Below are 72,089 nucleotides of genomic sequence, written 5' to 3'. Positions count from 1 at the left end.
AATTAATGTTCAAGCAGAAACAAGTTTGTCAGGGATCTAAACAAGAACTTAAAGTGGATTGGCAACATGTTTTTTGACTGTACTGTATTAACACCTCATTGGAATAATGTTAATGTCTTTTTACAGGCTTTATTTGGAGATACATTTGCTTTATCTAAATCACTAATCCTTTTTAACATCACTATTCCTGTATGTGTTAAAAAATGAAATATTGCATTTTGTAGTCTATACTATCTATAGCAAGAAAAATTATAACTCAGAATTGGAAGAACAAATATACACCCTTTTTCAAAGAATTTATTAATATTGCAACTGAAGTCTGTCAACTGGAAATCATTGCAATTAAGTCAAGAACAACCAGGATTACCTCTTGCTACAATGCATGGACAAAACCTAGAGATCTGCTTGACAAGCAAAAATAACTGCATTTTACATTTAATGTAATGTATAATAACTTGAATGACTTGATAGTTAATTGACACTCCCATAAATAGTTGTTTTTTCTTTCTTTTGTGTCTGAGGTTTAGTTGATTTTTTTTCATTTATTATGTTCACAAGCCTCTGACTGTAAATATTGTTGTGATTATTTTACAAATTGAAAATCCAATAAAAACTTTAAGAACAAAAGTAGTGACCTGACACCCACTCACCAACCTAAGAAAATAAGTGCTTAACTCAGCAATATAATCACATGCACCTTCATCTGCCTTGTATCTATGCTCACAAAACATTTTTCTGTAAGCTTCAAGTGTTAACTTAAAACATTCCAATAAACATTGTATAACCTTGTCATAATTTAAACAATCAGTATCAGACAATTTAGAAAAAGCAGTTATAGCTTTACTAGGGAGTAAGGGGGTCCTTAGTCAACATTACACTGTTCACACATTCTTTCAAATATATGAATAAAACTATCAAAATTATTACCCTCTGTAAACTGTGGAAGGAATGTACTGACCTTTATTGCTTGTGGGGTTTGGTTATTCCCTTCTCCATTACCTCCATAACTCTGATAAAGAGACAGCGTCTCCCTCTCATGTTGACACTGCTTCTCATTTTCTTCAGCCTTCAAACACCAGAGACTCTTATTTTCTTTGGCCTCCAAACACCACAGTCTCTTATTTTCTTCAGCCTTCAAATGCAGCAGTTTCTCAGCCAATTCTAATTCCAAATATGTGGCCTCAAGTTCAAGTCTCTTTAACTCCAGATGGATTTTGAAGTCCTCTGAGGGAAAGATGAACTATCCTGCTCCTGAGGACTGCACATCCCCATCACCAATCTGGTTATCCTCCTGGTTGCTGGTTTACGCTACAGCTGCAACTAAGGCTAAAATAATTTCCTTAAATCACTGTGTTTTCATCCTCAATACAAAGACTTCATTAGATGCAATATAGCCCATGCTACCTTTCGTTTATAATCTCATCAATTATCTAATTATAACAATTTCAAACATCAATGTGTCCTTAAACTACTAAAAAATAAATAAATACATGCTTAAATAGAATTTCTGATTAAATACTTACAATAAGTTTAAAAGTTTTTATAAATCAGTGTAAGTAAATCATATTATGTTCAAACTGGGTCTTTATAACAACCATTAAAAAACACTAGTGCATTGGCCAGGAATCAGAGCCAGGCCTCCTGTGTGGAATGCAAGGGTTCAACACTAAACCACCTGCATTATTTGCTCTTGTGTAGCCCATATACGTTTTATAAAAAGCTAATGTAAGGGCTCCTTCTAGTGACCAACCACCACCATTACAAAAAAATCTCCTACAGAAAAAAATCATTGCTTCAGTGTTACATGTTTTAAAAGAACAACATATTGACTTTACATCACAATTTTGCAGCACTCAGTTTTAAAAGGGAGGCTATAGAAATGTTCTCATTAAGACCAGGGGGAATATTAGCTTGCAGTGTTATCTACCACCATAGTTCCCTATACTCTGTTTTCTCCTCTGGTCCTAAAACATGTAACATTGAAGCAATGATGTTTTTCTTTACAATATTTTATTGTAATGGTGGTGATTGGTTACTAGAGGGTAGTTTAGTGGTAAAACCTTCACCTATCATGTGTGTTAGTTAATTCTGCTCCTCTACACATGGTCAACAGCCTACTCAAATGTTAACAGACTGACAAAAGTTTGGTTCTCACTCTATCACTCTTGGAAAAAGTTTACCTATGTACCTAAAGTCAATACCAATTGTTTTTCCCTGTAGAAGTGATGTTCCTTTTCACGACACTGTACTAGATTAGTAGCATAAGATTTGTAGTTATTAGGAAGATACTGCACTACACTGACTTAGAATTGATTTAGTTTGGTTTCCTGTTTTCTTTTTAGCAGCTGGCCTAGTCCAGTTTTTCTGACTCACAACCTTGCATTACTTTGTGTCTATCCCCTCCCACACCTTGAACCTGCACAACTCCCTCCCACTCCTGCTTAATTACAGATGTATATTCCTTTTACTGTTCTGTCCTGACCAGTCCTATAGATAGGTTCTGCAGTCTCGAGGACTGGTTTAGCCTCGCTATGCTTGGCTCACCACTCCCCTATCCTACTCCCATTTCCCACCCGCCCCCACTACCTCTACATTTATTCTAACCCCAGATCACCTGATCACACCTTCCTCCAATCAATGACCTCTCATACACACCCCCTACCACATTTCTACCTTAAAAAGGTACATAGTATCTACTTGCCATGCATTCACACTCACACCCATACTTGAACCCTGAAACCACTAAGACCCAACCACTACTCCCTCATAAAATACCATTAATCCTAGGATTTCTCTTCCAAACCCTCACATACCTAACAAACATCACATCATTATATACAAATACATCACTAGAAAACATATCATTCCACATAACACTTTCTCAAACAAATATACACTGACACATTTTCTTTCCTATCTCTTCTACATTATTTAAAGACAGCTTAATCCTACACATTCATAAGTCTCACACAACACCATCTTACACTAGAAAAACATCATTTAGATCCAACATATGCACAGTGCACACAATTAAACACATACTGTTTATCACCAAAAATCTACTTATATCAGGAGACATGCACCCATACCCTGGACCACAAAACTCTCTACTCTCTGCTAGGCAAATCTCTGACCTATTGATTCAGAATGTCAACATCAGAAGTATCTCTAACAAACTTCCTCACCCACACACATTTATAGCTCACTACTCCCATGACATACTAACCATTACCAAGATGTGGCTAAAACCTAGTACCAAAAATGAAGAAATTCTCCCACCAGGATATAATATCCTAAGACTGGATAGATTGGGCAAAAAGGGAGGTGGAGTTGCTATCCTCTACAAAAATACAATCAACATCAAACCTCTACAAACCCCCATACATAAATTTCAAAATGCCAAAACCTTAGGTTCAACCCTAAGCATAAATGACACAAAAACTATCATCATTCTCTGCTGTTATATTCCCCCAGGTAATAACTCTCCCATCATTGAAGAAATGTTACAATGGGCCACAGATAATCTCCCCCAAGAAACCATCTTACTAGGTGACAGGAACACTAATTGGTCAGCCTGTACCTCTAACAACCCCACTAACCATATTAATCTTTACAGTTTTATCCAACTTATCCAAGAACCCACTAGAATCGACAAAAAAACCCACAAACAGTTTATTCTAGATTGGACACTAGTTAACTGCCCCAAACAAAACTATCAGACAGGATGCCTTTCTGATGGTCTTAGTGACTGTCTCCCCACCTTCCTCCTGCGGAAACACAGCAACATAGCCAAACTCATTGTTTTTAGACAAGTCAGAGATGATTGTAAACTAAATATACAAGAACTAAACAGTATTCTAAAACATAGTAAATGGAAACCACTACAAAACCTAAATCTAGACCAAGGTGTTGACTATTTCAAAAATATTCTCATCAATATCTTTGATAGACTTGCACCATTTAGGAAAATAAGAGCCAAGTTAAACTATGCACCATGGCTAACTAGGCAAACTAGAACCCTTCTAAAGTCAAGGGATAAGGCTTGGAGAATTTGGAAGAAATACAGTACTAGCCTAACCAAACAAAGTTACCTACAACTTAGAAATCAGGCCAAGAGACAAACTAAACTCGACAGACAAAATTACTTCCTCAATATCCAAAATAAACATTTAAAAGATCCCCAAAAGTTTTGGCATGCCATTAACTCTCTCCTAAAACCAGGCAAAACTACCACTCCCACTCCTAACTCCACGAATGACAACAAGGACATTACCTCCCAATTCAATCACCACTTCACAGAATCCATCTTAACACTGTCCTCCCAACTATCCAAAAACAGCCCTACATATAACCCAACCAAATGCCCTGACAACATCCCATCCTTTATGCTCTCACCCATTCCCACCTCAACAATTAAAAAACACCTCCTAAAACTGAAACCTACCACCCTTGCCACTGACAATCTACCAGCCAACATCCTAAAAATAGCTGCTGAATCCTTATCCTACCCTATTTCTATTCCTATCAATCGCTCCATACAAGAAGCATATATTCCACAGCTATGGAAGGTATCATACATTATTCCACTACATAAAGGTGGAAACTTTTATGAATACTCAAATTATCGCTCCATTGCCATTCTACCACACTTATCTAAAATACTAGAGAAATGTATACCTTCTCAGGTAACATGGTTCCTAAACTCACACCATCTCCTCTCCCCCACACAGCATAGCTTCTGACAACACCATAGCAAAACCACCGCTCTGCTCTCTTTCACCAATCTGATCAACCAACATAGAAATAATAATAACTTTGTATCTGCAATATTTCTTGACCTCCCCAAAGCATTTGACATCGTTTCACATTCCTTACTACTAGAAACCCTTGCATCCCTATCGTTTGCCCCTTCCGCTATAGGCAACAATCTGTCCAATGGCAAAGTGTACTATCCCCCTTACTCCCAACTACCATAGGTGTACCACAAGGTTCCATATTAGGCCCACTTTTTTTCCCCATATTTATAAATAATCTCGATACCATTACACAGCATGCTTCACTTATACAATACACTGATGATTCAACTCTTATCTGTTCAGCTCCATCACTTCCCACCCTACAACAACTCACTCAGGAATCCTTTAGCTCTGTGGAAAGTTGGATCACTCAGATCCAACTTATTCTAAACCCTAATAAAACCAAATTACTACTTTTCACCCCAAACAAAACCATTTCCACCCCTCTATCCTTCACTATTTCCTCCGAATATGGCACTATTATCTCTCCCTCTGACCATACCAAACTCCTAGGCATTGAAATTGATTAAAATCTACACTTCGATGTCCACATTTCACAAACTATCAAAAAAGTCCATAAAAAATGGGAACACTATATAGGCACAGAAAATCCCTCTTGAAACAAGCACGGATTACCCTAGCCCAAACTCACCTCTTGTCTACCCTAATGTATGCTGCTCCAGTTCTTACCCAGCTTAGAAAACTTGACCCTGCAAGACTCGAATCATGTTATAATAAAATCTCCAAGTTTGCAAACAACTCTACCTTTAGAACCCACCATTACCAGACTCTAAGGGAACTGCAATGGCAGGAACTTCCCCAGCTACTAACCTATCACCAATTAGTCATTGCCTAATCTGCCTCCTGCTCTGATTTCTGCCCCTACCTCTTCTCACTTTAAAACTCACTTAGAACACACTTAAAGAATAAGTGGCTATGCCCATGTATTACATAAGTCCTCAAATTATTCCACTTATATACCTCACTTCCTAATACACCTACTGTAATATATATTACAGTCTAGGCCTTCTCCTAATGCTGATTGAATTTGTATACTTATTCTGTTATTGACCATGTGTAACTATTTTTTCCTGTATATATAGGTCTTGTTATGTCTTCTGCTGTATACTGTATTTTAATATATTGTTTGAAAATTCTCTGTATACTGTATTTTAACATATTGTATAACATTTTACTTAATGTGATTTTACTTACTGTGGAGGTTTTCTTCCCGGGCCTCCGCTGAAAATGGACCTGTGTCCAGTCGGACCATCCCGGTTAACAAATGTAAAATAAATAAATAAATCACTCTATGGCACAGACAGTTCTGTTTCACAGCAATGATTCAAGCAGGTGTCCAAACAAGACCAGAGTCCCAGTTTCAGAGAATTTTGCGTATCATACTGAATTGCATGATTAATGACCATTCACAGTATGTGTGCGATTCAGAAAACTCATTTGCATAATGTGGTTAGGCCAAATAATGCAGTTGGCTATGTTATATCCTAATGACTTTATAATGAAATCAGAATGTATGATAATGAGGTAAAACATGATGGAGCAATTCATAAACATGTAAATGTCACACTATGATGGTGCATGTGCTTTACATGTGAACTCAGCCATATTCTCATGTTCAGATGGCATACATTGTGTAAAAATGCTTAGGGTTGCAACAGCTATTGTAAATGTGTATCTACAGGAGGTTCTCATTGCAGCTACTTTGCCTAGTGGTGAGCGACATCACCTCTGACATCAAAGGATCATCTGACCACTATTAACCTTTCATGCCCATCAAGACACTGGCATAATGGACCAGCACTGTGTCAATACTGATATCATACAACAAAACTGTGGAGATGTGTAAGCCTCATCTGTAGCCCTGTGGGAGTTGTGGAGTGCCTATCCCAGTGGATACCAAGGTATGTTAGGCTTTATTTATATTAGCAACAGAGATCTTTCAGCAACCTTTTGAGGACACATTGGGATATTTCATAGGTTATTACTAAGCTAACGACCACTAGGGTCCTTACAAGCCTAGCCAATCATCTTAATCCCCTAACGATCCCTAGTGTCATGGTTATCTATAACGGGGAGCATGTTAATAGGAGGTAACTAATGGATTTGTTGGGGGTGTTAGGAAGATTATATCACCCCAGATGGGACTTAAACCCACAATCCCTGGTTTAAGAGGTCAATGCCTTGTCCATTAGGCCAGACTTCTGCATCAAGAATATTCCATCAGTTCCATGATGCCATGCTTCAGCATGTAGGGGAGCATACATGGTCCACACATACTCCAGAGAAGACAGCCAACACCATACAGGAGTTCTCTGGTATAACAAATTTTCCTGAGTTTCTCAGTTGCCATATGATGTAATCATATTGAAACAATGACCCCTCCTGGTGAACTGGAAAAAGGCACATGAGCTGCAAACAGTATCATTCCATCAACTGCCAGGTGGTACAATATGCACAGGGGAATATCTACAGTGTGAGTGTGTGTGTGTGTGTGTGTGTGTGTGTGTGTGTGTGTGTGTGTGTGTGTGTGTGTGTGTGTGTGTGTGTGTGCATGCCACACCTCTCAACTGTCCAGATTTTTGCCTCATAGTTTTGGTCCATTTTTCATAAAATAGTGTTTTTCTAGCAAATCATTGAAAATTTAAGTCAGAAAATAATGACAGACATTTGACATTAGACTTCATGCCCTTCAGAAAATTCATGCTAATACAAAACATGTTATTCTATCTACTTTCTAAGCTTGTCAGAATAATATTTAAAAATTGTCCCTATTTTGGGGCTTTTGTCCCCCCATTATTTACGGCTTTGTCTAGATTTCTTGCTCTAAGAAGTTGAAAGGTATGGTGCAGGCCACCTAAGCAGTTTTTTCCCACTCCCATATATGACACTTATGTGACCTGTACCAAGAGTTTGTAAGTGGCAAATTCCCACAGAGTCAACTTGTTGGTGATGACAGATATGCCTTGAAACCATGGCTCATGACACCCATCAAAAATCCTTAAAATCGAACTTCCCAGAGGTACAGCCCCACACTATCACGAATGAGAAACATTACAGAGCATGTGTTTGGAATGCTGAAGGCATCCTTCTGTTATCTGGGTTCATCCAGTGATGCCCTGTAGTATCACCATTTCACATGTGACAAAATACTGACTGTGTGAGCAGTGTTATACAATATTATAATTAGGAAGCAGTTACAACAGGGTGGCTACTTGAATTGCTAGCAGTTCCATGCAGTGGCAGCTGGGACAGATGAGGAGTCAGAGGTGGAGCCAGCAGCAGGGGATGACCATGTCAGATGAAGGCAGACACACTACACCACACTACACCATGGCACTATGAAAGAGGCAGTAAACTGCACATAGCTTTACAACATAACTATACAAGAGGTAATCAGACACACTACACTAAGCATCTCCATTGACTTGGTACAAAACCTGTATGGAGGCTGAGGCTGAACAGTGTTGTTAGGGAGTGGCTAAGGCATGCTTCTTGCTATTTAAGATACCTCCAGGGAATATTTTAGGACCCATAAGTGCAGTATTTTTAGCTTTGGATAGAACTTTCAAGATTTGGTCTTGGGTGATAGCTGGAGATGAGTCCATTTTGGTAACTATTTGAAATTTCAGGACCCACTAGATTGCTTATAGGATCATAGGAGGTTACTAAGCTAATGGCCCTGGGGCCCTTACAAGCCTAGCCAAGAGTTTATCCCCAAAAAGAAACCTTAGTCAGCACTTGTCGCCTCTGTCAATGTGGGACACAGGTGGAACTCCTGGGACAAATTTGTGGTTTCTTATCCACTCATCAAGGTTGCACTTGAAGAGGGTTAGTGAGGTGCTCTGTTTAACATGTATAGGAAGTCTATTCCAGAGACGGGGCATGGTCTGGGAGAGAATCCTGTCTCTCCAGCAGGTTTTGTTGATATCACATATTAGATTCAGACCTTTTGAGTGGGTAGTGTGTGAGAAGTTAGACTTACAGATATGGAGCATCTCTAGCAAGGCAGAGTCAGAGATTGTCTTGTAGGCAAGACATGGATCACCCCTGAGCAATCAGTATGATACCGATTAGAGTGATAGTGACTTGAGCCTGTCTGCATAGGACAGGTGTTGGAGGCCATGGATTCTCTTTGTGAGGTATTTCAGTGGCCTTTCCAGTTGATGCAGATGTTTGGAGAGGTACATCCCAAATGGGATGTTATACTCAATTATTGGTCTAATGAGGGAGGAGTATAGACAGGTAATAACTTCCTTCTTTCTGGATGCAATCTCTTTATTTATGAGATGAAGCAAGTAAAAGGCTTTTCTGACCACTGCTGCTACATGATGGTCGAATATGAGGTTGTTATCAACCTGAGTGCCCAGGTCTCTCACCACAGGTTGTGTGCTTAGGGGGGTTGATGTGGTAATTGGTAGGAGCTGTGTTTTTGCTGAATGGTATGATGATACATTTTTTGCACTTAGCTTGAAGCCATGACTTTGACACCAGTCATTAGTTGCTGTGAGACCCTCTTGCAGTATGTTAACATCATTTGAGGAGTCAGTGACAGCACCCAACTTACAGTCATCCGCAAACTTGGTCGCCACAGGCCTTTTGTCTTTGCCTGGACCTCTGAGAAACAGATGCCAAACCGTAGGGGTCCCTGGGGAACTCCACTAGTGACAGGTCTGCCATCAGAAGAGGAGCTGCTTATTTTGACTTTGAGGGTCCTGTCAATGAGCCAGTTGGCCACCCACCTGATAAGATAGGGATTTACACCAAGTTGTGTTAGCTTTTCGATGATGCCCAAGTGGGGGATTGTCTTAAATGGCTTGGCCAAGTCAAGGAAAGCTGTATGCACTGACTTTCCCTCATTCAGAGCCTTGGTGACAGTCTCAAAGAAGTCAACCAGGTTCAACAGGCAAGATCTGCCCTTGACGAATCCGAACTGGATGGGGTCTAGTGCTTGGAGATTGCCTATGTCTTTGTTTATGAGATCCATAATAATACACTCCATGGCTTTATAGATCAGATTTGTCAGGCTAATGGGATGATACTTTCCAGGGTCAGTAGTGGCATCACCTTTGTGCAAGGGGATGACAATGGCAGTTCTCCACTCTCGTGGAATGAAGCCTGTACTTATTAAGTTGTGGTTGAATAGGGTGCTCAATGGCGAAGCCAGTTCTAGCTAGAGATGGTGCAGAATGCATCCTGGGATACTATCAGGTCCCATGGAAGCTGTGTTGTTTGCCTTGGATAGGGTCTGCAACACTTGATCTACGGAGATCTGAGGTGCGGGACAAGTATCAGGGATGTGAAAAGGGCCTTTGGGAAGACAGGGGGGTGAAGTTTGCACTGAACCTGTCTTCTAGCAGGTTGGCTAAGTCAACAGGATCAGTGTAAGTGATACTGTTAAGTACTAATTCGGAACAAACCTGCTTCCCAAAACATAGAGACTGAATGGCCGAAAAAGGGGACTTGCATATACTAAGTCTGAAATGGCCATTTTATGGAATATTCCCTTTTTTATGTGATATGGCAATCTCAGAGTTGGTACTTTGGGTAGAATGGGTCTCTAGTTTAAATTTTATTTCAAAGGAGATGGCTTTATGATTAGATCTAACAAGTGACAAAGATATGCAAGAGATGGTGAAAGATGTCCCAATTTTAGGAAGGACAGGATCCAGGATGTTGCTTGCACATTAGTGGGGGTGTAAGTTTCCCACTCTGCAGTTGGATAGTTTAGAACACCTAAGAAAATGGTACTGGGTTTGATACTGAGTGATTCCAATTCATATAGATATGTATTGTGGCTGTCTTGGGATATAAAGGTGGTTCTATAGCTAGCTAATCTATGGTGTGGGACATTTCTTATGGTTATTTGGACATGAAGATGCTGAAGTACATTGTGCTGTTTTACCAGCCTTAATGTGTGTCTGTACTGGATGAAGATTGAGACAGTCAACTTTTTTTCTTCTCTTGCACAGTAGCTGGTCTAAATGTGTGAAGATGTTACAGCCTTGCAGCCAGAGTGCTCTCCACCATTTTAAACTCTGTTTCAGTCACTACCGCATAAATGCCACCAGAGTGAGGAGGGCTTGTAGGGAGTGGAGCTCCTTGTTTAGGCTTCTAGCATTAATCTGTAAACCTTCCATATTTTCCCTAGCTTGCTTTGGTCTGCAAGGCTATGGAATGCATCATCATAGAACTCATTAACAGAGACATTGGGAACCTCCAAACCTTGGACCCTACCCAGATTGGTTTTGTTAAGGGCAGATCATGCCTCCTAAACCTGGTGGACTTCTTTGAGACGGTTACCAAGGCATTAGATGAGGGAAAGGAGGTCCACACAGCCTACCTAGACCTTGCAAAGGCTTTCAACACCATTCCCCATTCTAGTATTATAGACAAGCTCACCAGCTTGAACATAAACCCCTATGTCACGAGATGTGTTGCCATCTGGCTCATGGATAGAACCCACATGGTGAGAGTTGCAGGCTCTATGTCTGACTATAAACCGGTTACAAGTGGCATCCCCCAGGGCTCAGTCCTAGGACCCCTCCTGTTCGGTATATACTTCTCAGAGGTACAGGCAAGCATAGGAGGACTATGGCTGACCAAGTTCGCAGACGACTGCAAACTAAGGGCCATAACTGATTCTCTGGCTGATACAGACACCCTTCAGATGGGTCTCACTGAGATGGATACCTGGTGTCAAAATCATGGCCTCAAGCTAAATGCCAAAAAGTGCATAGTCATCCCCTTTGGAAAAAACAAAATACCCGCGAACTACCACATAGGTGGTAGTCCCATAAATACAGAAAATGTAATAAGGGATCTGGGGACCCAAGTAGATAGTAATCTCTCCTTTGATAATCATATTGCCAAGGTGGTTAGAAAATCCTTCTATGTGGCCCACCTAATCACAAAAGGGTTCGCATCTAGAACAAAAGAGGTTATTGTGCCTCTCTACTCATCACTCATTAGACCCATCATAGAATACAACGCCCCATTTGGGATGTATCTTACAAGACACCTGCAACAGCTGGAAAGGCCACAAAAGTACCTCACCAAGAGGATTACTGGCTTCAAACAGATGCCCTATGTAGCCCGACTCAAGAAACTCCAGCTGTACTCAGTTGCATACCGCTTACTCAGAGGTGATCTCTGCCTGACATACAAGGCCATGTCCAACCCAGAATTTATGGACATGCTCCACCTAAAAAACAACAAATCCCAGAGAGCCACACTCTCTAGAGATATAAACCTCACCACACCGATAAATAGGACATGCTGGAGGGATAGATTCCTATCACAGAGACTCCCCATGCTTTGGAACAGGATTCCAATATACATCAGGCAGAGCCCCTCACTAACACTCTTCAAGAGAAACCTTGACGGGTGGATGGGAAACAGAAAATTTACCCCGGAGATCACTGCACTGGCTCTGCTGGAGAGTGGTGCAGGGAACTAATGGCTCTGCTGGACAGTGGCGCAGGGAACTGATGGCTCTGCTGGACAGAGGCACAGGGAACTAATCGAAGGGGGTGGCGAAAGCCAACACATTCTGGATAGGCTTATAAATGCCCTTGGGCAGATAGCCTAGCACTTACCTATGAACCTATGAACCTATGTTGGTAAGATTATCAGGTAGCCATTGCCTAAAAAGACAAAATGGGAGAGGACGATATCTTTACTAATAAAGGAAACCTTAGAGGGGATAGATGCAGGCCATCCCTGGGAAAGTAGAGTGGCCATATGGCTAGTCTATACCTCAGTGGCAGTCACTCTAATTTAAGAAAACGTCATTCTGACTCCATTCACTATCTATTATCAGGAAAAACATGGACACCTGATGAAAGCACTATGAACTGTGGATGAGTGGTGAGGTCCTCAGTCATTGAATGTGTTGTGGAGTAAAAGCTGACAACTGCCTGAATACGGAAAGAAAAGAATTCAAAACAGATGTGAGTGATGAAAATTAAGAGTCACAATGCAGAACTGTGGTGTTATTGACAGAATCGGTGCTTAATGATCACTGACTTATGCATTTTATATGCAACTTGGGTACATCAGAGACTAGTCAGTATTCATCAAGTAGTATCATCAGTGGTGTTTTTAAAACTAGCATTCAGAGGCAAAGCTACATTCAACAAGCTTATAGTCATCAGTGACAGCATGAAAGAAGCAAGGCCCACGTAATTTAGAAGAATGGAATTTCCTAAAATTTAACAAGAGTTTTAATCTGGAAATTGGAACCTGACAAGTATAAGTGACACGGTAAAGCAGAGGAAAATCATCTACTGCAAAACTTGCAAGGCAGTTGCTTTTTGATGCAGGTACAGAAATGTGTGCCTGCACAAAGGACCCAAAGGTGAACAGTCCTTTCAGCTTCTTATGGTACAGTTTATGTTATATGATCGACATAATTAAATGCTGTTGGTGCATACATAAAGCCTTCCTGGGTAGCATTTATCAATAAAGTAAAAGTACTGATCAAGACAGGGAAGGCACATGCAAGTCTACCAGATGAATGGATATATTTTGGTGAAGAAAATGCAAATATGTATATGCATAAATATGAATATTGACCCCAGTTCAAAACTTCATTGTGAGTTTCTATTTCTAATCAAAGACAAATTGAAGTTCCCTTAATGGTGTTGCACTTTTTATGCTACACTATATTTCAGTTAGCATGATAACATGTGTAGTGCCAATTTTAAGGGTGCATTTTATGTAAAGTAATTCAACCTTTTAGCTTAACATTCTGTTATTTTTGGACTTGTACTTTTTCCCTGTCGTGTCAAGCAATGCCTGTAATCAGACCTTCAACCCACCATGCTTTTATAAATGAAATTAAAAACTGTATTTCTTTTCTGGTAGTCAACCATCTATACTTTGTTTCTGAAATTATGTGCTCTCTGCAGTGCTGGACATAATTTTCATTATGGTTAAGGGAATTAAAATAAAAGCATTAACAACTCATTCATCTTTGGAAGAATATTTAAAGTGCATTAAACTGTACTTTATTTAAAAATACAAAATAAGCCCATAGATGAAAATTAGTGTTTATTTTTCACACACAAACACACACACACACACACACACACACACACACACACACACACACATACACACACACACAGTCTCTATACTGCCTCTGACAAGCCTGATGACATCTTGCCAGTCTATCATAGATGCTATATGGACAAATTGGAAGAAAGTCAATTCACTTGTAGCATGCTGGTCTTGTGCTGGCAGTAAATTGAAGCACCTGAATAAAACCCATACAGACACAGGGAAGACATGAAAAGTCCACACAGGTGAAGCCACAACCAAGAACTGAACCAAAACACAAGCTTTGTAAGGTGGACACAATATTCACTGAGACACTGTGCCAGTTATCACTTGCTTTCACATACAAGGTGTCCACACAAAGACAGTGTACAATCCTATCTGATTGTGACAAAAAGTGAAATAAAGTATCTCCTCATAGGTTCATAGGTAGGTACTAGGCTATTGGCCCTAGGGCCTATATAAGCCTAGCCAAATGGTACCCTGGCTTTAGCCAACCAAGAAAATTATTTTCCTGTGCCCCTGTCAAGCAGAGCCACAGAAGTGATCCCTGGAGTAAATTTCCTATCTCCCATCCAATCATCAAGATTTTTCTTGAAGAGTGCTAATGAGGAGCTTTGTTTGATATAGATAGGTAGTTTGTTCCAGAGTATGGGAAGTCTCTGGGACAGGAATCTATCCCTCCAGCATGTTCTGTTTATTGTGGTGACAAGATTTAGGTAACTGGTGCGTGTAGCTCGGAGGCATTGGGATTTCTTTACGTGGAACATGTCCAACAGCTCTGGGTTTGACATAGCTTTGTATGTTAGGCAGATTTCACCTCTGAATAGGCGATATGCGATGGAGTAAAGCTGGAGTTTTTTGAGACGGTCTGCGTAGGGCATCTGTTTGAGGCCAGTAATCCTCTTTGAGAGGTATTTCCGCGACCTTTCCAGTTGTTGGAGATGTCTTGTGAGGTACATACCAAAAGGGGCATTGTACTCTATAATGGGTCTAATGAGTGATGAGTAGAGGGAAACAATGACCTCTTTTTTTCTGGATGAGAAACCTTTTGTGATGAGGTGTGCCACGTAGAAGGATTTCCTGACTACTGTGGCGATGTGATTATCAAAGGAGAGACTACTGTCCACCTGTGTCCCAAGGTCTCTTATCACACTTTCGGTGTTAAGTATACTACCGGCTATGTTGTAGTTCATGGGTACAGAGTTTTTACCAAAGGGGATGACAATGCACTTTTTGGCATTGAGCTTGAGGCCATGGCTTTGACACCAGGCATCTGTCTCAGTGAGGCCTTTTTATAGGATGTCCACGTAGTTAGGAGTTTCGATTATGGCTCCTAGTTTGCAGTCATCTGCAAACTTCATTAGCCAAAGACCTTCTGTGTTAGCCTGTACTTCAGAGAAGTAGATACCAAACAGAAGAGGACCCAGGACTGAACCCTGTTTTACTCTTGTCCCTGGTCTGAAGTCAGATTTGGAGTCTGCTACTTTCACAGTGTGGGTTCTGTCAGTGAGCCAGTTGGCAACCCATCTTGTGACATAGGGATTTATACCTAGTTTAGTGAGTTTTTCTATAATTCCAGAGTTGGGATGGTGTAAAAAGCCTTGGCAAGATCTAGATAGGCTGTGTGAACCACCTTACCCTTGTCTACGACTTTGGTAACTGCTTCAAAGAAGTCTGTCAGGTTTTGGAGACATGATCTGCCTTTTACAAACCCAAACTGGGTGGGATCCAGAGTTTGGAGATTACCGATGTCTTTGTTTATAAGTTCCATGATGATACATTCCATGGCCTTGCAGACCAGGCTTGTCAGGCTAATTGGGCAGTAGTTCCCGGGGTCCATGGTGGCTCCCACCTTGTGGAGTGGGATAACCGTTGCTGTGTGCCATTCAGCAGACAAGTGAGTAAAGTTGAGTGCTGTAGTAATGTGTAGCTTACAATGAGTTCTGAACAAGTGCTAAGCTCAAAGAAACAGATTTGAGTACTGAAATTAGAAAACTGGCTAGTTCTAAGAAACAAAATTAAGCTAGAAGGCTTCCCTCCAACACAGAAAGGATTGGGGGCACAGAAGCTTACAAACAGTCCCATATACAGCAAATCTGTATATGGACTAGACAACTTATAGGAAAGGCAGGAAACAAGCTTAGAATTTTTTTTTTCCGTAAAGTAGAAAGGGGAAAGGAGGAGCAAAAGCTAACTGGGTTGGCCTTCTCAAATGTTCTTCCTGGAAAAGGTAAAATGAGGTAATGACACTAGACTGGGAGGAGTGTCTCAGGTCAAATTTACAGTAGAGGCAGGCAACTGCAAATCCACCAAGTATAAAAACAGGATACCAAGAGGGACGGCAGGTGGGAAACAAATGTCAGAACAAACACAACCAACCACATGCTTAACAATTGTAGAAAATTCTACTTAATACCTCACACACAGTGAGTAAAATAAAAGTGCTATAAATAACTCAGAAATAAGCAAAAAACAGGATAGTTAATGTTATATATCAGAGATTAGTTAGCTCAGAGCCCTTCCTCTGACTTCTTCCGATTAGCTCGGTGTGAAATGGCAGAAGCAGTCACAAGTTAACTTCTTAAGTAACAAAGCTGGAACCTGAAACAACTTTAAGAAAATGCTTGAAAGAACCAATGAAGTGTGTACTCCAAGGCGTAGTCCAGGCAACCCCAGTCAGCCAATGACCACAAACAATTTACTCTCATTGAAATGCTACACTGGCTTTGGCTAAGCTATGATGGCCATGGAAAATGCTACACTACCAACACTACTTAGGTAGAAAAAACTGCAGAAATGTTTAAACAGATAAAAGATCATGGAGACTCTAGAGAATGCTTTTAAATGCAAATAAGTTATATGATACTCTCCTAGAAGGAAATCAGAACATACAAACCCAACCAGATGCTTAACAATTGTAGAAAATTTAACTTAATACCTCACACACGGTAAATAACCAGTATTAGAAGAAGCAAGCCAGGATCCACAAACCAATATTTATTGAGCGCTTTCGTTTTTTGGAATAAAAAAAACTTCATCTCAGTAAGACAATTACAAATGAACAGTGGCTGACCCAACTTATATAGCAATCTTGCTTACAACAAAATGTTAATCAGCAATCAGCTTAAAGGTGTAGTCTCTAAAACTCCAATACAATAAATACTTACCTTGAAATACATAAAATGTATAATATATAAAATACATAATCTGTTAAAAACATGTATGTAAACTCACAGAAAACATTTAATTGTAAATTATATTATATAAATATATAAAAATAAATATAAATATATTATGAACTGCATATTATTCACATACATCCTTCAGCCCTTAGTCTAAGTATAGGGCTGATGGAAATGTTACTATTAAGGCCTGGGTATTCGGTAGCATTAATCCTCATCTGCCACCTTAATTCATAAAACTCTAAAAAGTCATTAACTGGACCCTCCTCATCATCCACTGATACCTGCTCTAAAACTGTGAACTTGAAATCGTGTCTCTCATTGTTCTTAATGTGGACTGCCAGGGCATTTTTGATGTCCTGCTTCCTGATGTCATAGCAGTGCTGATAGACCCTACTTCTAAGGGCATTGATAGTCTTCCTAATGTAAAAACATGGACATAACTGGCAAAGGGCAAGATAAACTACAGATTTGCTACTGCAACAAAATTTCTTCTTATAGAACTATTTCCCATAATTAGGAATATCAATCTGAGTGCACTCCATGATATGTTTACATTGAAGGCAAAATCCACATTTCGACATACCCCCTACTTTGATGTCAATAATATTGTTTCTCTCTAACATGTTTTTGAAGGAAATGTCCTTCTGATAGACAATTTGTGGGGCCTTTCCCACTATTTCAAGATAATCTTGACTGGTTGAAATAAATTCCAGTTATGCTGAATAATCTGGGTAATGTCAATAAATTGTCTGTTAAACTTAAAGATAGATGACCTTTTAAAATCAATTCCTTCCTTAGGTAAACTTTCATTTTGAATAATGCCTTTACCAAGCAGAGGAAAATAATACCCCCTATGCCTTTTATCTATAACTACCTGTAAAATAGGTTTCAAAAATGGTTCAGGGTAGCCTCTTTGCAAAAGCATGTTCTTCAATACTTCAATTTGCTGTAAGAAATCCTCCCATTCAGAAGTCATATGGGCCAAACAAACAGCTTGGCCCTTTACTAAGGATTTCTTCTGGTGTAGTGGATGAAAACTATTGAAATGCAGGAGGGTATTAGAGTAAGTAGGTTTTCTAAGTGTTGTTGTAAAATCTTTTTTATGCTATTTTTTCTTGATGGTAATATCCAAATAGTCTGTTACATCTTTCCCTACTGTATAGGTAAAGTCTAAAAAGTCTGTACTTTGCTTTATATAGGCCATAAAGCTATTAAGCTCTTCCATACTTCCATGTCACAGGATAATGATGTCATCCAAATATCTGCCATAATACTTCCAATATTGAGCATATTGGCTGTTAAAAATTAATTCTAGCTCCCAAAAGGCCAGAATGATATTCGCAAATATAGGGGCACATATAGCCCCCATTGCTACACCCTTACATTGTTTGAAGAGCTGGGCTTCAAATACTATGACATTGGTGTCTAGAACCAATTCCATTAAGGTTTTAATAGTCCTAACAAGCTCATGTCTAATATTGGTATATCTACATAAAAATAGGTAAAACCACTCCACACCCAGTTCATGTGGGATAACAGAGAACAAATCCTTGACATCAATTGTCACAAAAATGAGACCGTCATCATACATGTCCTTATTTATTTTCTTTAGGAAGTCCCATGAATCCTTTAAAACCCAATCACAATTATTTAATGTTGATTTTAATTGAATATCTATAAATTTGGCAATAACATATGTTTTAGATGCCTTTGCATCAACAATAGACCTAAGGAGTGGATTACTTATATCCTTATGTAGCTTTGGCATGCCAAAAATGGTGGGAATTTTAGGAGACTTGACTGCCATGAAGTTATAGTCATCTAAACTAATTTCCCTATTTAACAATAATTCATCTAGAATTACATCAACTTTCCTGTACAGTATGTTTTTTCTCATTCAAACTAATTTCACAATATACATTAATATATAATATACCAAGCATTTTTTCCTACATAGGAATTGATATTCATGATGGCCATACCAGCCCCTTTGTCAGGTTTCATGACTCTGATTGCCTTATTTTTGCATACATCTCTAACTAGTTTACTCTCATATATAGTTAAATTATTGTCCAAATCTGAATACTTTCTCTTGTTTTTAAGAAGCTTACATATGTCATGTTCACACATTCTCTCAAATGTTTGTATTAAAGGGTTCAAGGGGGGGGGTTAAATAAACTAGTCTTTTTACACAGTTCATGATCTATAGAATTAAAAGACATTCCTTTGAATAAAAACTGTAAGTTTAACTTCCTTGTGTAAAGCTTTAAATTAATTAATACTTCATCTAATACTGCATCTCTACATGGGGCAAAAGAAAGCCCTTTATCAAATACATCTGCCAATTTCTGGTCAAAAATAGAGTCAGTATAATTATAAATACTAAAATCACCACAAGTATTTTTTAAAATGTTGCATGTGTCATGAAAGCCTTCACTCACTACTTCATTACATACAAAATGTGCATCAGGAATTAAGTTTGGGGTCATGGGGTTAAGGTCAAATGTTCTAGAACTATCCAAGTCACTAGATACATTTAGTATATTAAATACATTTGATCCATTTAATACATTTCCCCCCTCCCCCTCCCCCTGTGATTCCAGTTGTAATAACCCATACCCCCTCTCTGATTCCTCAGTTGCTTGGACCTCCTCAGAGGGGGATACTCTAAAGGAGCAGGGTGAAATTCATCAAAATTATCATCCCTGTTGATATCAGGGACATGCAGATTATCATTGACAGAATTATTTGTGTAAAATGTCTGTCTATATTGTCCCAGGGGGGATGGGGGGTAGGCTTTCCGTTGGGCATAGTCATTTTCATCTCTCTTTAATTTATTATCCTTCTTCTGTTTAAGGTCACAAATATTATTGTCCACCCTTTTAAAAATATTGAAATAGTCATTTTGTTTAAGTTCAAATAGCAAATCTGAATGTATACTGTCATCAAGAGTCTTTACCTTGGCTGATATGCCAAGTAACTTTCTTTCATTGTCTCTAATAAGACAGTCTAAAAGTTCACAACCATGTTTATTAAATAATTCAAGACGTTCAACATGTAATAGAGAATCTTTGACTAACCCTGTTGGATACTTCCATGTGCGAAGACCCTTTGGAATTTCCTCTCTTCGCTTACACTCCCTTAAGTAGTTGTTTTCTAGCTGTAATTTCCGATATTCCAATACACTTTTTTCAAATTGTTTTAGTTGGTCATTCAACGAGCCATTACCTTCAGGACTTCGTTGTTCTGGGATAGAACTCCATTCATGTTCAGTCTCAAGCCACTGATTTAGTGTGTCTCTTCCATTGTAGGAAGTAGTGGCACCCTGTTGTCAGAACTGGAAGCCATATGTAAATTAACCTCACCCGATGGGTGAGGATGCGATCTGCGTTCTTGCTGCCATTGTGCCGGTGTAATGCCACTAAAACATTCTCTGCCTCATCTCCATGGTCATCCGACCTAACAGGACGTACAGGCAACTCTTGTGTAGGTTGTTGAATCAATCTACCCATTAAGAGTGCTAAATTCTCTACCGTTGAATTCAAAGACTGTAGTGACTGTGCTAATGTTGCAATGGTAGGTGGTTCACTAAGCACTGCTCCTTCCATGCCAAACAACTCACAACGTGTAGAAAAACAGCAAACTAAATAACCAGTATTAGAAGAAGCAAGCCAGGATCCAAGAACCAATATTTATTGAGCACTTTTGTTTTTTGGAATAAAAAAACGTCATCAGAATAACACAATTACAAATGAACAGTGGCTGACCCAACTTATATAGCAATCTTGCTTACAAAAAAATGTTAATTAGCAATCAGCGTAAAGGTGTAGTCTCTAAAACACCATTACAATAAATACATACCTTGAAATACATAAAATGTATAATATATTTATTTATTTATTTATTTATTTATTTATTTATTTATTTACAGTTGTTTAACCAGGATAGTCCATTGGGCCTGAAGAACCCGTTTTCAATGGAGTCCTGGGGAGAAAAGCTCCTCATACAGATTACACAAAGGTTAATATACAAACATAGATTGCATGAAGATTACAGAGGTAAACAAACTAAGATTAATATACACACATAGATTGCATGAAGATTACAGAGGTAAAACAGACTGATCAAAAGTATTTCAATCAAAGTTAATAATGTCAAAAGTATAATTTTTTTTCTCTAGTAGGATTGAGGATAGGTAGTTAGATGCAGTAGGGTATGGAATTGCTAGATACTAGTAAGGAGTTGTATAATAGAAGCAAGCTAGAATTTGTTACCTGGGATTTGAGAGAAGGAAAGGAAAAAGTGTTGAAGTAAAGTGTAGGTTATGAGGAATGGGAGCAGGAGCATTCCCATGTGGAAGTTAGATGAGAGTGGAGTGATTTTTTAAAGGATGGGAGACTAGTAATGGTATGAATAGAGGGGGGAAGGGAGTTCCATAAGCGTGCTAGAGAGTGTGACAGGAGGTATTGTCCTGGGGGGTGGAGGGATCTGTAAACTTCTATAAGGTTTTGATTGTTTGATCTGAGAAGTCTTTGTGTGTGGTGCATTTTAAAGGTAGTGGACAGGAAGGGACAGAGGGATGGCTGGAAAATGAGTTTATGAGCATAGGTGAGCTGAGTATAGGAGAGGTAGTTTGGTAGCTCTAGCCAGTTGAGTTTGTGGAGAGATTCACAGTGATGGGTTGATGATTTGTTGCTAGTGGCGAATCTGGCTATTTTACTGTAACAAGAGGACAGTTTGGTTTTGAAAAATGATTGTAGGTTTGTTAGAAGAGGGGCTCCATAGAGAAGGGAGGGTAAGAGAAATGTAGTAGAGAGAGTAAGTTTAGTAGTTGAGGTGAGGAACCGATTGTGTCGGTAGAGCATGCCAAGTTTTTGGTGGGGGTTTTTTTATGTTTAGTACTAGATGGGAGTTGAATTTGAGCCTGTCATCTATTTGAACTCCTAGTAGTTTGGTTTCAGATACCAGCTCAAGAGGTGTTGTATTTTGGCTGGTGATGGAGAATAAATTTAGATCGAAATTCTTAGTTTTAGAGGAGGTAAAAATCATAAGTTTAGTTTTAGCAGCATTGAGTGCTAGATGGTTGTCTTTCATCCATTGTTCTGTGGTAGAGAAGGCATCCTGAGTTAGTTTTAAAAGAGTTGGGATGGATGGGGCAGCACAGATGATTGTGGAATCATCTGCATATTGGATAACGTTAGCAAGAGGAATGGAGTGGTAAAAGTCATTAATGAAAAAGCAGAAGAGGAGGGGGCCCAGTATACATAAAATACATAATCTGTTAAAAACATATATGTAAACTCACATAAAACATTTCATTGTAAATTATACTATATAAATATATAAAAATAAATATAAATATATTATAAACTGCATATTATTCACACAGTGAGTAAAATAAAAGGGCTACAAATAACTCAGAAATAAGCAAAAAACAGGATACTTAATGTAATATATTACAGATTAGTTAGCTCAGAGCCCTTCCTCCGACGTACTCCGATTAGCTCAGTATGAAATGTTAGAAACAGTCACAAGTTAACATCTTAAGTAACAAAGTTGAAACCTGAAACAACTTTAAAAAAACCTTGACAGAACCAATGAGGTGCTTAGTCCAAAGCGTAGTCCAGGCAACCCCAGTCAGCCAATGACCACAAACAATTCATTCTCACTGAAATGCTATACTGGCTTTGGCTAAGCTATGATGACCAGGGACATGTGCTCAGAAAAGCAGCCTCTACAAACAAACAACTAGGCCCAAAATACAAGCCTGAATATGGACAATGCTACACCACTAACACTACTTAGGTAGAAAAAAATGCAGAAATGTTTAAACAGACAAAGGATCAAGGAGACTCTAGAGAATGCTTTAAAATGCAAGCAAGTTATATGATACACTCCTAGCAGGAAATCAGAATAAACAAACCCAAACAGATGCTTAACAATTGTAGAAAATTCTACTTAATATCTCACACACAGTGAGTAAAATAAAAGTACTATAAATAACTCAGAAATAAGCAAAAAACAGGATACTTAATGTTATATATCACAGATAAGTTAGTTCAGAGCCCTTTCTCCGACTTCCTCCGATTAGCTCAGTGTGAAATGGTAGAAACAGCACAAGTAAACTTCTTAAGTAACAAAGTTGAAACCTGAAACAACTTTAAAAAAAGCTTGACAGAACCAATGAGGTGCTTACTCCAAAGCATAGTCCAGGCAACCCCAGTCAGCCAATGACCACAAACAATTCACTCTCACTGAAATCCTATACTGGCTTGGCTAAGCTATGTTGGCCTGGGACATGTGCTCAAACACACAGCCTCTACTAAATAACAACTAGGCCAGAACCACTGGTCTGAATATGGACAATGCTACACTACCAACAGTACTTAGGTAGAAAAAAACTGCAGAAATGTTTAAACAGATAAAGGATCAAGGAGAATCTAGAGTATGCTTTTAAATGTAAAAATGTTATATGATACACTCCTAGCAGGAAGTCAGAAGAAACAAACCCAACTAAATGCTTAACAATTGTAGAAAATTCTACTAAATACCTCACACACAGTGAGTAAAATAAATGTGCCACAAATAACTCAGAAATAAGCAAAAAATGGATACTTAAAGTTATATATCACAGATTAGTTAGCTCAGAGCCCTTCCTCCGACTTCCTCTGATTAGCTCAGTGTGAAACGGCAGAAACAGTCACAAGATAACTTCTTAAGTAACACAGTTGAAACCTGAAACAACTTTAAAAAAAAGCTTGAAAGAACCAATGAGGTGCTTACTCCAAGGCGTAGTCCAGGCAACCTCATTCAGCCAATGAACACAAACAATTCACTCTCACTGAAATGCTATACTGGTTTTGGCTAAGCTATGATGGCCTGGGACATGTGCTCAGAAATGCAACCTCTACGAACAAACAACTAGGCCCAAAACAAAAGCCTGAATAGGCACAATGTTACACTACCAACACTACTTTAGAAAAAACTGCAGAAATGTTTAAACAGATAAAGGATCAAGGAGACTCTAGAGAATGCTTTTAAATGCAAACAAGTTATATGATACATGTCTAGCAGGAAATCAGAACAAACAAACCCAACCAGATGCTTAACAGTTTCAGAAAATTCTACTTAATACCTCACACACAGTGACTAAAATAAAAGTGCTACAAATAGCTCAGAAATAAGCAAAAACAGGATACTTAATGTTATATATCACAGATTAAATAGCTCAGAGCACTTCCTCCGACTTCTTCGGATTTGCTCAGTGTGAAATGGCAGAAACACTCACAAGTTTACTTCTTAAGTAACAAAGTTGAAACCTGAAACAACTTTAAAAAAAGCTTGAAAGAACCAATGAGGTGCTTACTCCAAGGCGTAGTCCAGGCAACCCCAGTCAGCCAATGACCACAAACAATTCACTCTCACCGAAATCCTATACTGGCCTCGGCTAAGCTATGATGGCCTGGGACATGCTCAGACACACAGCCTCTACTAAATAACAACTAGGCCAAAACCACTAGTCTGAATATGGACAATGCTACACTACCAACACTACTTAGGTAGAAAAAACTGCAGAAATGTTTAAACAGATAAAGGATCAAGGAGACAATAGAAAATGCTTTTAAATGCAAACAACTTATACGATACACTCCTAGCAGGAAATCAGAACAAACAAACCCAACCAGATGCTTAATAATGAACACACACAATTCACTCTCACTGAAATGCTATACTGGCTTTGGCTAAGCTATGATGGCCTGGGACATATGCTCAGAAATGCAACCTCTACGAACAAACAACTAGGCCCAAAACAAAAGCCTGAATAGGCACAATGTTACACTACCAACACTACTTAGGTAGAAAAAACTGCAGAAATGTTTAAACAGATAAAGGATCAAGGAGACTTGAGGGTGGCCTAATGGTTAAGGTGTTTGCCTTACAAACACAAGGTGCAGGGTTCGAGTCTCACAAGGGATAATTGGCTAGGCTTAAAATGGCTCGCAAGGGCAGTTAGCTTAGTACTAATCTATGAACCTATGAACCTATAATTCTAGAAAATTCTACTTAATACCTCACACACAGTGAATACAATAAAACTTCTATAAATAACTCAGAAATAAGCAGAAAACAGGATACTTAATGTTATATATAACAGATTAGTTAGCTCAGAGCCCTTCCTCCAACTTCCTCAGATTAGCTCAGTGTGAAATGGCAGAAACAGTCACAAGTTAACTTCTTAAGTAACAAAGTTGAAACCTGAAATAACTTTAAAAAAAGCTTGAAAGAACCAATGTGGTGCTTACTCCAAGGCGTAGTCCAGGCAACCCCAGTCAGCCAATGACCACAAACAATTCACTCTCACTGAAATGCTATACTGGCTGTGGCTAAGCTATGATTGTCTGGGACATGTTCTCCGACACACAGCCTCTACTAACAAACAACTAGGCCCAAAACATAAGCCTAAATATGGACAATGCTACACTACCAACATTACTTAGGTAGAAAAAACTGCAGAAATGTTTAAACAGATAAAAAATCAAAGAGACTCTAGAGAATGCTTTTAAATGCAAATATTTTACATGATACACTCCTAGCAGGAAATCAGAACAAACAAACACAACCAGATGCTTAACAATTGTAGAAAATTCTACTAAATACCTCATACACAGTGAGTAAATGAAAGTGCTACAAATAACTCAGAAATACGCAAAAAACAGGATACTTAATGTCATATATCACAGATTAGTTAGATCAGAGCCCTTCCTCCGACATCTTCCGATTAGCTCACTGTGAAATGGCAGAAACAGTCACAAGATAACTTCTTAGGTAATAAAGTTGAAACCTGAAATAACTTTAAAAAAAGCTTGAAAGAACCAATAAGGTGCTTACTCCAAGGCGTAGTCCAGGCAACCCCAGTCAGCCAATGACCACAAACAGTTCACTCTCATTGAAATGCTATACTGGCCTTAGCTAAGCTATGATGGCTTGGGATATGTGCTCAAATACACAGACTCTACTAACAAACAAATAGGCCCAAAACACAAGCCTGAATATGGACAATGCTCCACCACCAACACTACTTAAGTAGAAAAAACTGTAGAAATGTTTGAACAGATAAAGGATCAAGGAGACTCTTGAGAATTTTAAATGCAAATAAGTTATATGAAACATTCCTAGCAGGAAATCAGAACAAACAAACTCAAGCGGACGCTTAGCAATTGTAGAAAATTCTACTTAATACCTCACACACAGTGAGTAAAAAAAGTGCTACTTATAACTCAGGAATAAGCAAAAAACAGGATACTTAATGTTATATATCACAGATAGCTCAGAGCCCTTCCTCCGACTTCCTCCGATTAGCTCAGTGTGAAATGGCAGAAACAGTCACAAGTTAACTTCTTAAGTAACAAAGTTGAAACCTGAAACAACTTTAAAAAAAAAAAGCTTGAAAAAACCAATGAGGTGATTACTCCAAGGCATAGTCCAGGAAACCCCAGTCAGCCAATGACTACAAACAATCCACTCTTACTAAAATGCTATACTGGCTTTGGCTAAGCTATGATGGCCTGGGACATGTGCTCAGATGCACAGCCACTACTAACAAACAACTAGGCCCAAAACACAAGCCTGAATATGGACAATGCCCCACCACCAACACTACTTAAGTAGAAAAAACTGCAGAAATGTTTGAACAGATAAAGTATCAAGGAGACTCTTGAGAATGCTTCTAAATGCAAATAAGTTATATGAAACACTCCTAGCAGGAAATCAGAACAAACAAACTCAAGCGGACGCTTAGCAATTGTAGAAAATTCTACTTAATACCTCACACACAGTGATTAAAATAAAAGTGCTATAAAAACCTCAGGAATAAGCAAAAAAACAGGATACTTAATGTTATATATCACAGATTAGTTAGCTCAAAGCCCTTCCTCTGCCTTCCTCCGATTAGCTCAGTGTGAAAAGGCAGAAATAGTCAGAAGTTAACTTCTTAAGTAACAAAGTTGAAACCTGAAACAATTTTAAAAAAAGTTTGAAAGAACCAATGAGGGGCCTACTCCAAGCCGTAGTCCAGGCAATCCCATTCAGCCAATGACCACAAAAAATTCACTCTCACTGAAATGTTATACAGGCTTTGGCAAAGCTATGATAGCCTGGGACATGTGCTCAGACACGAAGCCTCTATTAACAAACAACTAGGCCAAAAACACAAGCCTAAATATGGACAATGCTACACTACCAATACTACATAGGTAGAAAAAACTGCAGAAATGTTTAAACAGACAAAGGATCAAGGAGACTCTGGAGAATGCTTTTAAATGCAAACACATTATATGATACACTCCTAGCAGGAAATCAGAATAAACAAACCCAAACAGATGCTTAACAATTGTAGAAAATTCTACTTAATATCTCACACACAGTGAGTAAAATAAAAGTACTATAAATAACTCAGAAATAAGCAAAAAACAGGATACTTAATGTTATATATCACAGATAAGTTAGCTCAGAGCCCTTCCTCCGACTTCCTCCGATTAGCTCAGTGTGAAATGGCAGAAACAGGCACAAGTGAACTTCTTAAGTAACAAAGTTGAAATCTGAAACAACTTTAAAAAAAGCTTGAAAGAACCAATGAGTTGCTTACTCCAAGGCGTAGTCCAGGCAACCCCAGTCAGCCAATGACCACAAACAATTCACTCTCACTGAAATGCTATACTGCCTTTGGCTAAGCTATGATGGCCTGGGACATGTGCTCAGACACACAGCCTCTACTAACAAAAAACTACGCCCAAAACAGAAGTCTGAATATGCACAATGGTATACTACCAAGACTACGTATGTCGAAAAAACTGCATTAATGTTTAAACAGATAAAGGATCAAGGAGACTCTAGAGAATGCTTTTAAATGCAAACAAGTTATATGATACACTCCTAGCAGGAAATCAGAACAAACAAACCCAACTAGATGCTTAACAATTGTAGAAAATTCTACTTAATACCTCACACACAGTGAGTAAAATAAAAGTGCTATAAATAACTCAGAAATAAGCAAAAACAGGATACTTAATGTTATATATCACAGATTAGTTAGCTCAGAGCCCTTCCTCCGACTTCCTCTGATTAGCTCAGTGTGAAATGGCAGAAACAGTCACAAGTTAACTTCTTAAGTAACAAAGTTGAAACCTGAAACAACTTTAAAAAAAGCTTGAAAGAACCAATGAGGTGCTTACTCCAAGGCATAGTCCAGGCAACCCCAGTCAGCCAATGACCACAAACAATTCACTCTCACTGAAATGCTATACTGGCTTTGGCTAAGCTATGATGGCCTGGGACATGTGCTCAGACACACAACCTCTACTAACAAACAACTAGGCCCAAAACAAAAGCCTGAATATGGACAATGCTACACTACCAACACTACTTAGGTAGAAAAACTGCAGAAATGTTTAAACAGATAAAGGATCAAGGAGACTCTAGAGAATGCTTTTAAATGCAAACAAGTTATATGATACACTCCTAGCAGGAAATCAGAACAAACAAACCCAACCAGATGCTTAACAATTGTAGAAAATTCTACTTAATACCTCACACACAGTGACTAAAATAAAAGTGCTATAAATAACTCAGAAATAAGCAAAAAACAGGATACTTAATGTTATATATCACAGATTAGTTAGCTCAGAGCCCTTCCTCCAACTTCCTCCGATTAGCTCAGTGTGAAATGGCAGAAACAGTCACAAGTTAACTTCTTAAGTAACAAAGTTGAAACCTGAAACAACTTTTAAAAAGCTTGAAAGAACCAATGAGGTGCTTACTCCAAGGCATAGTCCAGGCAACCCCAGTCAGCCAATGACCACAAACAATTCACTCTCACTGAAATGCTATACTGGCTTTGGCTAAGCTATGATGGCCTGGGACATGTGCTCAGACACACAGCCTCTACTAACAAACAACTAGGCCCAAAACACAAGCCTGAATATGGACAATGCTACACTACCAACACTACTTAGGTAGAAAAACTGCAGAAATGTTTAAACAGATAAAGGATCAAGGAGACTCTAGAGAATGCTTTTAAATGCAAACAAGTTATATGATACACTCCTAGCAGGAAATCAGAACAAACAAACCCAACCAGATGCTTAACAATTGTAGAAAATTCTACTTAATACCTCACACACAGTGAATAAAATAAAAGTGCTATAAATAACTCAGAAATAAGCAAAAAACAGGATACTTAATGTTATATATAACAGATTAGTTAGCTCAGAGCCCTTCCTCCAACTTCCTCCGATTAGCTCAGTGTGAAATGGCAGAAACAGTCACAAGTTAACTTCTTAAGTAACAAAGTTGAAACCTGAAACAACTTTAAAAAAGCTTGAAAGAACCAATGTGGTGCTTACTCCAAGGCGTAGTCCAGGCAACCCCAGTCAGCCAATGACCACAAACAATTCACTCTCACTGAAATGCTATACTGGCCTTGGCTAAGCTATGATGGCCTGGGACATTTTCTCAGACACACAGCCTCTACTAACAAACAACTAGGCCCAAAACACAAGCCTGAATATGGACAATGCTACACTACCAACACTACTTAGGTAGAAAAAACTGCAGAAATGTTTAAACAGATAAAGGAATAGGAGACTCTACAGAATGCTTTTAAAAGCAAACAAGTTATATGATACACTCCTAGCAGGAAATCAGAACAAACAAACCAAACCAGATGCTTAACAATTGTAGAAAATTCTACTTAATACCTCACACACAGTGAGTAAAAAAAAGTGCTATAAATAACTCAGAAATAAGCAAAAAACAGGATACTTAATGTTATATATCACAGATTAGTTAGCTCAGAGCCCTTCCTCCGACTTCCTCCGATTAGCTCAGTGTGAAATGGCAGAAACAGTCACAAGTTAACTTCTTAAGTAATAAAGTTGAAACCTGAAACAACTTTAAAAAAAGCTTGAAAGAACCAATGAGGTGCTTACTCCAAGGCATAGTCCAGGCAACCCCAGTCAGCCAATGACCACAAACAATTCACTCTCATTGAAATGCTATACTGGCTTTGGCTAAGCTATGATGGCCTGGGACATGTGCTCAGACACAGCTTCTACTAACAAACAACTAGGCCCAAAACACAAGCCTGAATATGGACAATGCTACACTACCAACACTACTTAAGTAGAAAAAACTGCAGAAATGTTTGAACAGATAAAGGATCAAGGAGACTCTTGAGAATGCTTTTAAATGCAAACAAGTTATATGATACACTCCTAGCAGGAAATCAGAACAAACAAACTCAACCAGATGCTTAGCAATTGTAGAAAATTCTACTTAATACCTCACACACAGTGAGTAAAATAAAAGTGCTATAAATAACTCAGAAATAAGCAAAAACAGGATACTTAATGTTATATATCACAGATTAGTTAGCTCAGAGCCCTTCCTCTGACTTCCTCCGATTAGCTCAGTGTGAAATGGCAGAAACAGTCACAAGTTAACTTCTTAAGTAACAAAGTTGAAACCTGAAACAACTTTAAAAAAAGCTTGAAAGAACCAATGAGGTGCTTATTCCAAGGCAAAGTCCAGGCAAACCCAGTCAGCCAATGACCACAAACAATTCACTCTTACTGAAATGCTATATTGGCCTTGTCTAAGCTAAGATGGCCTGGGCCATGTGCTCAGACACACAGCCTCTACTAACAAACAACTAGGCCAAAACACAAGCCTTAGTATGGACAATGTTACACTACCAACCCTACTTAAATAGAAAAAAACTGCAGAAAGGTTTAAACAGATAAAGGATCAAGGGGACTCTAGGGAATGCTTTTAAATGCAAACAAGTTATATGATGCACTCCTAGCAGGAAACCAGAACAAACAAACCCAACCAGATGCTTAACAATTGTAGAAAATTCTACTTAATACCTTACACACAGTGAGTAAAATAAAAGTGCTATAAATAACTCAGAAATAAGCAAAAACAGGATACTTGATGTTATATATCACAGATTAGTTAGCTCAGAGCCCTTCCTCTGACTTCCTCCGATTAGCTCAGTGTGAAATGGCAGAAATAGTCACAAGTTAACTTCTTAAGTAACAAAGTTGAAACCTGAAACAACTTTAAAAATAAACTTGACAGAACAAATGAGTTGCTTAATCCAAGGAGTTGTACAGGCAAACCGAGACAGCCAATAACCAAAACAATTCACTTTCACTGAAATGCTTTACTGGCTTTGGCTAAGCTATGATGGCCTGGGACATGTGCTCAGACACACAGCCTCTACTAACAAACAACTAGGCCCAAAACACAAGCCTGAATATGGACAATGCTACACTACCAACACTATGTAAGTAGAAAAAACTGCAGAAATGTTTAAACAGACAAAGGATCAAGGAGACTCTGGAGAATGCTTTTAAATGCAAACACATTATATGATACACTCCTAGCAGGAAATCAGAATAAACAAACCCAAACAGATGCTTAACAATTGTAGAAAATTCTACTTAATATCTCACACACAGTGAGTAAAATAAAAGTACTATAAATAACTCAGAAATAAGCAAAAAACAGGATACTTAATGTTATATATCACAGATAAGTTAGCTCAGAGCCCTTCCTCCGACTTCCTCCGATTAGCTCAGTGTGAAATGGCAGAAACAGGCACAAGTGAACTTCTTAAGTAACAAAGTTGAAATCTGAAACAACTTTAAAAAAAGCTTGAAAGAATGAATGAGTTGCTTACCCCAAGGCGTAGTCCACGCAACCCCAGTCAGCTAATGACCACAAAATAATTCACTGTCACTGAAATGCTATGCTGGCTTTGGCTAAGTATGATGGCCTGGGACATGTGCTCAGACACACAGCTTCTACTAACAAACAACTAGGCCCAAAACAGAAGCATGAATATGGACAATGCTACACTACCAACACTATGTAAGTAGAAAAAACTGCAGAAATGTTTAAACAGACAAAGGATCAAGGAGACTCTAGAGAATGCTTTTAAATGCAAACAAGTTATATGATACACTCCAAGCAGGAAATCAGAACAAGCAAACCCAACGAGATGCTTAACAATTGTAGAAAATTCAACTTAATACCTCACACACACAGCAAGAACAATAAAAGTGCTATAAATAACTGAGAAAAAAGCCAAAAACAGGATACTTAATGTCATATATCACAGATTAGTTAGCTCAGAGCCCTTCCTCCAACTTCTTCCGATTAGCTCACAGTGAAATGGCAGAAACAGTCACAAGTTAACTTCTTAATTCACAAAGTTGAAACCTGAAACAACTTTAAAAAAAGCTTGAAAGAACCAATGAGGTGCTTACTCCAAGGCATAATCCAGGCAACCCCAGTCAGCCAATGACTAAACAATTCACTCTCACTAAAATGCTATACTGGCTTTGGCTAAGCTATGATGGTCTGGGACATGTGCTCAGACACACAACCTCTACTAACAAACAACTAGGCCCATAAAACAAGCCTGAATATGGACAATGCTACACTACAACACTACTTAGGTAGAAAAAACTGCAGAAATGTTTAAACAGATAAAGGATCAAGGAGTGTCTAGAGAATGCTTTTAAATGCAAACAAGTTATATGATACACTCCTAGCTGGAAATCAGAACAAACAAACTCCAACCGAATGCTTAGCAATTGTAGAAAATTCTACTTAATACCTCACACACACAGTGAGCAAAATAAAAGTGGTATAAATAACTCAGAAATAAGCAAAAAACAAGATACTTAATGTTATATATAACAGATTAGTTAGCTCACAGCCCTTCCTCCGCCTCCCTCCGATTAGCTCAGTGTGAAAAGGCAGAAATAGTCAGAAGTTAAGTTCTTAGGTAACAAAGTCGAAACCTGAAACAATTTTAAAAAAAGCTTGAAAGAACCAATGAGGGGCCTACTCCAAGGCGTAGTCCAAGCAATCCCAATCAGCCAATCACCACAAACAATTCACTCTTACTGAAATGTTATACAGGCTTTGGCAAAGCTATGATAGCCTGGGACATGTGCTCAGACACGAAGCCTCTACTAACAAACAACTAGGCCAAAAACACAAGACTGAATATAAACAATGGTACACTACCAACACTACTTAGGTAGAAAAAACTGCAGAAATGTTTAAACAGATAAAGGATCAAGGAGACTCTAGAGAATGCTTTTACATGCAAACAAGTTACAGGATATACTCCTAGCAGGAAATCAGAACAAACAAACCCAACCAGATGCTTAATAATTGTAGAAAATTCTACTTAATACCTCACACACAGTGACTAAAATAAAAGTGCTTTAAATAACTCAGAAATAAGCAAAAAACAGGATACTTAATGTTATATATAACAGATTAGTTAGCTCACAGCCCTTCCTCCGACTTCCTCCGATTAGCTCAGTGTGAAATGGCAGAAACAGTCACAAGTTAACTTCTTAAGTAACACAGTTGAAACCTGAAACAACTTTAAAAAAAGCTTGAAAGAACCAATGTGGTGCTTACTCCAAAGCATAGTCCAGGCAACCCCAGTCAGCCAATGGCCACAAACAATTCACTCTCACTGAAATGCTATACTGGCCGTGGCTAAGCTATGATGGCCTGGGACATGTTCTCCAACACACAGTCTCTACTAACAAACAACTAGGCCCAACACATAAGCCTAAATATGGACAATACTACACTACCAACACTACTTAGGTAGAAAAAACTGCAGAAATGTTTAAACAGATAAAGGATCAAAGAGACTCTAGAGAAAGCTTTTAAATGCAAACAAGTTACATGATACACTCCTAGCAGGAAATCAGAACAAACAAACCAAACCAGATGCTTAACAATTGTAGAAAATTCTACTAAATACCTCACACACAGTGAGTAAAATAAAGTGCTACAAATAACTCAGAAATAAGTAAAAAACAGGATACTTAATGTCATATATCACAGATTAGTTAGCTCAGAGCCCTTCCTCCGACTTCCTCTGATTAGCTCACAGTGAAATGGCAGAAAAAGTCACAAGTTAACTTCTTAAGTAATAAAGTTGAAACCTGAAACAACTTAAAAAAAAGCTTGAAAGAACCATTGAGGTGCTTACTCAAGGCGTAGTCCAGGCAATCCCAGTCAGGCAATGACCACAAACAATTCACTCTCATTGAAATGCTATACTGGCTTTGGCTAAGCTATGATGGTCTTGGACATGTGCTCAGACACACAGCCTCTACTAACAAACAACTAGGCCCAAAACACAAGCCTGAATATGGTCAATGCTTCACTACCAACACTACTTAGGTAGAAAAGACTGTAGAAATGTTTAAACAGAAAGGATCAAGGAGACTCTAGAGAATGCTTGTAAATGCAAATTAGTTATATGATACACTCCTAGCAGGAAATGAGAACAAACAAACCCAACCAGATGCTTAATTTTACAAAGTTCTACTAAATACCTCAACACACAGTGAGCAAAATAAAAGTGCTACAAATAACTCAGAAATAAGCAAAAAACAGGATACTTAATGTTATATATCTCAAATTAGTTGGCTCAGAGCCCTTCCTCTGACTTCCTCCAATTAGCTCAGTGTGAAATGGCAGAAAAAGTCACAAGTTAACTTCTTAAGTAACAAACTTGAAACCTGAAACAACTTTAAAAAAAAGCTTGACAGAACAAATGAGGTGCTTAATCCAAGGAGTAGTACAGGCAACCCAAGTCCGCCAATGACCACAAACAATTCAATCTTACTGAAATGCTATACTGGCCTTCGCTAACCTACGATGGCCAGGGACATGTGCTCAGACACAAAGACTCTACTAACAAACAACTAGACCCAAAATACAAGCCTGAATATGCCAAATGCTACACTACCAAACCTAATTAGGGAGAAAAAACTGCAGAAATGTTTAAACAGATAAAGGATCAAGGACAGTGGTGGCCCATGCTATTGGACTGCCGGACTGCAGCCCCCTCAACTTTAAAATAAAAAATAAAAAAAAAATAAATAGAAAAAAAAATTTAAAATTCGCGGATGCGCACTAGTCCAGACTGCTGCTGAGACAGTCTGGAGCATGCGCAGATGTCTCAGCAGCAGTCCTGACTGGGAAACATGGACAACAGAGCTCCCAGAAGTCTATGCAGTTTTAAACTGCATAGACTGTCCTGGGAACTCGCTGGGGAAATGCATCGGGGTTGGACTGCAACGTCAGCAGTCAGGAATTAGGATCTCGCGATGGGCAGGGTCTGGCTTCAGTCTCGTTGGTGGAAGATCTTGCGACGGGCAGGGTCAGATTTGCACACATTTTGGATAGGGATCAGATGTGCAGTGGTGGTCATTTACTTACTTTGGGACCGTTTATGGACAGGATTTTGGATTTACAGTGGTGTACTTTGGAGTTATGGACTACAGGTAAGTGTGTGTGTGTGTGTGTGTGTGTGTGTGTGTGTGTGTGTGTGTGTGTGTGTGTGCGTGTGTGTGAAAATGCCCCAGGTGCAATATACTGGTGGTTAGACCCATGGTGGTGTGGTAGGGAATACCTCAGGCTTGAACCCTGTACCTTGTATGCAGGTGTTAAAGACCTGAATTCCCTACCCACCACCATTTGTAAAACAATTGCAGATTTTTGCCTCATATTTGATCTGATCTATTCCTCATAATATCTGTGGTTTGTCAATATTGCAATACTTGATATTTGATGGTGCAGTGGTAGCATTATTGCTTCACAGCTGCAGGTTCTTGGGTTTGATTCTTGGCTGGGGTGCCTTCTTTGTAGGGGGGGGGTCTGTATCTTCTCCCTGTGTTTGTTTGGGTTTGCTTTTGTGTCCTCCCATTTTACAAAGACATATCTGCATTATTTCTTCCTGGGCCTCTGCTGAAAATTGTTTTTTCGTTCCAAGTCAGACTGTCCTGATTAACAAATGTTAAACAAAATTGACAGGCATTTGAATTTCAGACTTCAGGTTTCTGAATGTTTACTTTTTTACATATTTGATGGTGCAGTGGTAGTATTATTGCCTCACAGCTATAGGTTTTCTGGTTTGATTCTTGGCTGGGGTGCCTTCTGTGTGGAGTGTGCATCTTATCCCTGTGTTTGTATGGATTTGCTCTGGTGTCCTGCTATTTTACAAAGACATGTGTCTACAGTATTCCTCCCTGGGCCTCTGCTGAAAATTGTTTTTGTTCCATCAGAAGTAAAACTGACAGGCATTTGAATTTCAGACTTCATATTCTTCAGAAAATACATAGTAAAACAACTTTTTCTTCTAGCAATAAATATATAGTAACACAACCTTTTATTATAGCAATTTTTTAAGTTTATAAGATGACTATTTGAATTTTTTCCTTATTTTTGGGACTGTAATACCCTGTTATTGGCTTTGTCCAGGTCTTTTGTGCTAAGGTTGACAGCTATGGCAAGAACTGAATTCACTGAATATGTTTGAGGGCTGTATTCCCTCATTACTGGGTTTGTCCAGGTGTTTTGTGCTAAGAGGTTGACAGCTATGGTGAGAACTGAATTAATTAAATGATAGCCATTTAAGTTTCAGTCTTCCTCTTTTACAAAGCAGCTGATTCGGCGTAGTGGTATGTTGCTCTTGACTGTTTTGCACAGGGACCTTGGCAGTAAAATGTACGGTGGTAACACAGCATTTTTCTTTCACAAAGCAGGTGATTTGGCATAGTGGTATGTTGTTCTGACTCTTTTGCACAGGGACCTTGGCAGTAAAATGTATGGTGGTAACACAGCATTTTATTCTAGCAGCTTTCCGAGATTATACAAGCAATGTTTAATGTGTCCCTGGTTTTTGCCCTTTTGACCCACCCCAATAAATTTGGCTTTTTCCAGACTTCTTGTGCTGCGAAGTTGAGATGCAGTTGAGTATTGAGTAGATTTTACAAGGAGCTGAGAGCTGCAGGGGAACAGAAGTTTAGTGCTGATTACACTACGTCAGCTCACATTGCTAATAGCACAACAGGTTGTGTACTTGCTTTAGATGCAGAAGGTTGTTGGTTCTACTCCCATAAGGGGCGAATGCTGCCATACTGAAAGTTAAGATACAAACTATGAGCCTGTTATCAGTTTGCCATCCATTTCCTATTACTAGATTATTTTTAATGTAATTTAGGCAATTTATTCCTCAGGGGCATCAGACACTTTATTTTTCGATGAAACCATGAAATATAAAGGTGACTGCTAGCAGCAACCTGTTCATTACAGATTTATTTAACGTGGAATTATTTAGATTACTTTTTTACTACTTCAGAGATTGTGCATATTTACTGATAATGGTGGACTGTAGAATTGTGCATATTTACTGATAATAGTGGACTGTAGAAGTTTGAGTAGACTTTTATGATGGAAATGTTCTGAATAGGGCAGTTTGTTTCATTGTTTACTGGAAAAATGTTCAAAGTAATAGGAAGGTGTATCAAAGAGCACATGTATGTTTCATATGCAAGGGGCCTATGATGTGAAAACAGCCCAGAATTAATTTTTATCTGCCACCGGTAAAATGTATTTTCTATGAATGCAGGTTTTAATGTTGTTTCAATGAATGTGAGTTTCAAGGGCAGAGAAGTTTTAACGCCAAGTTTGTTTAGCAGATGTCTTAGTGTTTGTGCAGTAAAATGCAAAATAAAACTTTGAAATGAAGTTCAAATCATCATAGAAGTAAATCAGTATGCACATTAGTGTTTATGGTAAATGGAGTGAAATAGCAAAGTAATGGATCATTGGAATGGCTGCAGGGGGAGGCTCCATTCGACCATGGTTTTGTGAGGGGGAAGGGCGGCAAACTTGGGCAGCCCCAGCTGAACTATACCTCCCAGCTGTCCAGATTTTCAAAGAATGAATAGATTTTTTGCTTCTTATTTTTGGTTTGTTCCTCATAAAATTTGTGGTTTAATGGCAAATCATTTAGGAATTAAGTCACTAAATAATGACACACTAGTTTCAAACTTCATAACCTTCAGAAAAATGCATGCTAAAGTAAGACCTGTTCTATCAACTGTCCCAGTTTATACAAGAGCAATTTTTAGTACTGTTTATATATTCCCCCAATATATTTGGCCTTGTCCAGATTTATTGCATTAACAGGTTGAGAGGTACATGCAAATAAATTGCTTTATAGAATTAGGCATAGCCAAACCTCTCAACTGTCCCTAATTTTGGTTCAAAATGTTGCTCTTCCCCTAATGATCCCTCCGCAAAATAGCAATTTTGGAAGAAAACATGGAGGGTTTACAATTAAGAAATAACTGTAATAATCAGATTACTTTTATTTCAGAAATGCATGTAGATTATTTTATTTTGTCGGCTGCTCAAGTTAGCAGTACTAATATTAAAGTGTCCCTTCTTTGACAGGTTCCCAGCTGTATTGTGTTGCTATTTTATATTTTTACATCACATTTTTGGTCCATTTTTCATAAAATTGTGGTTTTTTTTTGGCAAATTAGTGACAAATAATTAAAGACTGAAGTTAGAAAATAATGGCAGACATTTGAGTTTCAGATTTCATACCATTCAGAAAATTCATACTAATGCAAGACCTCTATTAGCTTTCTAAGTTTATAAGAGCAATATTTTAAAGATTGTCCTTATTTTTGGGCCGTTGTCCCATTTCTTTATATGGCATTGTCCAGAATTCTTGCTCTGAGGTTGAGAGGTATGACAAATGTGTCAGGGCCATCACAAGTCAGCCAGAGACATTTCAAACTGTGACATACTTGTTGCACTCCACTCCCCCATGTAGTGACTCTGGATGTGTCGAAGCAAGGCAAGGAGTAGTTATGCAGTGTAAATGTGCAGAGAATCCCACCCATCCAAGGTAGACACAAGTACTAGAGTGGCTTTTCATCTGTCCTTGATTTTTACAGAATGGTCTGGTTTCTGTCATATTTTTTGTACTGTTGATTTATGCTTATTACTCAAAGTGCCTGTTGCTCTGTGTTTAAGTAGCAATACTTTAATGGCCATCAGGTAAGCTTGGCTGAGATTGCAAGATGCAAGTAAGCTTTAATTGGCATACTGTTAAAGAATTGCCAACATTGAAAGCCTTTCTGTTGCCATGTAGAGAATACTTAACTAGATAATGTATAAGCCTTGGGTATTGAAATGCATATGCCAGTATTTGTAATAAAGGACAGAATTACATTATTTTAAGAGTCTCATTACACTTGGAGACTTCCAGTCATCTCTGCAGGCTTTACCCGTAAACTGAATGCCAATCCCGTGGTCCATAACCTGTACAGTAATCCTTTTAAGCAATCTATCTTGAGCTTATTTCTTGTTTGCTTTTCATTTTTTACTTTGATCGTGAAACAAGTAGATGTCAGGCAGCAGGTCGTTTTTTGAATAAGGAACATTTTTACAAGTGGGGGCATCAGAGATTTCTACTTTCAGCATGTTACTTTAATAAAGCTGAATATAAATTATAATTAGAACTGCAGTGCAAGAAGTGGTTGAGTTGAGTGCTGCTTGCTTTTCTTATACTTGATTTTGACTGGCATTCCATTAACTTATTTAAAAAAAAGTAAGTTATTTTTTCATGCCTCACAACCTTTTCTGTTTCCATCTAGATATTAAGTTGTCATGCAGCCAATGCATTGAAATATTTTTATTCTTCTACACTTCATTTTGCCTTGATTGGACTCTCATAACAATGGTGTGGCACCCAGGGCAGTATATTTAGTTTTTGTGGTTTGTTACTACAGGTGTGTGTGGTAGGGAATACCTCAGGCTTGAACCCTGTACCTTGTATGCAGGTGTTAAAGACCTAAATTCCCTACCCACCACCATTTGTAAAAAAAAATTGCAGATTTTTGCCTCATATTTGATCTGATCTGTTCCTCATAATATCTGTGGTTTGTAAATGTTGCAATGCTTGGTATTTGATGGTGCAGTGGTAGCATTGATGCCTCACAGTTGCAGGTCCTCAGGTTTGATTCTTGGCTGGGGTGCCTTCTTTGTGGGGTCTGTATCTTCTCCCTGTGTTTGTGTGGGTTTGCTTTTGTGTCCTCCCATGTTACAAAGACATGTCTGCATTATTTCTTCCTGGGCCTCTGCTGAAAATGTTTTTTTGTTCCAAGTCAGACTGTCCTGATTAACAAATGTTAAATAAAATTGACAGGCATTTGAATTTCAGACTTCAGGTTTCTGAATGCGCGATTCCTTGCATATTTGATGGTGCAGTGGTCGTATTGTTGCCTCACAGCTATAGGTTTTCTGGTTTGATTCCTGGCTGGGGTCCCTTCTGTGTGGAGTCTGCATCTCCTCCCTGTGTTTGTGTGGATTTGCTCTGGTGCCCTGTCATTTTACAAAGACATGTCTGCAGTATTTCTCCCTGGGTCTCTGCTGAAAATTGTTTTTGTTCTGTCAGCAGTAAAATTGACAGGCATTTGAATTTCAGACTTCATGTTCTTCAGAAAATACATAGTAACACAACCATAACACAACCTTTTATTCTAGCAATTTTCTAAGTTATAAGATGAATATTTGAAATTTGTCCCTATTTTTGGGACTGTATTCCCCCATTATTGGCTTCATCCAGGTTTTTTGTGCTAAAGTTGACAGCTATGGCAAGAACTGAATTCACTGAATATGTTTGAGGGTTGTATTCCCTCATTACTGGGTTTGTCCAGGTGTTTTGTACTAAGAGGTTGACAGCTATGGTGAGAACCGAATTCACTAAATGATAGCCATTTAAGTTTCAGTCTTCCTCTCTTTTGCAAAGCAGCTGATTTGGCGTAGTGGTATGTTGCTCTGACTGTTTTGCACAGGGACCTTGGCAGTAAAATGTATGGTGGTAACACAGCATTTTATTCTAGCAACTTTCCAAGATTATACAAGCAATGTTTAATGTGTCCCTGGTTTTTGGGCTTTTGACCCCCCCCCCAACACATTTTGGCTTTTTCCAGTTTTCTTGTGCTGCGAAGTTGAGATGCAGTTGAGTATTGAGTAGATTTTACAAGGAGCTGCGAGCGGCAGGGGAACAGAAGTTTAGTGTTGCTTAAGTGAAGTTGGTTTGCCTTGTTAATAGCACAGAAGGCTGTGGGTTCTACTCCCACAAGGGGTGGATGCTGCCGTACTGAGAATGTTCTCCTTGGTGAAGATACTAACTATGAGTCTGTTATCAGTTTGCCATCCATTTCCTCTTGCAATATTACTAGCTTATCACTTTTAATGTAATATAGGCAATTTATTCCTGAGGGGCAACAGACACTTTATTTTTCGATGAAACCATGAAATATAAAGGTGTTTGCTAGCAGCAACCTCTTCATTAATTACAGATTTCTTTAATGTGGAATTATTTAGATGACTTTTACTTCTTCAGAGATTGTGCATATTAACTGATAATGGACTGTAGAATTGTGCATATTTACTGATAATGGACTATAGAATTGTGCATATTTACTGATAATGGCGGACTGTAGAATTGTGCATATTTTCTGATAATGGTGGACTGTGGAAGTCTGAGTAGACTTTTATGATAAATGTTCTGAACTGGGCAGTTTTTCCATTATGGGTGCATGCGTTTTGTTTCATTGCTTACTGGAAAAATGTTCAAAACAAATTGAAAACGCCCTCTGACAACTGTACTGTATTGTACAAGGAAAATAATTTAGTACAATGAGGAAGGTGTATCAAAGAGCACATGTATGTTTCATATGCAAGGGGCCTATGATTTGAAAACAGCCCAGAATTAATCTTTATCTGCTACTGGCAAAATGTATTTTCTTTGAATGTGGGTTTCAATGCTGTTTCAATGAATGTGAGTTTCAAGGGCAGTGAAGTTTTAATGCTAAGTTTTCATTGTGAGACTGCATTGCTTTGTTTAGCAGATTACTTAGTGTTTGTGCTGTAAAATACAAAATAAAACTTTCAAATGAAGTCCAACTCATCATAGATGTAAAGCAGTATGCACATTAGTGTTTATGGTAAATGGAGTGAAATAGCCAAGTAATGGTTCATTGGAATGGCTGCAGAGGCTCCACTCAACCATGATTTTGTCAGGGGGGATGGGCAGCAAACTCAGACAGGCCCAGCTGAACTATACCTCCCAACTGTCCAGATTTTCAAAGAATGAATAGATTTTTGCTTCTTCTTTTTGGTTTGTTCTTCATAAAATTTGTAGTTTTCTGGCAAACCATTTAGGAATTAAGTCACTAAATAATGATACACTGAGTTTCAGACTTCATAACCTTCAGAAAAATGCATGCTAAAGTAAGAACTGTTATTCTATCAACTGTCTCAATTTATACAAGAGCAATTTTTAGTACTGTTTATATGTTCCCTCAATATATTTGGCCTTGTTCAGATTTACTGCATTAACAGGTTGGGAGGTACATGCAAATAAATTGCTTTATAGAATTAGGCATAGCCAACCTCTAAACTGTCCCCGATTTTGGCTCAAAATGTTGCTCTTCCCCCTAATAATCCCTCCGCAAAATAGCAATTTTGGAAGAAAACATGGAGGGTTTACAATTAAGAAATAACTGTAATAATCAAAGTTATAGATTACTTGAAATGCATGTAGATTATTTTATTTTGTCAGCTGCTCAAGTTAGCAGTACTAATATTAAAGTGTCCCTTCTTTGACAGGTTCCCAGCTGTATTGTGTGGCTATTTTATATTTTAGCATCACATTTTTGGTCCATTTTTCATAAAATTGTGTTTTTTGGCAAATTAGTGACAAATCACTAAAGACTGAAGTTAGAAAATAATGACAGACATTTGAGTTTCAGATTTTATACCCTTCAGAAAACTCATACCAATGCAAGACCTATTCTATTATTTTTCTAAGTTTATTAGAGCAATATTTAAAAATTGTCTTTATTTTTGGGCCTTTGTCCCACTTCTGTGTATGGCTTTGTCCAGATTTCTTGCTCTGAGGTTGAAAAGTATGACAAATGTGTCAGGGCCATCACAGTCAGCCAGAGACATTTCAAATTGTGACATACTTGCTGCACCCCACTCCCCCATGTAGTGACTCTGGATGTGTCCAAGCAAGGCAAGGAGTAGTTATGCAGTGTAAATGTGCAGTGTGTACCCCCCCCATCCAAGGTAGACACAAGTACTACAGTGGCTTTTCATCTGTCCTTGATTTTGCAGAATGGTCTGGTTTCTGTCATATTTTTGTACTGTTGATTTATGGTTATTACTCAGATTTATGCTTATTACTCAGAAAGTGCCTGTTGCTCTGTGTTTAAGTAGCAATGCTTTAATGACAATAAGGTAAGCTTGTCTGAGATCGTAAGATGCAAGTAAGTTTTAATAAGCATACTGTTAAAGAACTGCCAACATTAAAAGCCTTTCTGTTGTTGCCATGCAGAGAATACTTGACTAGATAATGTATAAGCCTTGGGTATTAAAGGACAGGATTCCATTATTTTAAAAAGCTCATTACACTTGTTGGAGACTTCCAGTCATCTCTACAGATTTTACCCGTAAACTAAACAGAATGCCAATCATGTGTGGTCCATAACCTGTACAGTAATCCTTTAAGCAATGTATCTTGAGCTTGTTTCTTGTTTGCTTTTCATTTTTTACTTTGATCATGTTTTCCCCATGAAACAAGTAGATAGTTGTCAGGCAGCAGGTCTTTTTTGGATAAGAAACATTTTTACAAGTGGGGGCATCGCAGAGATTTCTACTGTCAGTATGTTATTTGGTACTTTAATAAAGCTAAATATAAATTATAATTAGAACTGCAGTGCAAGGAGACGTGGTTTGAGTTGAGTGCTTCTGGTTTTTCTTATACTTGATTTTGACTGGCATTCCAGTAATGTATTTAAAAAGTAATTTCTTTTTTCATGCCTCACAACCTTTTGTTTCCATCTAGATATTAAGTAAGCTGTCATGCAGCCAATGCATTGAAATATTTTTATTCTTCTACACTTATTTTTGTCTTTATTGGACTCTCATAATGATGATTTGCCACCCAGGGCAGCGTATTTAATTAAAGTTAGTTTTTGTGGTTTTAGCTCCTCCCCTTTCTAGATGACCACACCCCTTCCCCTTGACCCCACCCATTCAGCTGTCTCCTGCAGCCCCCCTTTGATTTGAATTCACCAGCTGCCACTGATCAAGGAGACTCTAGAGAATGCTTTTAAATGCAAACAAGTCATATGATGCACTCATAGCTGAAAATCAGAACAAACAAACCAAACTGGATGCTTAGCAATTGTAGAAAATTCTACTTAATACCTCACATAGTGAGTAAAATAAAAGTGCTATAAATAACTCAGAAATAAGCAAAAAAACGGATACTTAATGTTATATATCACAGATTAGTTAGCTCAGAGCCCTTCCTCCAACTTCGTCCGATTAGCTCAGTGTGAAATGGCAGAAAGAGTCACAAGTTAACTTCTTAAGTAACAAAGCTGAAACCTGAAATAACTTTAAAAAAAGCTTGAAAGAACTAATGAGGAGCTTAATTCAAGGCATAGTACGGGCTACCCCAGTCACCAATGACCACAAACAATTCACTCTCACTGAAATGCTATACTGGCCTTGGCTAAGCTATGATGCCCTGGGACATGTGCTCAGACACACAGCCTCTACTAACAAACAACTAGGCCGAAAACGCAAGCCTGAATATGGGCAATGTTACACTACCAACACTACTTAGGTAGAAAAAACTGCAGAAATGTTTAAACAGATAAAGGATCAAGGAGATTCTAGAGAATGTTTTTATTTGCAAACAAGTTATATGATCCACTCCTAGCAGGAAATCAGAACAAACAAACCCAACCAGATGCTTAACAATTGTAGAAAATTCTATTAAATACCTCACACACAGTGAGTAAAATAAAATGCTACAAATAACTGAGAAATAAGCAAAAAACAGGATACTTAATGTTATATATCACAAATTAGTTAGATCAGAGCCCTTCCTCTGACTTCCTCCGATTAGCTCAGTGTGAAATGGCAGAAACAGTCACAAGTTAACTTCTTATGTCACAAAGTTAAAACCTGAAACAACATTAGAAAAAGCTTGAAAAAAACATTGAGGTGTTTACTCCAAGGCATAGTCCAGGCAACCCCAGTTAGCCAAGGACCACAAACAATTCACTCTCACTGAAATGCTATACTGGCCTTGGCTAACCTATGATGGCCTCGGACATGTGCTTAGACACACAGCCTCTACTAACAAACAACTAGGGACAAAATACAAGTCTGAATATGTATAATGCTACACTACCAACACTACTTAGGTAGAAAAAATGGCAGAAACAGTCACAAGTTAACTTGTTAAGTAACACAGTTGAAACCTGAAACAACTTTAAAAAACACTTGAAAGAACCAATGTGGTGCTTATTCCAAAGCGTAGTCCAGGCAACCCCAGTCAGCCAATGACCACAAACAATTCACTCTCACTGAAATGCTATACTGCCTGTGGCTAAGCTATGATGGCCTGGGACATGTTCTCCAACACACAGTCTCTACTAACAAACAAGTAGGCCCAAAACATAAGCCTAAATATGGACAATACTACACTACCAACACTACTTAGGTAGAAAAAACTGCAGAAATGTTTAAACAGATAAAGGATCAAAGAGACTCTAGAGAAAGCTTTTAAATGCAAACAAGTTACATGATACACTCCTAGCAGGAAATCAGAACAAACAAACCAAACCAGTTGCTTAACAATTGTAGAAAATTCTACTAAATACCTCACACACAGTGAGTAAAATAAAGTGCTACAAATAACTCAGAAATAAGTAAAAAACAGGATACTTAATGTCATATATCACAGATTAGTTAGCTCAGAGCCCTTCCTCTGACTTCCTCCGATTAGCTCAGTGTGAAATGGCAGAAACAGTCACAAGTTAACTTCTTAAGTAACAAAGTTGAAACCTGAAACAACTTTAAAAAGCTTGAAAGAACCAATGAGGTGCTTACTCCAAGGCATAGTCCAGGCAACCCCAGTCAGCCAATGACCACAAACAATTCACTCTCATTGAAATGCTATACTGGCTTTGGCTAAGCTATGATGGCCTTGGACATGTGCTCAGACACACAACCTCTACTAACAAACAACTAGGCCCAAAACACAAGCCTGAATATGGACAATGCTACACTACCAACACTACTTAGGTAGAAAAAACTGCACAAATGTTTAAACAGATAAAGGATCAAGGAGACTCTAGAGAATGCTTTTAAATGCAAACAAGTTATATGATACACTCCTAGCAGGAAATCAGAACAAACAAACCCAACCAGATGCTTAACAATTGTAGAAAATTCTACTTAATACCTCACACACTGTGAGTAAAATAAAAGTGCTATAAATAACTCAGAAGTAAGCAAAAACAAGGATACATAATGTTATATATCACAGGATAGTTAGCTCAGAGCCCTTCCTCTGACTTCCTCCAATTAGCTCAGTGTTAAATGGCAGAAACAGTCACAAGTTAACTTCTTAAGTAACAAAGTTGAAACCTGAAACAACTTTATAAAAGCTTGAAAGAAAGAATGAAGTGCTTACTCCAAGGTATAGTCCAGGCAACCCCAGTCAGCCAATGACAACAAACAGTTCACTCTTACTAAAATGCTATACTGGCTTTGGCTAAGCTATGATGGCCTGGGACATGTGCTCAGACACACAGCCTCTACTAACAAACAACTAGGCCCAAAACACAAGCCTGAATATGGACAATGCTACACTACCAACACTACTTAGGTAGAAAAAACTGCAGAAATGTTTAAACAGATAAAGGATCAAGGAGACTCTAGAGAATGCTTTTAAATGCAAACAAGTTATATGATACACTCCTAGCAGGAAATCAGAACAAACAAACCCAACCAGATGCTTATTGTAGAAAATTCTACTAAATACCTCACACACAGTGAGTAAAATAAAAGTGCTATAAATAACTCAGAAATAAGCAAAAAACAGGATACTTAATGTTATATATCTCAGATTAGTTAGCTCAGAGCACTTCCTCTGACTTCCTCCGATTAGCTCAGTGTGAAATGGCAGAAATAGTCACAAGTTAACTTCTAAGTAACAAAGTTGAAACCTGAAACAACTTTAAAAAAAGCTTGAAAGAACCAATGAGGTGCTTAATCCAAGGCATAGTCCAGGCAACCCCAGTCAGCCAATAACCACAAATGATTCACTCTTTCTGAAATGCTATACTGACCTTTCTCTAAGCTATGATGGCCAGGGACATGTGCTCAGACACACAGCCTCTACTAACAAACAACTAGGCCCAAAACACAAGCCTGAATATGGACAATGCTACACTACCAACACTACTTAGGTAGGAAAAACTGCAGAAATGTTTAAACAGATAAAGGATCAAGGAGACTCTAGAGAATGCTTTTAAATGTAAACAAGTTATATGACGCATTCATAGCAGGAAATCAGAATAAACAAATCCAACCAGATGCTTGTTGTAGAAAGTTTTACTAAATACCTCACACACAGTGAGTAAAATAAAAGTGCTTTAAATAACTAGGAAATAAGCAAAAAAAAAAGGATACTTAATAGTATATATATCACAGATTAGTTAGCACAGAGCCCTTCCTCTGACTTCGTCTGATTAGCTCAGTGTAAAATGGCAGAAACAGTCACAAGTTAACTTCCTAAGTAACAAAGTTGAAACCTGAAACAACCTTAAAAATGCTTGAAATAACCAATGAGGAGCTTATTCTAAGGTGTAGTCCAGGCAATCCCAGTCGACCAATGATCACAAACAATTCAATCTCAATGAAATGCTATACTGGCCTTGGCTAAGCTATGATGGCCTGGGGAATGTGCTCAGACAAACAGCCTCTACTAACAAACAACTAGGCCCAAAATACAAGCGTGAGTATGGACAATGCTACACTACCAACCCTACTTACGTAGAAAAAACTGCAGAAATGTTTAAACAGATAAAGGATCAAGGAGACTCTAGAGAATGCTTTTAAATGCAAACAAGTTATATGATGCACTCCTACTAGGAAATCAGAACAAACAAACCCAACCAGATCCTTAGCAATTGTAGAAAATTCTACTTAATACCTCACTCACAGTGAGTAAAATAAAAGTGCTATAAATAACTCAGAAATAAGCAAAAACAGGATACTTAATGTTATATATCACAGATTAGTTAGCTCAGAGCCCTTCCTCCAACTTTCTCCGATTAGCTCAGTGTGAAATGGCAGAAACAGTCACAAGTTAACTTCTTAAGTAACAAAGTTGAAACCTGAAATAACTTTAAAAAAGCTTGAAAGAACCAATGATGAGCTTATTCAAACCCCAGTCACCAGTGACCACAAACAATTTAATCTCAATGAAATGCTATACTGGCCTTGGCTAAGCTATGATTGCCTGGGGCATGTGCTCAGACACACAGCCTCTTCTAACATACAACTAAGATGCTTAACAATTGTAGAAAATTGATTAGCTCAGTGTGAAATGGCAGAAACAGTCACAAGTTAACTTTATGTCACAAAGTTGAAACCTGAAACAACGCTAGAAAAGCACAAAACACAAGTCTGAATATGGGCAATGCTACACTACCAACACTACTTAGGTAGAAAAAAACTGCAGAAATGTTTAAAGTGATAAAGGATCAAGGAGACTCTAGAGAATGCTTTTAAATGCAAACAAGTTATATGATACACTCCTAGCAGGAAATCAGAACAAACAAACTGGACCAGATGCTTAACAATTGCAGAAAATTCTACTTAATACCTTACACACATTGAGTAACATAAAAGTGCTATAAATAACTGAAACATAAGCAATAAACAGGATTCTTAATATTACATATCACAGATTATTTAGCTCAGAGCCCTTCCTCCAACTTCCTCCAACTAACTCAGTGTGAAATGGCAGAAACAGTCACAACTTAACTTCTTAAGTAACAAAGTTGATACCTGAAAAATCTTTAAAAAAAGCTTGAAACAACCAATGAGGTGCGTACTCCAATGCATAGTCCAGGCAACCCCAATCAGCCAATGACCACAAACAATTCACTCTCACTGAAATGCTATACTGGCTTTGGCTAAGCTATGATGGCCTGGGACATGTGCTTAGACACACAGCCTCTACTAACAAACAACTAGGCCCAAAACACAAGCCTGAATATGGTCAATGCTACACTACCAACACTACTTAGGTAGAAAAAACTGCAGAAATCTTTAAACAGATAACAGATCAAGGAGACTCTATGGAATGCTTTTAAATGCAAACAAGTTATATGATACACTACTAGCAGGAAATCAGAATAAAGAAACGCAACCAGATGCTTAACAATTGTAGAAAATTCTACTAAATACCTCACACATAGTGAGTAAAATAAAAGTGCTACAAATAACTCAGAAATAAGCTAAAAACAGGATACTTGATGTTATATATCACAAATTAGTTAGCTCAGAGCCCTTCCTCCAACTTCCTCCGATTAGCTCAGTGTGAAATGGCAGAAACAGTCACAAGTTAACTTCTTAAGTAACAAAGTGTAAACCTGAAACCACTTTAAAAAAAAGGTTGAAAGAACCAATGAGGTGCTTACTCCAAGGCATAGACCAGGAAACCCCTATCAGCCAATGTCTGCAAACAATTCACTCTCACTGAAACCCTTTACTGGCCTTGGCTAAGCTATGACGGCCTGGGACATGTGTTCAGACACACAGCCTCTACTAACAAACAACTAGGCCCAAAACACAAAACTGAATATGGACAATGCTACACTACCAACACTACTTAGGTAGAAAAATCAGCAGAAATGTTTAAACAGATAAAGGATCAAGGAGACTCTAGGGAATGCTTTTAAATGCAAACAAGTTATATGATAAACTCCTAGCAGAAAATCAGAACAAACAAACTCAACCAGATGCTTAGCTATTGGAGAAAATTCTACTTAATACCTCACACACAGTGAGTAAAATAAAAGTGCTATAAATAACTCAGAAATAAGCAAAAAACAAGATACTTAATGTTATATATCACAGATTAGTTAGCTCAGAGCCCTTCCGCCGACTTCCTCCGATTAGCTCAGTGTGAAATGGCAGAAACAGTCACTAGTCAACTTCTTAAGTAACAAAATTGAAACTTGAAACAACTTTTAAAAAAGCTTGAAAGAAACAATGAGGTGCTTACTCCAAGGCATAGTCCAGGCAACCCCAGTCACCAATGACCACAAACAATTCACTCTCACTGAAATAATATACTGGCCTTGGCTAAGCTACGATGCCATGGGACATGTGCTCAGACACACAGCCTCTACTAACAAACAACTAGGCCAAAACCGCAAGCCTGAATAGGGGCAATACTACACTAATGACACTACTGTAGAAAAAAACTGCAGAAATGTTTAAACAGATAAAGGATCAAGGTGTCTCTAGAGAATGTTTTTATATGCAAACAAGTTATATGATACACTCCTAGCAAGAAATCAAAACAAGCAAACCCAACCAGATGCTTAACAATTGTAGAAAATTCAATTAAATACCTACCAAACAGTGAGGAAAAAAATGCTACAAATAACTGAGAAATAAGCAAAAAACAGGATACTTAATGTCATATATCACAGATTAGTTAGCTCAGAGCCCTTCCTACGACTTCCTCCGATTAGCTCAGTGTGAAATGGCAGAAACAGTCACAAGTTAACTTCTTAAGTCAAAAAGTTGAAACTTGAAACAACGTTAGAAAAAGCTTGAAAAAAAAATTGAGGTGTTTACTCCAAGGCATAGTCCAGGCAATCCCAGTCAGACAATTACCACAAATAATTCACTCTCACTGAAATGCTATACTGGCTTTGGCTAAGCTATGATGCCTGGAACATGTGCTCAGACACACAGCCTCTACTGACAAACAACTAGGCCAAAAACACAAGCCTAAATATGTACAATGCTACACTACCAACTCTACTTAGGTAGAAAAAACTGCAGAAATGTTTAAATAGAGAAAGGATCAAGGAGACGCTAGAGAATGTTTTAAATGCAAACAAGTTATATGGTACACTCCTTGCAGGAATGAGAATAAATAAACCCAACAAGATGCTTAACAATTGTAGAAAATTCTACTTAATACCTCACACACAGTGAGTAAAAAGTGCTACAAATAACTCAGAAATATGCAAAAACAGGATACTTAATGTTATATATCACAGATTAGTTAGCTCAGAGCCCTTCCTCTGATTCCTTCGATTAGCTCTGTGTGAAATGGCAGAAACAGTCACAACTTAACTTCTTAAGTAACAAAGTTGAAAACTGAAACAACTTAAAAAAAGCTTGAAAGAACCAATGAGGTGCTTACTGCAAGGCATAGTCCAGGCAACCCCAGTCAGCCAATGATCACAAACAATTCACTCTCATTGAAATGCTATACTGGCTTTGACTAAGCTATGATGGCCTGGAACATGTGCTCAGACACACAGCCTCTACGAACAAACAACTAGGCCCAAAACACAAGCCTGAATATGGGGAATGCTACACAACCAACACTACTTAGGTAGAAAAAAACTGCAGAAATGTTTAAACAGATAAAGGATCAAGGAGACTCTAGAGAATGCTTTTAAATGCACACAAGTTATATGATACTATCCTTGCAGAAAATCAGAATCCAAGGCATAGTCCAGGCAACCCCAGTCAGCCAATGACCAGAGAATGCTATTAAATGCAAACAAGTTATATGATACACTTAGCTGGAAATCAGAACAAACAAACCCAACCGGATGCTTAGCAATTGTAGAAAATTCTACTTAATACCTCATACACAATGAGTAAAATAAATTGCTATAAATAACTCAGAAATAAGCAAAAAACAGGATACTTAATGTTATATATCACAGATTAGTTAGCTCAGAGCCCTTCCTCCGACTTCGTCCGATTAGCTCAGTGTGAAATGGCAGAAACAATCACAAGCTAACTTCTTAAGTAACAAAGTTGAAACATGAAACAAGTTTAAAAAAAGCTTGAAAGAACCAATGAGGAGCTTACTTCAAGGCGTAGTCTGGGCTACCCCAGTCACCAATGAGTACAAACAATTCACTCTCACTGAAATGCTATACTGGCCTTGGCTAAGCTATAATCCCCTGGGACAAGTGCTCAGACACACAGCCTCTACTAACAAACAACTAGGCCCAAAATGCAAGCCTGAATATGGGCAATGCTACACTACCAACACTACTTATGTAGAAAAAACTGCAGAAATGTTTAAACAGATAAAGGATCAAGGAGACTCTAGAGAATGTTTTTATAGGCAAACAAGTTATATGATACACTCCTAGCAGGAAATCAGAACAAACAAACCCAACCAGATGCTTAACAGTTGCAGAATATTCTATTAAATACCTCACACACAGTGAGTAAAAAATGCTACAAATAACTGAGAAATAAGAAAAAACAGGATACTTAATGTTATAGATCACAGATTAGTTAGCTCAGAGCCCTTCCTCCGACCTCCTCCAATTAACTCAGTGTGAAATGGCAGAAACAATCACAAGTTAACTTCTTAAGTCACAAAGTTGAAACCTGAAACAATGTTAGAAAAAGCTTGAAAAAAACGATTGGGGTGTTTACTCCAAGGCATAGTCCAGGCAACCCCAGTCAGCCAATGACCACAAACAATTAACTCTCACTGAAATGCTATACTGGCTTTAACCAAGCTATGATGGCCTGGGACATGTGCTCAGCCACACAGCCTCTACTACCAAACAACTAGGCCCAAAATACAAGCCTGAATATGCAAAATGCTACACTACCAACACTACTTAGGTAGAAAAAACTGCAGAAATGTTTAAACAGATAAAGGACCAAGGAGACTCTAGACAATGCTGTTAAATGCAAACAAGTTATAGGATACACTCCTAGTAGGAAATCATAACAAACAAACCCAACCAGATGCTTAATAATTGTAGAAAATTCTACTTAATAAATCACACACAGTGAGTAAAATAAAAGTCCTACAAATAACTCAGAAATAAGCTAAAAACAGGATACTTAATGTTATATATCACAGATTAGATAGCCCAGCACCCTTCCTCCGACTTCCTCTGATTAGCTCAGTGTGAAATGGCAGAAACAGTCACAAGTTAACTTCTTAAGTAACAAAGTGTAAACCTGAAAACACTTAAAAAAAGGTTGAAAGAACCAATGAGATGCTTACTCCAAGGCATAGTCCAGGAAACCCCTGTCAGCCAATGACTACAAACAATTCACTCTCACTGAAATCCTTTACTGGCCTTGGCTAATCTATGATGGCCTGGGACATGTGTTCAGACACACAGCCTCTACTAACAAACAACTAGGCCCAAAACACAAAACTGAATATGGACAATGCTACACTACTAACACTACTTAGGTAGAAAAATCTGCAGAAATGTTTAAACAGACAAAGGATCAACGAGTATCCAGAAAATGTTTTTATATGCAAACAAGTTATATGATACACTCTTAGCAGGAAATCAAAACAAACAAACCCAACCAGATGCTTAACAACTGTAGAAAATTATATTAAATACCTAACATACAGTGAGGGAAAAAATTGCTACAAATAACTGAGAAATAAGCAAAAAACAGGATACTTAATGTTATATATCACAGATTAGTTATCTCAGAGCCCTTCCTCCGACTTCCTCTGATTAGCTCAGTGTGAAATGGCAGAAACAGTCACAAGTTAACTTCTTAAGTAACAAAGTTGAAACCTGAAACAACTTTAAAAAAAGCTTGAAAGAACCAATGAGGTGCTTACCCAAGGTATAGTCCAGGCAACCCCAGTCAGTAAATGACCACAAACAATTCACTCTCACTGAAATGCTATACTGGCTTTGGCTAAGATATGATGGCCTGGGACATGTGCTCAGACACACAGCCTTTACGAACAAATAACTAGGCCCAAAACACAAGCCTGAATATGGACAATGCTACACTACCAACACTACTTAGCTAGAAAAAACTGCAGAAATGTTTAAATATATAAAGGATCAAGGAGACTCTAGAAAATGTTTTTAAATGCAAACAAGTTATATGATACACTACTAGCAGGAAATCAGAACAAACAAACCCAGCCAGATGCTTATCAATTGTAGAAAATTCTACTAAATACCTCACACACAGTGAGTAAAATAAAAGTGCTACACATAACTCAGAAATAAGCAAAAAACAAGATACTTAATGTTATATATCACAGATTAGTTAGCTCAGAGTCCTTCCCCTGACTTCCTCTGATTAGCTCAGTGAGAAATGTCAGAAACAGTCAAAGTTAACTTCTTAAGTAACAAAGTTGAAACCTGAAACAACTTTAAAAAAAGCTTGAAAGAACCAATGAGGTGCTTACTTCAAGGCATAGTCCAGGCAACCCCAGTCAGCCAATGACCACAAACAATTCACTCTCACTGAAATGCTATACTGGCCTTGGCTAAGCTATAATCCCCTGGGACAAGTGCTCAGACACACAGCCTCTACTAACAAACAACTAGGCCGAAAACGCAAGCCTGAATATGGGCAATGTTACACTACCAACACTACTTAGGTAGAAAAAACTGCAGAAATGTTTAAACAGATAAAGGATCAAGGAGATTCTAGAGAATGTTTTTATTTGCAAACAAGTTATATGATCCACTCCTAGCAGGAAATCAGAACAAACACACCCAACCAGATGCTTAACAATTGTAGAAAATTCTATTAAATACCTCACACACAGTGAGTAAAATAAAATGCTACAAATAACTGAGAAATAAGCAAAAAACAGGATACTTAATGTTATATATCACAAATTAGTTAGATCAGAGCCCTTCCTCTGACTTCCTCCGATTAGCTCAGTGTGAAATGGCAGAAACAGTCACAAGTTAACTTCTTATGTCACAAAGTTAAAATCTGAAACAACATTAGAAAAAGCTTGAAAAAAACATTGAGGTGTTTACTCCAAGGCATAGTCCAGGCAACCCCAGTTAGCCAATGACCACAAACAATTCACTCTCACTGAAATGCTATATTGGCCTTGGCTAACCTATGATGGCCTCGGACATGTGCTTAGACACACAGCCTCTACTAACAAACAACTAGGGACAAAATACAAGTCTGAATATGTATAATACTACACTACCAACACTACTTAGGTAGAAAAAATGGCAGAAACAGTCACAAGTTAACTTGTTAAGTAACACAGTTGAAACCTGAAACAACTTTAAAAAACACTTGAAAGAACCAATGTGGTGCTTATTCCAAAGCGTAGTCCAGGCAACCCCAGTCAGCCAATGACCACAAACAATTCACTCTCACTGAAATGCTATACTGGCTGTGGCTAAGCTATGATGGCCTGGGACATGTTCTCCAACACACAGTCTCTACTAACAAACAACTAGGCCCAAAACATAAGCCTAAATATGGACAATACTACACTACCAACACTACTTAGGTAGAAAAAACTGCAGAAATGTTTAAACAGATAAAGGATCAAAGAGACTCTAGAGAAAGCTTTTAAATGCAAACAAGTTACATGATACACTCCTAGCAGGAAATCAGAACAAACAAACCAAACCAGTTGCTTAACAATTGTAGAAAATTCTACTAAATACCTCACACACAGTGAGTAAAATAAAGTGCTACAAATAACTCAGAAATAAGTAAAAAACAGGATACTTAATGTCATATATCACAGATTAGTTAGCTCAGAGCCCTTCCTCTGACTTCCTCCGATTAGCTCACATTGAAATGGCAGAAACAGTCACAACTTCTTAAGTAATAAAGTTGAAACCTGAAACAACTTTAAAAAAAGCTTGAAAGAACCACTGAGGTGCTTACTCAAGGCGTAGTCCAGGCAACCCCAGTCAGGCAATGACCACAAACAATTCACTCTCATTGAAATGCTATACTGGCTTTGGCTAAGCTATGATGGCCTTGGACATGTGCTAAGACACACAGGCTCTACTAACAAACAACTAGGCCCAAAACACAAGCCTGAATATGGACAATGCTTCACTACCAACACTACTTAACTAGAAAAAAACTAAACAAATGTTTAAACAGATAAAGGATCAAGTAGAAGCTAGAGAATGTTTTAAATGCAATCAAGTTATATGATGCACGTCTAGCAGGAAATATGATCAAACAAACCCAACCAGATGCTTAACAATTGTAGAAAATTCTACTAAATACCACACACACTGTGAGTAAAAAAAGTGCTACTAATAACTCAGGAATAAGCAAAAAACAGGATACTTAATGTTATATATCACAGATAGTTAGCTCAGAGCCCTTCCTCTGACTTCCTCCAATTAGCTCAGTGTTAAATGGCAGAAACAGTCACAAGTTAACTTCTTAAGTAACAAAGTTGAAACCTGAAACAACTTTAAAAAAGCTTGAAAGAACCAATGAGGTGCTTACTCCAAGGCATAGTCCAGGCAAACCCAGTCAGCCAATGACTACAAACAATTCACTCTCACTAAAATGCTATACTGGCTTTGGCTAAGCTATGATGGTCTGGGACATGTGCTCAGACACACAACCTCTACTAACAAACAACTAGGCCCATAACACAAGCCTGAATATGGACAATGCTACACTACCAAAACTACTTAGGTAGAAAAAACTGCATAAATGTTTAAACAGATAAAGGATCAAGGAGACTCTAGAGAATGCTTTTAAAAGCAAACAAGTTATATGATACACTCCTAGCTGGAAATCAGAACAAACAAACTCAACCGGATGCTTAGCAATTGTAGAAAATTCTACTTAATACCTCACACACATTGAGTAAAATAAAAGTGCTATAAATAACTCATAAATAAGCAAAAAAAACAGGATACTTAATGTTATATATCACAGATTAGTTAGCTCAGAGCACTTCCTCCACCTTCCTCCGATTAGCTCAGTGTGAAAAGGCAGAAATAGTCAGAAGTTAACTTCTTAAGTAACAAAGTTGAAACCTGAAACAACTTTAAAAAAGCTTGAAAGAACCAATGAGGTGCTTACTCCAAGGCATAGTCCAGGCAACCCCAGTCAGCCAATGACTACAAACAATTCACTCTTATTGAAATGCTGTACTGGCTTTGTCTAAGCTATGATGGCCTTGGACATGTGCTCAGACACACAGCCTCTACTAACAAACAACTAGGCCCAAAACACAAGCCTGAATATGGACAATGCTTCACTACCAACACTACTTAGGTAGAAAAGACTGCAGAAATGTTTAAACAGAAAGGATCAAGGAGACTCTAGAGAACGCTTTTAAATGCAAATTAGTTATATGATACACTCCTAGCAGGAAATGAGAACAAACAAACCCAACCAGATGCTTAATTTTAGAAAGTTCTACTAAATACCTCAACACACAGTGAGCAAAATAAAAGTGCTACAAATAACTCAGAAATAAGCAAAAAAACAGGATACTTAATGTTATATATCTCAAATTGGTTGGCTCAGAGCCCTTCCTCTGACTTCCTCCGATTAGCTCAGTATAAAATGGCAGAAAAAGTCACAAGTTAACTTCCTAAGTAACAAACTTGAAACCTGAAACAACTTTAAAAAAATGCTTGAAATAACCAATGAGGTCCTTAATCCAAGGTGTAGTCCAGGCAACACAAGTCCACCAATGACCACAAACAATTCAATCTTAGTGAAATGCTATACTGGCCTTTGCTAACCTACGATGGCCAGGGACATGTGCTCAGACACAAAGCCTCTACTAACAAACAACTAGGCCCAAAATACAAGCCTGAATATGCACAATGCTACACTACCAAACCTAATTAGGGAGAAAAAACTGCAGAAATGTTTAAACAGATAAAGGATCAAGGAGACTCTAGAGAATGCTTTTAAATGCAAACAAGTCATATGATGCACTCCTAGCTGAAAATCAGAACAAAGAAACCAAACTGGATGCTTAGCAATTGTAGAAGTCTACTTAATACCTCACACAGTGAGTAAAATAAAAGTGCTATAAATAACTCAGAAATAAGCAAAAAACCGGATACTTAATGTTATATATCACAGATTAGTTAGCTCAGAGCCCTTGCTCCAACTTCGTCCGATTAGCCCAGTGTGAAATGGCAGAAAGAGTCACAAGTTAACTTCTTAAGTAACAAAGTTGAAACCTGAAATAACTTTAAAAAAAGCTTGAAAGAACCAATGATGAGCTTAATTCAAGGCGTACTACGGGCTACCCCAGTCACCAGTGACCACAAACAATTCACTCTCACTGAAATGCTATACTGGCCTTGGCTAAGCTATGATGCCCTGGGACATGTGCTCAGACACACAGCCTCTACTAACAAACAACTAGGCAGCAAGCCTGAATATGGGCAATGTTACACTACCAACACTACTTAAGTAGAAAAAACTGCAGAAATGTTTAAACAGATAAAGGATCAAGGAGACTCTAGATAATGTTTTTATATGCAAACAAGTTATATGATCCACTCCTAGCAGGAAATCAGAACTAATAAACCCAACCAGATGCTTAACAATTGTAGAAAATTCTATTAAATACCTCACACACAGTGAGTAAAATAAAATGCTACAAATAACTGAGAAATAAGCAAAAAACAGGATACTTAATGTTATATATCACAAATTAGTTAGATCAGAGCCCTTCCTCCAACTTCCTCCGATTAGCTCAGTGTGAAATGGCAGAAACAGTCACAAGTTAACTTCTTATGTCACAAAGTTGAAACCTGAAACAACGCTAGAAAAGCACAAAACACAAGTCTGAATATGGGCAATGCTACACTACCAACACTACTTAGGTAGAAAAAAACTGCAGAAATGTTTAAAGTGATAAAGGATCAAGGAGACTCTAGAGAATGCTTTTAAATGCAAACAAGTTATATGATACACTCCTAGCAGGAAATCAGAACAAACAAACTGGACCAGATGCTTAACAATTGCAGAAAATTCTACTTAATACCTTACACACATTGAGTAACATAAAAGTGCTATAAATAACTGAAACATAAGCAATAAACAGGATTCTTAATATTACATATCACAGATTATTTAGCTCAGAGCCCTTCCTCCAACTTCCTCCAACTAACTCAGTGTGAAATGGCAGAAACAGTCACAACTTAACTTCTTAAGTAACAAAGTTGATACCTGAAAAATCTTTAAAAAAAGCTTGAAACAACCAATGAGGTGCGTACTCCAACGCATAGTCCAGGCAACCCCAATCAGCCAATGACCACAAACAATTCACTCTCACTGAAATGCTATACTGGCTTTGGCTAAGCTATGATGGCCTGGGACATGTGCTTAGACACACAGCCTCTACTAACAAACAACTAGGCCCAAAACACAAGCCTGAATACGGTCAATGCTACACTACCAACACTACTTAGGTAGAAAAAACTGCAGAAATCTTTAAACAGATAACAGATCAAGGAGACTCTATGGAATGCTTTTAAATGCAAACAAGTTATATGATACACTACTAGCAGGAAATCAGAATAAAGAAACGCAAACAGATGCTTAACAATTGTAGAAAATTCTACTAAATACCTCACACATGGTGAGTAAAATAAAAGTGCTACAAATAACTCAGAAATAAGCTAAAAACAGGATACTTGATGTTATATATCAAAAATTAGTTAGCTCAGAGCCCTTCCTCCAACTTCCTCCGATTAGCTCAGTGTGAAATGGCAGAAACAGTCACAAGTTAACTTCTTAAGTAACAAAGTGTAAACCTGAAACCACTTTAAAAAAAAGGTTGAAAGAACCAATGAGGTGCTTACTCCAAGGCATAGACCAGGAAACCCCTATCAGCCAATGACTGCAAACAATTCACTCTCACTGAAACCCTTTACTGGCCTTGGCTAAGCTATGACGGCCTGGGACATGTGTTCAGACACACAGCCTCTACTAACAAACAACTAGGCCCAAAACACAAAACTGAATATGGACAATGCTACACTACCAACACTACTTAGGTAGAAAAATCAGCAGAAATGTTTAAACAGATAAAGGATCAAGGAGACTCTAGGGAATGCTTTTAAATGCAAACAGGTTATATGATAAACTCCTAGCAGAAAATCAGAACAAACAAACTCAACCAGAAGCTTAGCTATTGGAGAAAATTCTACTTAATACCTCACACACAGTGAGTAAAATAAAAGTGCTATAAATAACTCAGAAATAAGCAAAAAACAAGATACTTAATGTTATATATCACAGATTAGTTAGCTCAGAGCCCTTCCTCCGACTTCCTCCAATTAGCTCAGTGTGAAATGGCAGAAACAGTCACTAGTCAACTTCTTAAGTAACAAAATTGAAACTTGAAACAACTTTTAAAAAAGCTTGAAAGAAACAATGAGGTGCTTACTCCAAGGCATAGTCCAGGCAACCCCAGTCACCAATGACCACAAACAATTCACTCTCACTGAAATAATATACTGGCCTTGGCTAAGCTATGATGCCATGGGACATGTGCTCAGACACACAGCCTCTACTAACAAACAACTAGGCCAAAACCGCAAGCCTGAATAGGGGCAATACTACACTAATGACACTACTGTAGAAAAAACTGCAGAAATGTTTAAACAGATAAAGGATCAAGGTGTCTCTAGAGAATGTTTTTATATGCAAACAAGTTATATGATACACTCCTAGCAGGAAATCAAAACAAGCAAACCCAACCAGATGCTTAACAACTGTAGAAAATTCTATTAAATACCTACCAAACAGTGAGGAAAAAAATGCTACAAATAACTGAGGAAATAAGCAAAAAACAGGATACTTAATGTCATATATCACAGATTAGTTAGCTCAGAGCCCTTCCTACGACTTCCTCCGATTAGCTCAGTGTGAAATGGCAGAAACAGTCACAAGTTAACTTCTTAAGTCAAAAAGTTGAAACTTGAAACAACGTTAGAAAAAGCTTGAAAAAAAAAATTGAGGTGTTTACTCCAAGGCATAGTCCAGGCAATCCCAGTCAGCCAATTACCACAAATAATTCACTCTCACTGAAATGCTATACTGGCTTTGGCTAAGCTATGATGCCTGGAACATGTGCTCAGACACACAGCCTCTACTAACAAACAACTAGGCCAAAAACACAAGCCTAAATATGTACAATGCTACACTACCAACACTACTTAGGTAGAAAAAACTGCAGAAATGTTTAAATAGAGAAAGGATCAAGGAGACGCTAGAGAATGTTTTAAATGCAAACAAGTTATATGGTACACTCCTTGCAGGAATGAGAATAAATAAACCCAACAAGATGCTTAACAATTGTAGAAAATTCTACTTAATACCTCACACACAGTGAGTAAAAAAGTGCTACAAATAACTCAGAAATATGCAAAAAAAACAGGATACTTAATGTTATATATCACAGATTAGTTAGCTCAGAGCCCTTCCTCTGATTCCTTCGATTAGCTCTGTGTGAAATGGCAGAAACAGTCACAACTTAACTTCTTAAGTAACAAAGTTGAAAACTGAAACAACTTAAAAAAAGCTTGAAAGAACCAATGAGGTGCTTACTGCAAGGCATAGTCCAGGCAACCCCAGTCAGCCAATGATCACAAACAATTCACTCTCATTGAAATGCTATACTGGCTTTGACTAAGCTATGATGGCCTGGAACATGTGCTCAGACACACAGCCTCTACTAACAAACAGCTAGGCCCAAAACACAAGCCTGAATATGGGGAATGCTACACAACCAACACTACTTAGGTAGAAAAAAACTGCAGAAATGTTTAAACAGATAAAGGATCAAGGAGACTCTAGAGAATGCTTTTAAATGCACACAAGTTATATGATACTATCCTTGCAGAAAATCAGAATCCAAGGCATAGTCCAGGCAACCCCAGTCAGCCAATGACCAGAGAATGCTATTAAATGCAAACAAGTTATATGATACACTCCTAGCTGGAAATCAGAACAAACAAACCCAACCGGATGCTTAGCAATTGTAGAAAATTCTACTTAATACCTCACACACAATGAGTAAAATAAATTGCTATAAATAACTCAGAAATAAGCAAAAAACAGGATACTTAATGTTATATATCACAGATTAGTTAGCTCAGAGCCCTTCCTCCGACTTCGTCCGATTAGCTCAGTGTGAAATGGCAGAAACAATCACAAGCTAACTTCTTAAGTAACAAAGTTGAAACATGAAACAAGTTTAAAAAAAGCTTGAAAGAACCAATGAGGAGCTTACTTCAAGGCGTAGTCTGGGCTACCCCAGTCACCAATGAGTACAAACAATTCACTCTCACTGAAATGCTATACTGGCCTTGGCTAAGCTATAATCCCCTGGGACAAGTGCTCAGACACACAGCCTCTACTAACAAACAACTAGGCCCAAAATGCAAGCCTGAATATGGGCAATGCTACACTACCAACACTACTTATGTAGAAAAAACTGCAGAAATGTTTAAACAGATAAAGGATCAAGGAGACTCTAGAGAATGTTTTTATAGGCAAACAAGTTATATGATACACTCCTAGCAGGAAATCAGAACAAACAAACCCAACCAGATGCTTAACAGTTGCAGAATATTCTATTAAATACCTCACACACAGTGAGTAAAAAATGCTACAAATAACTGAGAAATAAGAAAAAACAGGATACTTAATGTTATAGATCACAGATTAGTTAGCTCAGAGCCCTTCCTCCGACCTCCTCCGATTAACTCAGTGTGAAATGGCAGAAACAATCACAAGTTAACTTCTTAAGTCACAAAGTTGAAACCTGAAACAACGTTAGAAAAAGCTTGAAAAAAACGATTGGGGTGTTTACTCCAAGGCATAGTCCAGGCAACCCCAGTCAGCCAATGACCACAAACAATTAACCCTCACTGAAATGCTATACTGGCTTTAACCAAGCTATGATGGCCTGGGACATGTGCTCAGCCACACAGCCTCTACTACCAAACAACTAGGCCCAAAATACAAGCCTGAATATGCAAAATGCTACACTACCAACACTACTTAGGTAGAAAAAACTGCAGAAATGTTTAAACAGATAAAGGACCAAGGAGACTCTAGACAATGCTGTTAAATGCAAACAAGTTATATGATACACTCCTAGTAGGAAATCATAACAAACAAACCCAACCAGATGCTTAATAATTGTAGAAAATTCTACTTAATAAATCACACACAGTGAGTAAAATAAAAGTCCTACAAATAACTCAGAAATAAGCTAAAAACAGGATACTTAATGTTATATATCACAGATTAGATAGCCCAGCACCCTTCCTCCGACTTCCTCTGATTAGCTCAGTGTGAAATGGCAGAAACAGTCACAAGTTAACTTCTTAAGTAACAAAGTGTAAACCTGAAAACACTTAAAAAAAGGTTGAAAGAACCAATGAGATGCTTACTCCAAGGCATAGTCCAGGAAACCCCTGTCAGCCAATGACTACAAACAATTCACTCTCACTGAAATCCTTTACTGGCCTTGGCTATTCTATGATGGCCTGGGACATGTGTTCAGACACACAGCCTCTACTAACAAACAACTAGGCCCAAAACACAAAACTGAATAAGAACAATGCTACACTACTAACACTACTTAGGTAGAAAAATCTGCAGAAATGTTTAAACAGATAAAGGATCAACGAGTATCCAGAAAATGTTTTTATATGCAAACAAGTTATATGATACACTCTTAGCAGGAAATCAAAACAAACAAACCCAACCAGATGCTTAACAATTGTAGAAAATTATATTAAATACCTAACATACAGTGAGGGAAAAAATTGCTACAAATAACTGAGAAATAAGCAAAAAACAGGATACTTAATGTTATATATCACAGATTAGTTATCTCAGAGCCCTTCCTCCGACTTCCTCTGATTAGCTCAGTGTGAAATGGCAGAAACAGTCACAAGTTAACTTCTTAAGTAACAAAGTTGAAACCTGAAACAACTTTAAAAAAAGCTTGAAAGAACCAATGAGGTGCTTACCCAAGGTATAGTCCAGGCAACCCCAGTCAGGAAATGACCACAAACAATTCACTCTCACTGAAATGCTATACTGGCTTTGGCTAAGATATGATGGCCTGGGACATGTGCTCAGACACACAGCCTCTACTAACAAATAACTAGGCCCAAAACACAAGCCTGAATATGGACAATGCTACACTACTAACACTACTTAGCTAGAAAAAACTGCAGAAATGTTTAAATATATAAAGGATCAAGGAGACTCTAGAAAATGTTTTTAAATGCAAACAAGTTATATGATACACTACTAGCAGGAAATCAGAACAAACAAACCCAGCCAGATGCTTATCAATTGTAGAAAATTCTACTAAATACCTCACACACGGTGAGTAAAATAAAAGTGCTACACATAACTCAGAAATAAGCAAAAAACAAGATACTTAATGTTATATATCACAGATTAGTTAGCTCAGAGACCTTCCCCTGACTTCCTCTGATTAGCTCAGTGAGAAATGGCAGAAACAGTCACAAGTTAACTTCTTAAGTAACAAAGTTGAAACCTGAAACAACTTTAAAAAAAGCTTGAAAGAACCAATGAGGTGCTTACTTCAAGGCATAGTCCAGGCAACCCCAGTCAGCCAATGACCACAAACAATTCACTCTCAATGAAATGCTATACTGGCCTTGGCTAAGCTATGATGGCCTGGGGCATGTGCTCAGACACACAACCTCTACTAACAAACAACTAGGCCAAAAACAGAAGCCTGTCTATGGACAATGCTACACTAGCAACACTACTTACGGAGAAACAAACTGCAGAAATGTTTATTCAGATAAAGGATCAAGGACACTCTAGAGAATGCTTTTAAATGCAAACAAGTTATATGACACACTCCTAGCAGGAAATTGGAACAAACAAACCTAACCAGATGCTTAACAATTGTAGAAAATTCTATTAGATACCTCACACACAGAGAGTAAAATAACTGCTATAAATAACACAGAAATAAACAAAATCAGTATACTTAATGTTATATATCTCAAATTAGTTAGATCAGGAAATGGCTGAAACACTCACAAGTTAACTTCTTAATTAACAAAGTTAAAATCTGAAACAATTTAAAAAAAAACTTGAAATAACCAATGAGGTGCTTACTCCAACTCATAGTCCAGGCAACCCCAGTCAGCCAATGACCACAAACAATTCACTCTCACTGAAATTTTATAGTGGCTGTGGCTAAGCTATAATGGCCTGGGAAATGTGTTCCAACACACAGTCTCTACTACCAAACAACTAGGCCCAAAACTCAAGCCTGAATATGGACAATACTGCAGTAGCAACACTAGTTAGTTAGAAAAAAAACTTAAGAAATGTTTAAACAGATAAAGGATCAAAGAGACTCTAGAGAAATCTTCTAAATGCAAACAAGATATATGATGCACCTCTAGCAGGAAATCAGAACAAACAAACCCAACCAGATGCTTAACAATTGTAGAAAATTCAACTAAATACCTCACACACAGTGAGTAAAATAAAAGTGCTATAAATAACTCAGTAATAAGCAAAAAACAGGATACTTAATGTCATATATCACAGATTAGTTAGCTCAGAGCCCTTCCTCTGACTTCCTCCGATTAGCTCACACTGAAATGGCAGAAACAGTCACAACTTACTTAAGTAATAAAGTTGAAACCTGAAACAACTTTAAAAAGCTTGTAAAAACCAATGAGGTGCATACTCCAAGGCATAGTCCAGGCAACCCCAGTCAGGCAATGACCACAAAACAATTCATTCTCATTGAAATGCTATACTGGCTTTGGTTAAGCTATGATGGCAGGGAACACATGCTCAGACACAGAGCCTCTACTAACAAAAAAGTGGGCCCAAAACACAAGCCTGAATATGAACAATGCTACACTACCAACACTACTTAACTAGAAAAAAACCTGCAGAAATGTTTAAACAGATAATGGAGAGAATGCTTTTAAATGCAAACACGTTATATGATACACCCCTAGCAGGAAATATGATCAAACAAACCCAACCAGATGCTTAACAATTGTAGAAAATTCTACTAAATACCTCACACACTGTGAGTAAAAAAGTGCTACTAATAACTCAGGAATAAGCAAAAAACAGGATACTTAATGTTATATATCACAGATAGTTAGCTCAGAGCCCTTCCTCTGACTTCCTCCAATTAGCTCAGTGTTAAATGGCAGAAACAGTCACAAGTTAACTTCTTAAGTACCAAAGTTGAAACCTGAAATAAATTTTAAAAAGCTTGAAAGAACCAATGAGGTGCTTACTCCAAGGCATAGTCCAGGCAAACCCAGTCAGCCAATGACTACAAACAATTCACTCTCACTAAAATGCTATACTGGCTTTGGCTAAGCTATGATGGTCTGGGACATGTGCTCAGACACACAACCTCTACTAACAAACAACTAGGCCCATAACACAAGCCTGAATATGGACAATGCTACACTACCAAAACTACTTAGGTAGAAAAAACTGCATAAATGTTTAAACAGATAAAGGATCAAGGAGACTCTAGAGAATGCTTTTAAAAGCAAACAAGTTATATGATACACTCCTAGCTGGAAATCAGAACAAACAAACTCAACTGGATGCTTAGCAATTGTAGAAAATTCTACTTAATACCTCACACACATTGAGTAAAATAAAAGTGCTATAAATAACTCAGAAATAAGCAAAAAAACAGGATACTTAATGTTATATATCACAGATTAGTTAGCTCAGAGCACTTCCTCCGACTTCCTCCGATTAGCTCAGTGTGAAAAGGCAGAAATAGTCAGAAGTTAACTTCTTAAGTAACAAAGTTGAAACCTGAAACAACTTTAAAAAAGCTTGAAAGAACCAATGAGGTGCTTACTCCAAGGCATAGTCCAGGCAACCCCAGTCAGCCAATGACTACAAACAATTCACTCTTATTGAAATGCTGTACTGGCTTTGTCTAAGCTATGATGGCCTTGGACATGTGCTCAGACACACAGCCTCTACTAACAAACAACTAGGCCCAAAACACAAGCCTGAATATGGACAATGCTTCACTACCAACACTACTTAGGTAGAAAAGACTGCAGAAATGTTTAAACAGAAAGGATCAAGGAGACTCTAGAGAACGCTTTTAAATGCAAATTAGTTATATGATACACTCCTAGCAGGAAATGAGAACAAACAAACCCAACCAGATGCTTAATTTTAGAAAGTTCTACTAAATACCTCAACACACAGTGAGCAAAATAAAAGTGCTACAAATAACTCAGAAATAAGCAAAAAAACAGGATACTTAATGTTATATATCTCAAATTGGTTGGCTCAGAGCCCTTCCTCTGACTTCCTCCGATTAGCTCAGTATAAAATGGCAGAAAAAGTCAGAAGTTAACTTCCTAAGTAACAAACTTGAAACCTGAAACAACTTAAAAAAATGCTTGAAATAACCAATGAGGTCCTTAATCCAAGGTGTAGTCCAGGCAACACAAGTCCGCCAATGACCATAAACAATTCAATCTTAGTGAAATGCTATACTGGCCTTTGCTAACCTATGATGGCCAGGGACATGTGCTCAGACACAAAGCCTCTACTAACAAACAACTAGGCCCAAAATACAAGCCTGAATATGCACAATGCTACACTACCAAACCTAATTAGGGAGAAAAAACTGCAGAAATGTTTAAACAGATAAAGGATCAAGGAGACTCTAGAGAATGCTTTTAAATGCAAACAAGTCATATGATGCACTCCTAGCTGAAAATCAGAACAAAGAAACCAAACTGGATGCTTAGCAATTGTAGAAGTCTACTTAATACCTCACACAGTGAGTAAAATAAAAGTGCTATAAATAACTCAGAAATAAGCAAAAAACCGGATACTTAATGTTATATATCACAGATTAGTTAGCTCAGAGCCCTTGCTCCAACTTCGTCCGATTAGCCCAGTGTGAAATGGCAGAAAGAGTCACAAGTTAACTTCTTAAGTAACAAAGTTGAAACCTGAAATAACTTTAAAAAAAGCTTGAAAGAACCAATGATGAGCTTAATTCAAGGCGTACTACGGGCTACCCCAGTCACCAGTGACCACAAACAATTCACTCTCACTGAAATGCTATACTGGCCTTGGCTAAGCTATGATGCCCTGGGACATGTGCTCAGACACACAGCCTCTACTAACAAACAACTAGGCCGAAAACGCAAGCCTGAATATGGGCAATGTTACACTACCAACACTACTTAAGTAGAAAAAACTGCAGAAATGTTTAAACAGATAAAGGATCAAGGAGACTCTAGATAATGTTTTTATATGCAAACAAGTTATATGATCCACTCCTAGCAGGAAATCAGAACTAATAAACCCAACCAGATGCTTAACAATTGTAGAAAATTCTATTAAATACCTCACACACAGTGAGTAAAATAAAATGCTACAAATAACTGAGAAATAAGCAAAAAACAGGATACTTAATGTTATATATCACAAATTAGTTAGATCAGAGCCCTTCCTCCGACTTTCTCCGATTAGCTCAGTGTGAAATGGCAGAAACAGTCACAAGTTAACTTCTTATGTCACAAAGTTGAAACCTGAAACAACGTTAGAAAAAGCACAAAACACAAGCCTGAATATGGGCAATGCTACACTACCAACACTACTTAGGTAGAAAAAAACTGCAGAAATGTTTAAAGTGATAAAGGATCAAGGAGACTCTAGAGAATGCTTTTAAATGCAAACAAGTTATATGATACACTCCTAGCAGGAAATCAGAACAAACAAACTGGACCAGATGCTTAACAATTGCAGAAAATTCTACTTAATACCTTACACACATTGAGTAACATAAAAGTGCTATAAATAACTGAAACATAAGCAATAAACAGGATTCTTAATATTACATATCACAGATTATTTAGCTCAGAGCCCTTCCTCCAACTTCCTCCAACTAACTCAGTGTGAAATGGCAGAAACAGTCACAACTTAACTTCTTAAGTAACAAAGTTGATACCTGAAAAATCTTTAAAAAAAGCTTGAAACAACCAATGAGGTGCGTACTCCAACGCATAGTCCAGGCAACCCCAATCAGCCAATGACCACAAACAATTCACTCTCACTGAAATGCTATACTGGCTTTGGCTAAGCTATGATGGCCTGGGACATGTGCTTAGACACACAGCCTCTACTAACAAACAACTAGGCCCAAAACACAAGCCTGAATATGGTCAATGCTACACTACCAACACTACTTAGGTAGAAAAAACTGCAGAAATCTTTAAACAGATAACAGATCAAGGAGACTCTATGGAATGCTTTTAAATGCAAACAAGTTATATGATACACTACTAGCAGGAAATCAGAATAAAGAAACGCAAACAGATGCTTAACAATTGTAGAAAATTCTACTAAATACCTCACACATGGTGAGTAAAATAAAAGTGCTACAAATAACTCAGAAATAAGCTAAAAACAGGATACTTGATGTTATATATCAAAAATTAGTTAGCTCAGAGCCCTTCCTCCAACTTCCTCCGATTAGCTCAGTGTGAAATGGCAGAAACAGTCACAAGTTAACTTCTTAAATAACAAAATTGAAACCTGAAACCACTTTAGAAAAAGCTTGAAAGAACCAATGAGGTGCTTATTCCAAGGCATAGTCCAGGAAACCCCTATCAGCCAATGACTGCAAACAATTCATCTCACTGAAATGCTGTACTGGCTATGGCTAAGCTATGATGGCCAGGGACATGTGTTCAAACACAATGCCTCTACTAACAAACAACTTGGCCAAAAACACAAACCTGAATATGGACAATGCTACACTACCAACACTACTTAGGTAGAAAAATCAGCAGAAATGTTTAAACAGATAAAGGATCAAGGAGACTCTAGGGAATGCTTTTAAATGCAAACAAGTTATATGATAAACTCCTAGCAGAAAATCAGAACAAACAAACTCAACCAGATGCTTAGCTATTGGAGAAAATTCTACTTAATACCTCACACACAGTGAGTAAAATAAAAGTGCTATAAATAACTCAGAAATAAGCAAAAAACAAGATACTTAATGTTATATATCACAGATTAGTTAGCTCAGAGCCCTTCCTCCGACTTCCTCCAATTAGCTCAGTGTGAAATGGCAGAAACAGTCACTAGTTAACTTCTTAAGTAACAAAATTGAAACTTGAAACAACTTTTAAAAAAGCTTGAAAGAAACAATGAGGTGCTTACTCCAAGGCATAGTCCAGGCAACCCCAGTCACCAATGACCACAAACAATTCACTCTCACTGAAATAATATACTGGCCTTGGCTAAGCTATGATGCCATGGGACATGTGCTCAGACACACAGCCTCTACTAACAAACAACTAGGCCAAAACCGCAAGCCTGAATAGGGGCAATACTACACTAATGACACTACTGTAGAAAAAACTGCAGAAATGTTTAAACAGATAAAGGATCAAGGTGTCTCTAGAGAATGTTTTTATATGCAAACAAGTTATATGATACACTCCTAGCAGGAAATCAAAACAAGCAAACCCAACCAGATGCTTAACAACTGTAGAAAATTCTATTAAATACCTACCAAACAGTGAGGAAAAAAAGTGCTACAAATAACTGAGGAAATAAGCAAAAAACAGGATACTTAATGTCATATATCACAGATTAGTTAGCTCAGAGCCCTTCCTACGACTTCCTCCGATTAGCTCAGTGTGAAATGGCAGAAACAGTCACAAGTTAACTTCTTAAGTCAAAAAGTTGAAACTTGAAACAACGTTAGAAAAAGCTTGAAAAAAAAAATTGAGGTGTTTACTCCAAGGCATAGTCCAGGCAATCCCAGTCAGCCAATTACTACAAATAATTCACTCTCACTGAAATGCTATACTGGCTTTGGCTAAGCTATGATGCCTGGAACATGTGCTCAGACACACAGCCTCTACTAACAAACAACTAGGCCAAAAACACAAGCCTAAATATGTACAATGCTACACTACCAACACTACTTAGGTAGAAAAAACTGCAGAAATGTTTAAATAGAGAAAGGATCAAGGAGACGCTAGAGAATGTTTTAAATGCAAACAAGTTATATGGTACACTCCTTGCAGGAATGAGAATAAATAAACCCAACAAGATGCTTAACAATTGTAGAAAATTCTACTTAATACCTCACACACAGTGAGTAAAAAAGTGCTACAAATAACTCAGAAATATGCAAAAAAAACAGGATACTTAATGTTATATATCACAGATTAGTTAGCTCAGAGCCCTTCCTCTGATTCCTTCGATTAGCTCTGTGTGAAATGGCAGAAACAGTCACAACTTAACTTCTTAAGTAACAAAGTTGAAAACTGAAACAACTTAAAAAAAGCTTGAAAGAACCAATGAGGTGCTTACTGCAAGGCGTAGTCCAGGCAACCCCAGTCAGCCAATGATCACAAACAATTCACTCTCATTGAAATGCTATACTGGCTTTGACTAAGCTATAATGGCCTGGAACATGTGCTCAGACACACAGCCTCTACTAACAAACAGCTAGGCCCAAAACACAAGCCTGAATATGGGGAATGCTACACAACCAACACTACTTAGGTAGAAAAAAACTGCAGAAATGTTTAAACAGATAAAGGATCAAGGAGACTCTAGAGAATGCTTTTAAATGCACACAAGTTATATGATACTATCCTTGCAGAAAATCAGAATCCAAGGCATAGTCCAGGCAACCCCAGTCAGCCAATGACCAGAGAATGCTATTAAATGCAAACAAGTTATATGATACACTCCTAGCTGGAAATCAGAACAAACAAACCCAATCAGATGGTTAAACATTGTAGAAAATTCTACTTAATACCTCACACACAATGAGTAAAATAAATTGCTATAAATAACTCAGAAATAAGCAAAAAACAGGATACTTAATGTTATATATCACAGATTAGTTAGCTCAGAGCCCTTCCTCTGACTTCCTCCGATTAGCTCAGTGTGAAATGACAAAAATAATCACAAGTTAATTTCTTAAGTAACAAAGTTGAAACCTGAAACAAGTTTAAAAAAAGCTTGAAAGAACCAATGAGGTGTTTACTCCAAGGCATAGTCCAGGCAACCCAAGTCAGCCAATGACTACAAACAATTCACTCTCACTGAAATGCTATACTGGCCTTGGCTAAGCTATGATGGCCTGGGACATGTGCTCAGCCACATA

Source organism: Protopterus annectens, chromosome 2.part2, assembly GCF_019279795.1.
Source record: "Protopterus annectens isolate FY-2018-M chromosome 2.part2, PAN1.0, whole genome shotgun sequence".
Lineage (NCBI taxonomy): Eukaryota > Metazoa > Chordata > Ceratodontiformes > Protopteridae > Protopterus > Protopterus annectens.
Note: the sequence above shows the minus strand (reverse complement) of the source record.